Here is a 72,089-nt window from a genome sequence, read left to right as displayed (position 1 = left end):
AAAGAGGGAAGTCAAGATAAGGGGATTACAAACTATACCATATGAGGATGAGTTGAAGAAACTGGAGCTGTTATTATGTTTTTCCAGAGGAAAAAAAAAAAACTAGGGAAGCCATGACCTTAAAATCATAGACCTAGAGCTTAAAGGGAACGCAGAGGTCCCTAGCCTGACCCCCTCATTTCAAAGATGAGGAAACCGAGACCCAAATTGCTTAAAAACACATTAATAGCAATCATTAGAGGCAGAATTTGAATCCATGTCCTCTAACTGAAAAACCTCTGCTTTTTCTACTATACTATGTACCATGCTGTTCAACTATTTTTAGCAATCATAAAGGAAGAATGAATAAAATTATCCTGTGCAACTACTAAAAATAGAACTAGACCAATTGGTGGAAATTATAAAAGGCAGATTTTAACTAGGAAGAATTTCCTAATGATAGTTAGTGCTCCATCACCAGAAATAATTATGCAGAAGATGAATGGCTAATTACCAGTAATACTAAAGACCAAATTCATGTTTCTAGTGAGAGTTGGAATAGATTACTTCTAAGATCTATTCTGACTCTGTCATTTGATTATCCTAAAGGCCAATAGATAACCAGTGAATACTTTTGGGTAGGAACAGGACAACTCAAAACTGAACTTTAATCTTCTATTTGGTAAAGTTAAGAGATATTTAATATTTTACTACAGAACTTTTTACCACCTGGTCATCTGTTGCCAGAACCCCCTATTGGACTAAGTACTATGGGATTTCCATAATTTCAGAAGGAACATGATCAGTCAAGGACAATACCTTATCTAACCTAACATAGAAAAAACCTGTGGTAGAAAGTCTCAAATTCTACAATAAATAATAAACATCATAAATTTAAGGAGGCCAAATGTTTTTACTTGAACTTGATTAAAGATACCCATCTAGCAACTACAGAAAAACTAGCTATTTTTTTTAAAGGAAGAAAAATATTTGGTAGAGAAAATATTTTTTTTTTCTATTCTTAGAAGTAGGATTCAACTACTTAATGTCTAGGAAGTCAGACAAATGCCACAAATTAGATAAGTATATTTTTCACTGAACATTTCAGGGATTGATTAATAATATCTTGTAGCATCACTGAGGTTAAGAATTATGTTTCATAGCCAGCTAGTTCAACCATCATTTGGCTCTTGGGGAAAAAAAAAAAAAAAAAAAGTCTATTCCATGGGCCTCTGTGGAAATATCCAATGTCCTCTGCAATAGTCCAGATCCTATCTAGAATTAATCACTCTTGAATGAGCAGGGAATATCCTCCCTTTAGACACCCAAATGTCTTCCCATTTTAGTGAGGGCTTCATTGACAATATCAAGTTCATATCGAAGTTCATTGACCACAGTGGCAATGCTCTTGGTGTCCTTCAGAATCTGGATACTTTGTGTATATGGGTTGTACTTCACACCAAAAGGGCGCTTGATAGTTTTTGCAAATTCTCTAAAGAGATAACAACAAAGAGAACAAATCAATTTCCAGGAAAGTCAATGAAAACTACCTAAAATCAAATATGTATGATCCATAGTCTCACACCACCACTGTTAATGGACAATGTCCTATTTTGGTTTGGGTTTTTCTCCTAAGAAAGGTACACATATTCTGGCTTACTCTTGTTCACCATGTACACGATGTCCTCTGAATCTATTCTTATGCCCAAATATAGGTCCATTCTTATGCCTAAAATGCACATTTTTCTCACTTCAATATCACAGCATCTGTAGCTTATTTCAAAACCCAAATCAAGTGGCACCTTCTAATGCACTGTCCTGACACTTTCCTGGTGGCTAGAGTCCTTCCCACTTTCCAAAATTACTGGTTTTATTTTGTATTTAATTTCTATGTATATATATTTTTTCCCTGCCAGAAACATCTGTAAAGGCAAGGGCTATTTAATTTGTGTATCTCCGAGCACATGATATTTAGTAGTTCTTTAATAAATATTTGTTGGTTTAATAATGCTTGTTGAATGGATGGATGGAAGAATAGATGAATGAATGAATGAATGGCAAGCACAAGTGGAAAAGTCCAAAGCAAATAAGCCATCAACATGAATGGATGGATAAATGGATGGATGGATGGATGGATGGATGGATGGATGGATGGATGACTAATAAACACAAGTGGCAAAATTCAAATCAAATAAGCTGTCCACTTGTCCCAATCTTTCTAGAAAAGTTATCTGATTGCTATCTTTACTCCAGGACTTTATGTAATAGACTTCCCAAGGATTCTGAAAGCTATCAATCACAACATTGTGAATGAATGGAAAAGAGTCCATTTAGGATCTCAGGAAGTCATAAATATGTGAAAGTAAAATTGACTACATTGTTACAGTCAGAACAGCATCCAATAGCTTCTTCTAATCACTCTAAATTACATCTTCAAGATTGCCTTTTGTAGATGAGAATGAGGGGAAAAGACAAACTCTACCTCATCTTCTCCTTTGCTTCTTCAAAGCTTTCAGACACAAAGTAGACTTCCTGGAAAGTTGTGATGAGGCACTCCTGCTTGCAGGTGATCTTAGGATCGAAGGGCTTCACATTGGCTTGTCCAGAGAGGGCATGCTAGGAGACAAGCCCAGAATCATTGAAGCAAAGAATACAACTTCTAATGCATTTTTAAGAAAATTATATATTACCAAAAGTACTTGTTGAATTAAGTTGTACTAGATGCTAGGAATTAAAGGATTTCATGTTCAGAACATAAAAGTTCTAAAGCTGAAAGGGTTCTTGGAGGGCTCTCATTCTACAGAGAAGGAAATTGAGAGCCAGGAAGATGAACTGACTTGACCTTTTCATAGTCTCCTTCTGGCTTCCATGACTTCCTTCAAGTCTCACCTAAACTCCAGCCTTCTACAAGAAACCTTCTCCAGGCTACTTTAATCTTAGCATCTTTTCTCTGAAACTAGACTAAACATCATATACATGCATAGATGCATATATATGCATATATGCATACATACACACATATTATATATAGTTGTTTGCATGTTGTCCCCTCTAACAAACTGTGAGATTTTTGAGAGCAGAAACTGTTTTGGCCTTCTTTGTATTCCCACAGGATAACACAGTGTCTGGCATTTAGTTGGCACTTAATAAATGCTTATTGGCCTGCCTAAGATCACAGAGGTAGCGGAAATCAGATACGGTTTTTTGCTTAGGTTTCTTTTTGTCCAGATTTATATTTCATCTCAATGTACAGAATTCTCAGTGTAGAAACCCTCTTCATTAAAACAGAGGCAATCCATCTACAACTCGTAATAATAGCTCATATCTTATATAATATTAGGGGCAGCTAGGTGGTATAATGGAGGTAGAACACTGTCCCTGGAAGATCTGAGTTCAAATCTGGCCTCAGATACTTAGTAGCTGTGAGACTCTGAGGCAAGTCATTTATCCCTGTTTGCCTCATTTTCCTTGACTGTGAAATGAGCTGAAAAATAATTGGCAAACTACTCCCATATCTTTGCAAAGGCAACCCCAAAAGGAATCAGACCCAACTGAAATGAATGAAGAAAAACAAAACCATTATGCTCAAAGGTTTGCAAAGCATCTTCTATATGTTGTTTCATTTGATCCTCACAACATACTGTGGGGTAAGTTATTATTATTTCCATTTTATGGATGAAAAAACAAAAGGGAAGAAGTGCTAAGAAATTTGGCTAGGGTCATCACCAGCACATGTTATATAATAAAACTTAAACTCAGATCTTTGACTCTAAGACAAATGTTCTTTCTACTAAAAGACCTCCCTTATTTGCTTTAATATTAATATAGATGGATTGTTTTCTAGGTTGATTTTAGATTAATATAAATTCTTTCTATCAGAAAGAAAGCATTTCACCATCAAAGAGATCCACACTTAGCAACTTAGAAGATAGTTTCAAAAGGACTTTGGTCAAAATTATTAGGATCAAAGATCAGTAAATGGTATCATTGACTTAAATTGAGGGGGGGAATCTTTGAGATCATTAAGTTTAATCTTTTATGAGAGAGGAAACTGAAACATAGTTTAAAAGATTTGCCTAAAGTTATACAATTTGCAAGTATGTAAAGAAGAATCTGAACTCGAGTCCTCTTGATTCCAAATCCAGTGCTCTCTCCATTATACGATTTTCTCTTTCATCTTCTGATTAAAAGGTGTAGTTCTTAAACTGGGATCCATGAACTTGATGGGGGGGGGGTGTTATATTTTTATATTTTGATGATTAGAATGCAATATAATTGGTTTCATTTGTAATTCCATGTATCTTATGTTATGCTTTTAAAAGCATTATTGTTTTTAATTTTTAAAATGATATTAAAAATAGCTAAGAACCCCTGTTTTGGATACATACATATATGAAAACAGGATACCAAGTATGGAATAATGATAGCAATTTTTAGAAATCTTGTTGGAGTAACAGTGACTCAGTCTACCTAAGATCTTTGGATAGTTTTGGTCCTAAGGACATGTGTCATGAGCTTTCCATAGCAAATAACTATTTAATTCACCTAAATATTTCAAATCCTGTTTATAAAAGAAATGAAAAAATGCCAATATCTGTGGCTCTTACTTTGAGTTCACTGATGGAAGAGAGCAGCCCAGCCCCATAAACTCTCAGCTGTCCTTCTTGTTTGCACAAGCCAAATTCCACAGTGAAAAAGTAACACTTAAAAAAAGCATAAGAAAGATATTTGTTAAATTGGTCATTAAATCACTCTGTTTAAACAATAATAAGTCATACTCTCAAGCACCAAGTCCAGTCATTTTAAGGAGGGCAGTTGTGGGCATGCCAGCTGCTAATATCCTGGAAGAAAGGACCAAAGAGCTCGAAATGTTCAGATCTATACCGTAGCCAGCTTTTGCACTGCCTCATCTGTTGCTCCAAGGGATGCCAAGCCAATTTCCTGGGAGAACTGAGCAAAGCTAGGTTCAGCCAGAAGAGGAACGTGACCCAAGAGTTCATGACAAGTATCCCTGAAAAATAAATAGAATTAAGCATATTATACCATGATACTTGCTGACAAAGCAGAATACAAGTATGTGACTATTTGCTTTAATTTAGCATAAAATAATTTTTAAACATTATTTTTATTTCACTCCCCAAGGTAAGACAGGGCATTTAATAGCTTAGAAGCAGAAGGCAGCTTCAATGGATGTAATTCTAATGGATTATGTGATATGAATCCTGACACTGACCAAAGGGCATAAAGGCACCTATAATTGCTGTTTGTTGAGGGAAGGATCTATGATTTAATCAGTGCAGGGAACTCCCAATGTGACAAGTACCTCCACTAATAGAAATCAAAATCCATTATTGACTTAGCATCTAATTACTAGGGATTTGCTCGAAGCACAGAGAAGAACATAGGATTGTAAATTTAGAGCTAAAAGACATTTGAGAAGTCATTGAGTCTAATCCTGTCATTTTACAGATGAGGAAACTGAGGCACCAAGAGGTTCAGTGCCCTGCCCTGGATATACAGCTAGCAAGTGTCTGGGATTCAGGATTTCATGCAAGACCTGGGATGCAAGTCTCAATGACTGCATACCCTACATTCTATCTGCTATGCTGCAAAGACATTCTACAGAATGAGATTTTGTCATCCTCAAGCAACAATACTTACGGCTCTGGAGTATAGAGGGGGTCTGAGCTGTGCCTCACATACTGAGTACAGTGGAAAACACGGAACGCTAAACCTGCTAAGAAGTCTCTTGGTGACAAGTAGCCAGCAACTGGACGGATGGAAAACCCTGTGCGCTCTGAAACATAGTGAAAAATTTTTCAACAAGAGGTCTCAAATCCTCAGTATTTTTATTCTGAGTAAGATAATAGTGATAATAATAATAAATACTTATATATCATAATTATATACAAATATGTATGTTATATATATATATATATATATTATATTGTTCACTGTGTGATAAGGTCTGTACCAAGTGCTTTGTAGTTATCTTGTTTGATCCTCACAACAACCCAGTAAGATAAAGAGTTAAACCTCATTTTACAGATGAGGAAACTGAGGCAAATGGAAGTTAAGTGACTTGCTAAGGGTCATACAGCTACTAAGTGTTTAAAGTTTGGCTTTGAACTCAGGGCTTCCTGTTTACAGGCTTAGTGCTCTGTCCCACTGGAGCATTTAGCTCTCCAAATGAAAAGATTTTTTTGATCTCAATATTCTATCTTTAACAATGACACCAAGGGACATTTGGTGAGAGAGCATGGCTTCCTTCCTTATATTCAGACTCAAAGTTAATCTCTCAACTTTCTTGCTCTCCCTCAAACTATAATCTGTGTGTGAATTCTGCTCTAAATCCTTCCAGAAACTATGTAGTTTTCACCTAGTAGAGGGAGGTGCCCACATAAATGATAGTGCAAAATTAGTTTATCATTATGCAATTATTTAATGACTCATCATTATATTATTATTATGGCTATTATTTATATAATACAGTAGGTGCTATTATTATCTCCATATTACAGATGAGGAAACTGAGGCTTAAAGAGATGTAATTTGCCCAGGATCACAGTTAGTAAATGTCTGAGACAGGTTTTAACTCAGTTCTCCCTGATTCCAAATTCAGCCTAATCTACCTAATTTAGACCCCTAATCCAACACCCTAGTAGTTCTCTCTCTCTCTCTCTCTCTCTCTCTCTCTCTCTCTCTCTCTCTCTCTCTCTCTCTCTCTCTCTCTCTCTCTCTCTCCCTCTCTCTCTCTCTCTCTCTCTCTCTCTCTCTCTCTCTCTCTCTCTCTCTCTCTCTATATATATATATATATATATATATATATATATATATATATATATATATATATACATATACATACACACATGCACCTATATAATACATATAATATATATATATCAGGAAAACAAGTTATCTCAGAATTATTGCTATCTAAACTCCATTGAAAATATTCAAACAAGTTAACAATCCTATTTAATATCACTGCTTCAGAATTACTTCTCCTTTGGGGTCACATAATTTCACTTCCCACATGTTTATTTGTTTTTTAAACAAAGATATATAGCTGTATATCTGTATTCTCTTATGAAGTTTTATAATTCTAGCATTTAAAATTATATAGCTAATATGCAGTATGGCATTTCTTTACACTAAATAATGAACATGTCACCTTTTAAGAAGCGTGAGACATCTTCCAGTTGAGGGATGTTGTCTTCCTGATACCCGCAGTGTTTAGACAGTAAAGGTAAGTTTTTGAGATATTCTCTGCAAGCGTGGGTTGGATAGAGTTTATTGAGCTCTCGGAACACAGTTCCCCAAGTCTTTATCTCTTCTTCAGTAAATTCAATCTTAGGAATGGGGTCACCACTAAATGAGATGAAACAAAGATGTTCCTTTGAATTTAAAACCAAGGTATAATTTATATTTATTTTACTTGCTTCAATTTGATAAATAAAGATGATTTGTTCTCTACATGTTACTTCACTACTATCTCAAAGTTAGATTAGCTGTGGGAGGTTTATTTTTATCATAGACTTACTGCTTATAATTCATAGCCAAGTCAGCAAAATATTTGCGTCTTTTACGGTACATGTTGTCTTTGAAACCCTGAGATTGAGAGAGAACAAATATATTTGAATATTTTAAAATACTTTTTGTTTCAAGTTGACATTAGATGAAAAACTATACAGAAATCTTTCCCCTTAATTACTTACAGGATGGTCAGCATCTAACTCAGCCCCATACATCAGAACTCTGTTGGCACATTTGTCCAAGTCCGAAATCTTCTTTGGAAACCAGGGAACAGTCTCCATCTCTGCAAGTATAAAAACCCAACAAGTTGTAAGTCTTCAATGAAACACTGAAACAAGAAAAAGGAATTCCTGTTTTTAGATAGTCTTCAGATATCTAAGAGGCCCTATGCTATATTGAGAGGCAGTGCAATAGAATGAGGGCTAATCTTTAAGTCATAAGTGTCCCGGACTTGAATTCTGGCTCTGGTACTACATGAGCAAGTGTCTCTCCAAGTCTCAGTTTACTCATTCATAACAGGTATTATAATACTTGCCATGTCTCTTTCACAGGGTTGTTAGGAACAAAGTATTTAAGAAGCAGGATGGTACAATGGAAAGGGCACTGGCTCTAGAAAGAGAGGACCTGAGTTGAAATCCTATCTCTGGTACTTCCTACCTGAGTGATCTTGGCTAAGTTGCTTAGCCTCCCTCATCCTGTATTTCCTTTGCTGTAAAATGAGGCTGTCAAGTTAAATGTCATCTGAGATCATTTCAAGCTCTGTTATCCTATGAGCCATATAAAGTTGGGACATTATTGCTTCCTAGAAGCCCTCCATGTAGTAACAGTGGTCAGAGGATAGAGGAATAAAGAGAACTGGGCTAGTATGTGTGTGAGTGTGTATATATGTGTGCAAGTGACCAGTTCAGTCACCCCAGATGCCATTTTAAAAACCAAGGTTATTGAAATATAGGAAGTGATGGAGCACCTTAGCACAGGAGATGGAGATAACTTTGAGATCCAGTTCCCAGGAAAATTGTCTTCAAAGAAGTAAGAGCCAGAAATTGAAAAATAGAGAAATGTAAAGAAAAAAAGACTGAAGTTACCCAAAATTTCAGGAAAAAAGTTACTTAAAGATTTTGTGCATATGCAAATATACCAAATAGAGAATACATTAAAAACAAAAGGATATGCCCTCTAGATGATTTAAAGAAATCCAGAAATCTGTGAATACAAATTTCAAGGAAAAGGAAAAGGAATTAATACCTAGCAGGAGAGAAGACCTTATGTTTCCCAAGAGAGCACGGAGCCACAGCAAAATATACCTGAATAAGCAATTAATAGGTTCTGTGTTCTAGCAACAAGAGGAAAGCCTGCATTTGACCATCTCTTCAGGCATACAACAGAATGAGGAAGCATTTCTTCTCTGTATAGGTAAGCTACTCATGTATTTTTAATGTCTTAGAATTATGATGATAGAAATTTAAGAAATATCAAAGTCTATAATAATTTGGACACGAACAATTAGTAATTAATTTTTTTTCTGCTGAAGACTTCCTCTTCAAGAGCTATTTCTTTTATTTTCATGGAAATGAAATAAAGAGAATAATTTAAATTAAAAAATCAATGTGGGTCTCATTCCTTTTCCCCAAACTATGCCATAGCTCTAACCCTAATCTCTTCAAAAAATAACTTAAAAGTTTTTTCTCCAGAAAATCTTCCCTGATTCTCTAAAAAATTTCATGTCCTTTCATTGCATATGCCAAAAGTTTAAATTGTGCTGTGCTGTGTTTGTTTCCATTTAGTCAGACATTGCCTTAAAACTATTCTCTAATTGTATCTACGGTGTATCCTCCAATTAGCCTCTGAATTCCTGGGGAATTAAATTATAATTTTTTTGTTGTTGTTGACACTATCCTAAGTGTTAAACATGGAGATATCTTCATATTAAACATGGAGCATGTCTTCAGAAGGTTGTTCACAAGCAACAAAGGCTTAATGAATGATTGAAATTAGAACTCATTTTTTAGGGAATGTTTCTTTCAGACTTACCATCTTCTTGCATAGAAAAAGCATCAGGCGAATTCACAGACAGTACATTTGCATGGGATTTCAATAGGTCAAAAAAATCATTTAGTTGTTCTCTGTTGGTATCACAATCAACAAAGATCTCAAATTCTGAGTTTCTTCTCTTTGACTTTCTGGACTCAATGTGCACCAAGTTCACATGCTTCTCCTGTTTTAAATCAATGAGTGAAGATCATTTGAAATACTTCAATAATGAACAATCTTGTGATTAAATTTATAATAGTGGGGGCAGCTAAGTGGCGCAGTGGATAGAGCACCAGCCTTGAATTCAGGAGGACCCGAGTTCAAATCTGGATCTCAGACACTTAACAATTCCTGGCTGCGTGACCCTGGGCAAGTCACTTAACCCCATCCTCCCAAAAAAAAAAAAAAATTTATAATAGTGAATTTTATTATCATTTAAAACTTTATTTTACACTTATAAAATGACAAATGCAAGGGAAACAAAGTTGTTCCAATATCACCCTCAATGCTTTTTTTTCTTTCTGTAAATTTTAAAAGGGATTAATTTGTATCTCAGTTCTTTGCACAAATGTAGCCACCATGATAAATGGATTATTTGTATTTACTGTGAACACGGAGAATGTTAAATCAATCTATCTATTGATCAGTCACTTTATCTGTCTCTCAGTCTATCTTGTTCAGAGTGGCATGTGGAAATGAACTTAATATTTCAGTTGTGGTATGAATAGTACAGTGAGTCTATCATCTCCCTAATCCAAGATACTATATTTTTCTTTATGTAATCTAAAACTGAATCAATTATTGCCAAATAACATTGGAGAATCATATTGAGCTTGCATTCCACTAAAGCTCCTAAACCTTTTTTTCAAATAAACTCTTATATGTTCGTGCCTCCTTCATCTTATACTACTAAAATTGATTTTTAATTTAAGTGTAGGACTTTACACTTATCAATTTCATCATCTTATTTGTCCCAATATTCTAGCCTGCCAAGATCTTTTTGGAGAGGGGAAGAGAGTGATAGAAAGAGACAGACAGACACAGAGAGAGACACACAGAGACAGAGACAGAGACAGAGAAGAAAAACAGACGAAGAGATGGAGACAGAGAGAGATACAAACAGACAGACACACAAATAGAGATATTCAGAGTTCTAAACTGTGAGATAAAGACTAAATATAATCTGAATTTATAGGACAGTTTCCTATGGGCTGTGGTCTTCAGGGAAGGCTTTCATGGAACACTTAGGAATTAAAATAGGCTTTGAAAGGTGGATAAAATTTGGATGAGAGAAGGACATTCAAGACTGGGGGAATGACATGACGAAGGGATAGAGGAAGGAAATGAGCGTGGCGTGCAGATAATAGGGAGGGCACAGAAATGGAGAGGGTAGAGTATGCGTCAAGGATTAATGACAAATTAGTTTAGTTAGGTAAGGCCCATCTTGGAATGAAGAATAAAAGACTCATGAATAGGAGGGAGAAATTTCAATTTGTTGATTTGGGGGTGAAGAGAAAGGAATGATTTCTAGGGCTCTTTTAAGAGTTCTCTGAATCCCACTCAGAAAAAGATAACTTAAACCTCACAACATGATTCAACTATAATTTTAAAAACTACCATTTCACAAAGACAGAAGATCGCTTACCTGGAAGAGCTTCAGAGCTTTTACAAGTCCTCCCACCTCATTCTTCAAGGAAAAAACAATAGCAGCTCTCCCTCTTTCTGAAGAATGGTCTTTGTTCTCCTTGTTGTCTTCAATCATGATACAATTTCTCTTATTTATCTAAAAAATAAATGCAAGAATTTTGATAAATGTTTAAGAAGACATTTGGGTGAATTCAGCGGATTCATCTGAGAAGCATCAACTTGAGACGTTCATTCCTCAAGAGAGATATTGAACTTGTCCAATAGGATTCCTTTCCTACAAGTCGACATTTTCTGAATAACTTTTTAAAATAATTATTAACTTGCTACCAGATGCTTGATGGGCCTAAATCCAGTGAAAGTGTATAAACAAAAATTGGTTGTAATAGAGTATCTATTAGCACACAGCCTGTATTCTCTAAACATCAAGAGCATTGAACACACTCTCTAAGGCTTTTTCCTATGCTCCCTTCCTTTCCTCCTTGCCCATTACTACTCTTACCAACCAGTCAATGCTGTTTGAAGATAGTAGCATGGGGCAGTTGAAGAAGCACTGGATTTGGAGTCAGAAAATCTAGATTTAAATCTCAATTCTGTCATTGATCACCTGTGTGACTTTGAACAAATCACATTCTCCCGATCTCATATTCATCATCTGTAAAATAAGGTGTTTAGATTAAATGATCTTTAAGGTTCTTTCCAAAGTTAAGCTTACAAAAACTATCCAGAATAGCCCTTAATGTTGGTTAGCATATTTCCCTCACCCTTCAATCACACTTCCCTCCTAATCTTTCAACTAATCTTTTGGATACTCCCAAGAACTGTGCTCTTAATTAAAGTGGCTTTGGCCAACAGCATGACTTCCTTTTACTCATGATTTGTATAATTTAATAATTACGATGATGATGGCTGGTACATGTAGCACTTTACAATTTACAGTTACTTTCATTGAGTCCACTCTGGAAGGTACTATCTCCAATTTTCAGGTTAAGAATCTGAGTCTCAGAGAATGTATATGACTTGTCCACAGTCACGTGGACAGTAAGAGGCAAGCATCCATGGACAGGATCAACTACTACTAGAAGAAAATGGGTCATTTGATTTGTAGTATTGGGAGTGAAGCAAGACTGGTGACAGTCTTTTGTACTTGAGGCCATAGTTGCTGAAAACTCTTCTGAATCAACTGACCTCCTATGTTTGTTCCTAGCTTCTTTTGTAGAAAAAAGTGGAGAATCTGACTGTGGACTCGTGTTTATTATGTAACATTGGCTTTTGCCATAACACATATCAGGAAGGGGACTTCTTGAGAAAAGAAACAAGCTTATCATTTATTCTTTGGAATGGCACTTCTAAATCATTTAGGAAAATGTAAAATAATAATGTAAATGATTAATTATGATTAAAAAATAACTGGGTAGCAGGGGAAAACATTACACTTGATTAAAAAGAACACTTAACATCTTTCAAACACCTTACATATTAGCTTAGATTTTCAGTTAGACAATAACTATTTTTGGCTGACTGTTTTTTAACACTTTAAGGTTTGCAAGCATATTTGTTCCATTATTTGAACATGTAGAGTAAATGTCATTATTATATGCATGTTATCGATGAGCGAACTGAGAAAAAAGAGAGTTACTTGCCCAGGATCATGTAGAAGAAATAGTCTGAGTTGAGATTTGAACTCAATTTTTATTACTTCTCCACATTCCGTGGTAGATAATAGCCTCATTTTTCAGAAGAAAGTTAGAATCAGGCTAAGTAGTTTTTCCCCAATTCATTAAGCAAATTAATGTTAAAATCACCAGGTTTTCTAACTCTTATGACCAGTACTCTGCATGAAGCATCTTTTCTTCCTTCACTTATAGGATGATTTAACAGTGAGAAACCATACATCATGGTAGAAAGAATGCAATTGGGTTTTTTCCTTCTAAATTGTGTTTGGGATACTAAAGGTATGGTTTCTGCCCTTTGGGGAGCTAACTATTTTACTCAGGACATGCATATTAATTCCATGAAAGCTTAAAAACATTACAAGACAGTATATAACCAAATATTGATGAAAGTATGAATACTTTTTAATGAAGTATGGAAGTTTATGCAAAATAAATCCAAGGTAATTAAATGAAGAGAAGCTCCAACAGGGAGCAGGGTAGGGCTAGGGAAGGGAGAGAACAGATCAAGAAAGTTCTCAGTTAGGAGATGGCTGAGCTTTATAATAAGATTATGTGCTGCTACCCAGTAAGAGGATAAGGCACTGACATGAGCAATTGTCACTTAGACAACATGTCATTCAGATTTGCCTTTTATAAATCTAAATTTATCTCCTACAATTCTATAATCATAATAATGAAACTATTCTGTTCTAGACAGGTCAATACCTTGATCATATGATACTTTTTCTTCCTCTTTAGCCTGTATCTCTGCCTTGAACATATTTCTCTCCTTTATCTTGGGTTGTCCAAATACTTCAATGTTCATCTCAATTCCTACCCTTTCTATGAACCCATGCTTATCTCCCCTTTCTCTAAAGTCCTAAATAGTACTAATTTTTGGGGGGGCAGTACCTGAGATTTCACTGGTTTAAGAAACTCCAGGTAAAGAATTATAGCTACCAACACAGAGCAACATCTTCTCTGTGACTTTGGATTCAAATTCGGATTCAAGATTCAAATCTCCAGGAGGCTTTTCCTAGTCTACGACCACTAAAGCCTTCTTTGCTAAGGTTGTCTTCCTATATTCTGTATGTATTTTATACATACCAATTTATGATATATGTTGGTTTCCACATTAGAATGTAAACTTCTTGAAGGCATGAACTGTTTTCACTGTTTCTTCAGATCCTTGCTGCTTATCACAATATCTAACACAGTTTCTAGAAAATGCCTTAAAAGTGTTTATTGCTTGATTGATTGTAACCTTAAAAAGTTTCCTAATATACTATAAAGTGACTTTCCCAGAGTCACATTTTAGGATGCAGGGCAGAAGTAGCCTCAAACTTAAATCTTTGGGACACGAAGGGGATAGAGATCCACTTGCTACACTGGCTCTCCTATGATACATAGCTGAGTATATTATGTAGTCTGCTGTATTGGGCCTCAATTTTCATGCATGTGATTCTTGTCTCCTTAATAAAATAACTTCTCAAAGATAAATACTCTGTCTTTTTTTGTAATAACACAATGTAATACCACAAGAGATTAACACATATTTATTCCTCAAAGTTTACAAAGTTTTTTTTTTTTCTTCATTATGACTAAGATAGGTAAGTAATGCAAATGTCAGCTTCATTCTACAGATGAGGAAGTTAAGGTTCAGAGAGTATAACAGTTTTATATTTTAGGTATTCATTAGTGGGCTCTTACATTAGTCTCTCGTATTTTAAACATCTATGTGTATGTGGGTGTGGGTGATGGGTGGGTGGGTGGATGAAACAAGATTCAAACTCAAGTCAAGTTATAGCCAAAGCCAAATTTTCTCAGAGCTCTCTCCCCAGTCAATAGGATAGATGTCTATTGGGGCATCTTCCTAGTAATCTCTCCTCTGCTCTTCCCATGTACACAATATACCATCCCCCCTCCTATGTCCTTTTTTCTTGATGTAATACAAATACCCTTCCAAAATAAAAACACGTGACTGTCTTGGAAAAGATTTAAGAGACTCCCTGATAAAGTAATTCTCTGAAGCTCATTTACAAGTTCATAATCCAAGTTGTGTTAAGAGGTCCAAGGGTCAAAGATCCCACCTATTGCCATCATCTGACTATTCTCTACTTTGGAGTTGTTACTTATTACTTATTAAAGGGCATAGCTGCCCTTTATGTGCTCACTGAGCACATGTGAATCAGCAGCAGCCAGCAGATTGGCAGTATGGTTGTCTGCTGGTACCTCTATGCCCCTTCCCTACTCTTAGAGTAAGCCAAGTGAAACAAATAATTTCTGAGGATCTATTCATAAAGAAAAGATGTTTTTTTTTTTCAGAGAAAATGCAATATTTTAAAAATCAAAAGGATTTCTATTATGATCACAGAATTGTTGAAAACAAGGGATTCACCAATTCTTCTCGGGCAATAAGAGAACTGTACGGTTCTACACACATATATTGTATCCAGGATATACTATAACATATTTAACATGTATAAGACTGTCTGCCATCTAGAGAAGGGGGTGGAGGGAGGGAAGGGAAAAGTCAGAACAGAAGTGAGTGCAAGGGATAATGTTGTAAAAAATTACCCATGCATAAGTTCTGTCAATAAAATGTTATAATAATTTAAAAAGAAAAAGAAAACAAGGATATTCAAACACATCTCGAGAAATTTTATCTTCTTGGCTCAAAGGATTTTCTCTCATCACTCCAGAAATGGCAATTTGATGAGCCTAGTTTTAGATATCATGTGTTCTTCTGAATATGAGACAATTGAGGACTTGCCCAGGGTCACACAGCTAGGAAGTGTTAAGTGTCTGAGAACAGATTTGAACTCAGGTCCTCCTGACTTTAGGGTTGGTGCTCTATCCACTGTGCCACCTAGCTGCCCTTACCGTGCTTTTAACTGCAAGTTATTACAAGATAATTTTTTTCTTTTAAAATTTTTCTGCTTTCACAAAATTTCTACTCTAATGCCTCATAATGGCATAAAGGTAAATGGGTTCTCAAAAGCTATACTAGTGGATTTCTTTAGGTTCAATCTATGAAGGCTTTCATCATGGCCCCCAAACAGACTGATTTTACTTTCTAAGGATCAACTCAGTTAAATAGGGAGAAACTCAGCACCTATCAACTATCTCCTTGGTGATTTTTTTTAACTGTGACAACTCATGAAGCAAACAAAAAATACAAAATATCTCTCAACCTTGTATAGGGCAAAGGGTCATAAAATAATGCAGAGGGTGCGAAGTAATCACAGTTTTCAGTCCATCTATAGGATTTAATTTTACTTTTGGTACTCTAATGAAAGATCCTTGTCCAATAAGTAATATTTGATATAAAGTTGAAGAAATTGATCAAATGCCTTGTCATAACTTGAATTTTAATATGTAGTAATTTGCTACATCCACATGGAAACTTTATATCTAGAAGAACTCCTGATTTTTAAAATCAAGGTTAAGATAGGATTACCCTTCCAGGAAATCATAGAGAACCTCTTTGAGCCAAGAAGAGATTATCTCTTGAGACTTCTTTAAAGATCTTGATTGTTATCAAATTCTTAGAATTATAGGTTGAAAGTCAAAAGTGACATCCAGAGGTCAGCAGATCTGAAGTCAAATTCAGCATAAAACACCTATTAGCTGTGATTCTGGACAAGTTCCTTAATCCTTTTTGTCTCAGTTTTCCCATATATAAAATGAGTTGGATAAGGAAATGGCAAATAACTACAGTATCTCTGCCAAGAAAATCCCAAATTGGGTCACAAAGAATCAGACACGACTAAAAAAAATCATTTAACAGATGAGGAAAATAAAGTTCACTGAGGTTAAACAAACCCGTTCAAATTCACACAGATAATAAATTTCAGGAGTAGGGTTGAAGTCAAGGACTTATAACTCTAAATCCCAGACTTTTTCCAATATGCCCACAAAACCAGAAGAAATAAGTAAGTTGAACCTATATGGAAGGATGGCACACAGCTACTCTCTTAGAGAAGCAAAGAAAGGAGTTGGCAGAGTTGGCTTTATCATCAGTCCAATGACAACAAGAAACATTATTTCATTGGATATCTGGTCATCTTGTATTGCAGAATGACTATAAGCATTTGCCATATAAACAGTGTATAAGAGTATAAGTACAAAATGACCACCATGGAAATAATTGCAACTTATGCACCAATGTTGGTTACAAAGGATAAAGACACAGATAAATTTGATATAAAATTTGATAAGAAGGTCTATATCAAATCAATATCTTCTGGTCCTCAATATATTTGATGCAAGATTAGGAAAATAAGGATGGCAAAAAATCTCTGTGTAAATCATTTATACACAAATCAAGGGAATTCTCAGTAAAGATATTACTAGAGAAGAAGTAGGCTTTTGTAAATGATATTCAAGAATGGATCACATTATCCTTTCTGATAAATTGCCAGAAATGGCAATTTGATGACCCTAATTTTAGATACCATGAGTTGTAGAAAATATAAACCCAATGATTTATTTTTTGATGATTATAAAGAACTCATTTGATTCAGTACCACGAAATTCTGTCTTTATCGCTATTTTCCAATAAAATGTCTCCTATGCAAACATTAAAATCATTCAAGATTCCTTAAAAAGTATAACAATAGAAATAACTCTATTTCTAATCCTCTGATTATAAACAACAAGCAAGGTATAATAGAGAGAAATATACAAAGGAGATATCAAGGATGTTCATCTTGTAATGGATAATATCCGGTACAGAGTCCAAATTGAATATAGATACTCTGTAGATAGTGAGGTCCTCCCAAAGGTCATATTTGCTAATTGCATTTAGCCTAGAATATTCTAGTCTCCGAGAAGGTATTTATAACTATTCAAAAGCATTTTTCCTGACCATCCACATAAAAAGAGACTAACTGGATGAAAAAAGTCTATTGCTTTATAACTTATAATTAGAGCTTGTCCATATAAGCTAGACAATGCAGATAAGTAATAAGTTTGCCCAGAATTAAGCCAGAAGAACAGAGTGAACTGGATGCCATCAGAAAATAACAGTCTGACCACTGATTCTCTGCTTCTCTCCAAGTTTAGGGGTCTGAGTTCTAACAGATTTTAAAACTCAATACAGGGGGCAGCTAGGTGGCGCAGTGGATAAAGCACCAGCCCTGAAGTCAGGAGGACCTGAGTTCAAATTTGATCTCAGACACTTCCTAGCTGTGTGACCCTGGACAAGTCACTTAACCCCAGCCTCAGGGGGGAAAAAAAAAAGACTCAATGTAGGCACTATAAGTCTCAACTCACTGTCATTATTAGTAGACCATAAGCTCCTTGATAGAAAGGAGTCTTGTTTTACTCTTTTGTATACCCAGCACCTAGCACAACTGTCATGCAAATGCCTAGTGGGCACTTAATCAAATATTTGTGGAATTGAATATAAACACATTTAAATAGTGTTTTAAGTTTCCATATAGTGGAAAGACTAGAGAGAGTCAGAAATCCTCTCACAATCCCTCACTAACTGTGTGAAATCATTTTATCTTTCTGAATCTTGATTTACTGATCTGCAGAAATGAATACTTTGGACCAAAAGACCTTAGGTCTCTTCCAATTCTAACATAATTTGATTTTACTGTATAATGCTCAGCAACAGGAAGTTCTTGGTAGGACAGATGGCAGGTCACAGGCTCTATGAAGGTTATATACTCTATGGTCACTTTTGAACTGGAACAATAGATACTTACAAACAAGAATTGAGGGGTCTTTTGAAACATTTGATTTTGATGCAATCAATTCTCATGTTCAAATCCCCTTATAAAAAGCATTCCCCAATCAAGAGTTAGCTTATCAACAGAAAGGAGAGGTGAATTTTTGTTACCATAAACACTCAGAGATCTTTTTAGCCTGTCCAACTTTTATTCAGAATCCATGCATCTTTCTTACACAGCCCACAAAGGATCCTCTCCCACAGAACACATAGGTATTACCTTCCATCATCTACAAGTAGGAGAAACATGCATTGATAAACAGACCATCTGTGTGGTAAAATATCAAAAATTTCCCCACTCAGGAATTTTATCTTACAGGATTAAGTAAACTTAATTTGAGTCAATTCAGAAAGCATGCATTAAATATCTATTCTGTGTGAGGGAGATGCTAGGTAGTCAGTTTCATGAAATCAATTTTGACTCAAATTTTTATTCTCTCTATATTTATGAGTATTTACAAGACTTTTTAAAAAACATTCTACTTACAATAATTCTGTTTATTGTTTCTTCTTTAGGATAAAAATATAATATCCTTCTCTTTTTACATGTTGACTTTTAAGTTTAAATGGTTTTTTTTGTTTGTTTGTTTGTTTGTTTTTATCATTATGGTGCCAAATAAGTGCAACTAGGTGGTGCCATGGATAGAACACTGGGCCTAGAATCCAAAAGTGAGTTCAAATCTAGCATCAGGAATTTACTTGTTTATGACCTGGGCTAGTCAATTAGTGCCTGTTTCTATAAAATAGATATAATAATAGCATCTTCCTCACAGAGTTGCTATGTGAATCAAATGAGGTAAAGCATTTAATGTTTGTGAATTGTTATTATTATTATTACAAATATCTGACTAGAGTTCATATGGTGCTCAATAAATTTGGTATGTAAAGAAGCATTGAGAATGCCGAATCCTTTCTTCTATGTTTGCCATTTCCCTAATCTTTCATTATGAAACAGGAATGCAAAAGAATTATATGATCATATGACACCTTCAGCCCTTGTCCAACATTAAATTCATTGTATGAGCACAAACCACAAATCCACAGAATAATAGAACTGAGAGGGATATTCTGCAGTTCATTTGGTTCAATACCCTGGGTGACAGGTAAGAAATCTGAGATTCGGATCATCACAACAGTTTGTCCGAGGTCACAGACAACAAATGGAATAAGCAAGACTAGAATGATGTGTCCTGACTTTTACATCCTATATGCTCCTCTCATTCTGAGCCTTGAGCCTATTTGCCAAAGAACAGTTATACAGCAATCAAGGAGATCTAAGTTCTCAAGCTTTTCTTACTTCCTTACAAAACACCTGTATATGTAGAGCTATTAAAATATAGATATATCTACTCCTTTTTAATATATTTACTTGTTTAGTCTAAAGAGAGATAGGATCCACTTTTTCTTGACATCTCTTCATGGAGACATTAACTGAAGAGACAGCAAGATATAGAGAGAAAAGCATTGAATCAGTGGAGCCAAGTTACCCGCACTACTTTGGGAAAGTCATTTTAAAATGTGAGTCTCCATTTTGTCATCTGTAAAATAAGCCTAAACAACCTCTAAGGTTACCTAAATGACCTTAAGGTCTAAATCTATGATCCTGTGGACATTTAATGGGAGACTTTATTCCTGCTGCATTAGAATGGAGAGAATACAAGGAGATTCTCTCCAGGGAATTCTGAGGCCAATTATTGGATTACTTAATTCTTATCCTTAATTCAGTTAGAAGAGAACATAAGTGGAAATTTCATGGCAAGCCCCTGAAAATGTAATAATGCTAATCTTCCTTGAAGTGGTCACTAGTTCTGAGCTGGGAGTAGCTGCTTCCTCCCCAGTCAGGCTCTATAACCCAACTCACATCTCGCTTCTTAGGGATCTGGGGTGGGATGGGTGTTGTTTGAAAGGGGCTGCCTGAGACCACCTATTTTCCCAGGAGTCTCTTATGAGGAAGGGGAAAAGAAGAAAAGAAAGGTCGGATAACGAGAGGGGGGGATGAATTTTCTTGGTTAAGGAGCTCCTATGACAATCTCACCAGGGTCCCTCCGTCTCAGCAGTCCCACACTGAAGCTTTCCACCCTCAAAGAGTGACTCCATCCGTAGACCTCCTCTCCCCGTGCCCATCCCCATACACTCCGGCCCTTCCTGGATACCTGACTAAGCGGCTGCTGTCCAGTTTGCAGAGAGTCCAAGGATGTCCCTCGGCGCAGTAGCATCGTCTTGTTCTAAAGCTTCTAGCCCAGTTGCGCTTCTTTATATAGGAGACAGCAGAAAGGGTGGGTCAGTGGGACCAGGAGGGATTGCAAATAGAGCCAATGAGAAGGGCAATGGAGGAGGGAGCAGGGGAGGGAAGAAAGGAGGCTGGCGCCCAAGCCTCTCCAAGTGTTCCAGAGGCTTCACAAGTCCCTTTAGAACTTCGAGGAGCTGTCCGCGAAGGAAAGGTACTGAAAGTCGGGCGCCAAGTCTTTCCATAAAATTTCCTACAGAAACTCTTTTTCTGTTTCTCCTTCACCAAATGTCTGTCCTCCAGTTTGGGTCAGAGTCATCTCAAGTTTCGCTACTCTTTCTTGCTTATTTCAAATTTCTCAGAGACATCAAAATCCTTGCATTTTAAATACATGACTTGAAAGTCGGTACATTACTTTTCTTCAAACTCAGTTTATCTGTATAACGACCCCTAAAGTCCCTTATAGCTCTCAATCTATGAGCCTGTGGTTCTGTGACATTGATTCTGTGACATCATTTACCTAATATTTGTTGAACAACAGAGAAGCAAGACATTTTTGAAAGTAAAGCATAGAAAATAACTGTTTGGTCATGTATACACATATCGTATTTAACTTTAACATATTTAACATGTATTGGTCAATCTGCCATCTGGGGAAAGGGGTGGGGGGAAGAAGGGGAAAAGTTGGGACAAAAGGTTTTGCAATTGTCAATGCTGAAAAATTGTCTTGTAAATAAAAAGCTATAATAAAAAGGTAAAAAAGAAAGAAAGAAAGTAAAGCATAGAATTATACAGGGTTTTTTAAAATTATATAGTTTTTAAAAGGGGCATGAAATGGAATTCACAGTTTCATGTAGAATTTGTGTGTATGTTCTGATGTGCCTATATGAAAATAGCCTTTTTAAAAGTTCAAGTTCAGAATAGCCAACACAATTTTAATTTAGGTACAAATCACAAAGTCTACTCTACAGAGTTGTAAGGTGAATGGAACATATAGGGCTCCAATATACAAAGAGCTTTCCTCACCACTACACTGTAAGGTGGGAGGTAGGAAGGGTGGAGAGGAGAGGGAGATGCAAGTAGCATTATCCCAGTTTGCAGATAAATCCGAAATGATCTTTCACCAGACCACGATGCTTATACCAGGAATCCATTCTACATTGCACATTCAACACATTTACTCTTTAATCTCATTCAGCAGCTACCGGCTGAAATATCGGTAACCTTTGAAAGATTCACTGTTAGTCTGACAGCATGTGTATCTGAGAGTTTATCCTTTTGTAATGAGTTATACACCAGATGTGTCTGTCTGTCTGTCTGCTGCTCCTACTGTTGTCTGGGGGTTTGGACAGCAAATCAATTCACCAACTGGATTAAACATCTCCAGAGTGCAAACCACTGATGGATCCAAAGGAAACAAGCCCCAACTCAAAGAGTTTACATTCTATTGTGGAAATCAAACTTGTACACGGAACCTTTTTCCCTGATCCCTTTATTCTTCAATTTGGGAAGAAATGATTTGGGTAGACGTTCACCATCCAACCCCCTTGCTCTTATTCCCGCTCTTTCCATAGAGGAACCAGTCAACCACAGCTGGAAAGCGGTCCGTAGTTGCCCCACCTTAAGAAAGCTCTGGTTCGGTGGAGAAAAGCCAAGCTTTCGGATGATCTAATGGAAGATAAGGGACTAGAGCTGCTCTCCAATGCCCTCAGGCAGTCCATCCTCCAAGCGGCAGGCAGAAAATGGAACCCCACTTGGGTTTTAAGCAAACACCAAAGAGCATGTATTTAATCCCTAAGGAAAAGAAAGAGAACAGCTGAGAGATCTTTCACCTGATTAAGAAAAAAATGGCAAACACTACTGTCGGACATAGCGAAGGAAGAACAGGAGAGCAGAGTAGTAAAGCAGAAGCAAAAAGAGGCAGAAAAGAAAGAGCAATCATGGAAAGCTAAGACTGATGCCTAATCTTGCACCTTGTAGTGTATAGAAAATTTTCCTTGGAATCAAGAAGGCTGGGGTTCTAACATTATTTGGCATGTATGAATGACTCAGGAAACCTCGATTTTATCCCTGCTCTGCCACTAAATTTTTGGTCTGTCCCTTAATTTTAACTCTCAGCAGGATAGCTAGGTGGTGCAGTGGATAGAGCACCAGCCTTGAATTCAGGAGGATCCCAGTTCAAATCTGGTCTCAGACACTTAACACTTCCTAGCTGCGTGATCCTGGGCAAGTCACAATGCCAGCCTCAGGAAAAAAATAGCTCTCATTTTATCCTTAAAAGAACATTGATCATTGATGATTATTATTTTCGTTTTACAGATGAGAGAATTGAGGCAATCAGAGGCTTAGTGGCCACTAAAGTCTGGAAACTAGTAAGTGTAGGAGGCCAGATTTTTTTAACTTGTCATTTTGTGATAATAGGGCCAAAATTCTATTCACCCAGCTACCATACCAAGGTCCTGTGACCTAAGGGGGGGAAGAGAAAGGGAGAAAATGGGAAAAGGAGCAAAAGAGACAGAGATGGACAGAGGCAAAGAGACAGAGAAACAAATAAAGAGTTTTTTTTTTTGTTTGTTTGTTTGTTTGTTTGTTTGTTTTTGTCCAAGCACATATAAATACCAAAATATAAAGGATGGGACCTATACTTGCCATTTCATTGGTATAGGGAATTCTCCATCACCCATCTACCCATGCATATCCATATCTCTTTTTTTTCTACTTAAAGTTTTAAAGAGTTGCCTGGATTCCTGAAAGTTAAGTAACTTCCTCTATCACACAGCATTAAACAGTAGACTTCTAAAAATTAGACCAGTTTTTTTTTTTTAATTCTACCAATTTCAGAACTGTTCATTTTGTTTGTAAGAGTTTGCCAGAAAACAAGGGAAAAAAGTTATGTACTCAGGGACTGCAAAAGAAAGCATTTGCCAGTAACTCCCAGGGAGCATTTAAGAGCAGGAGGAAGTTAGCCTAAAGAATGATATATGCTGAATTGAAGAATGATCATAAGATTACAGCTGGAAGAGTCATCATCAGTTATGTTACAGACATAACTCTGAGGAAGGTCAATCAATTTAAAACAGTCATTTCAATTCAATTCAATAAACATTTGTAAAGTACCTACTATCTGCCAGGCAATTATTACAAAGAATAGCAATTCATTATTTAATACAGGAGTACCTAATTTTTTTGTGTATCATAGTTCCCTGTGGCCATCTGATGAAACCTAAGGACTCCTTCTCAGAATATTTGTTGTCTACATTCATAATGGAAGGAAATGCTATATTTCAATTAAAGGATATAATTTTTCCCATCCAAGCATGTGTACAGCTTGAACTTTACTTGGAGAGGGAGTGGGGAGAAGGTAATGTATAGAAATATGTGGACACAAGGTTTAAAATCCCTGGTTTAATACTATAACTATTCATGGTCCATCCTTGTTTTTACAGAGGAACAATGACATCATGTGAGTGAATTGAATTTAAGTCTTCAGTCTTTTTCTTCCAGAGTTACTGAAGTCTACCAGTAAGACAAAGTCAGGACAGTTGGCTGTATTTGAGGGTGCAGTGGATGACCTTAGTGTTTTCAATGTCCTACCAAGCTCTAAAAGTTCCACAGCACCTGTTTCAGCCCCAGTTATGGCTGGAGAACAAATTGTTTCTCATCTACTCGGTCCACCTGGATAAGTCTTCACATGCTAGGGGTATACATCCTCCTAATTCACCCATGAGTTTGTGACCTGTTATCCTCAACCTGATTTAATCCATCTGATGATTTAATCCAGCTGAGAATTAGGTGTCAAGTAGACATCCCATACACCCCAACACTATAAATAGTAACAAGGAAATGGCATGGTATAGCAGATAGCAATCTTGATACCAGGTCCTAACTCTGACACACTGTGTGACCCTGGACAAATCACTTAACTGCTAAGTGTTCTAAGTTAACTTTGACCATAAATTGCAGAGAAAAATAATAAACATTAGTATTTTTCCTCACCGATGCCCATAAATAATAATAGTAGCTCACATTTACATGGGCTTTAGGCTACAAAGCACTTTCTTCATAATCAAACCTTGGGGTAGGTGGTTTCTGGAAAAAAGAAGATGATAATCCTGCTGTATCCTTCCACATCTGGATCACATCAAATGCATTGCTCTGGGCACCATAGTTTGTGCTGACCTGAGCAGCAGTCGGAGGATTTGTGGGTACTTTAATCTGGAGAAAAGAAGATCTGAGGAAGAAATAACTGTCTTCAAGTATCTAAAGAGTTGTCAAGTGGAAGAGGGTTTACACTTGTTTGATTTGGTTACCCTCAGGAAGGACTCAGGAGAAAGTTACAAAGAGTCAGCTGTAGGCTTGGAATCAAGAAAAAATTTCATAACAATAAAAACTGTCCAGATATGGAATAGGCTATTCCGGGTCATCCTCACTATGGGGATTGAGCTCAAGACCAAATCCAATTTATCATTATCTTTTCTAGAGTCAATGAGATAGAGCACTGAGACTAGAATCAAATCCTTTAATACAACTACTTCCCCTTTGTTTATTATTTCAAATTTATTTTTATATAACTTAGTTATGCATAGTTTCTTGCATACAGTCTCTCCTATTATACTATAAGAATCTTGACAAGAACTGTCTTTTCCCTTCTTTGCATTCTCAGAGATAAGCACAGTACTCAGCGCATAGTAGGCACTTTTTAAATATTTGCCAAGATCAAATCCAGCTTCAAACAGCAACTTAGCTGTGTGTCACTGGGCACATCAATTAATTGTTGTCTGCCTCAGTATCCTCAACTGTAAAATGGGAACAATAATAACAGCCAACTCCCAGGTTTATTGTGAGGGGTAAAATGAAATAATATTTGTAAAGTGTAAAGATTTTAAAAAGAGCTTTTTTCCCCTTTTTTCCTTTCTAACACATAGGACAGAGAATTGTTCATAATGCTACAGATATAATCAAAGCAGTGGACAGTAGAACTATAATCTTCTGATTAGAGATATTGTACCTAAAATTGATACACACTTAAATTGTGTGTCAATACCTGGATTTTTAAATCAGCCTATCACATTATTACCTTGAGTTGGAAATTATTTCAAATCCTTAAATGCTTGTCACATGAACCACTGTTAGCCATATCTCTCACACTATATTTACAAAAATGCTATTTTTGGAAGTCAGTTCTAGAATTTGATTTTATCTCTAATAAGTTTTAATTTATCAGATTTCCAATATATTGAGGTTCTTTTGATACTGTCAGCTCTATATCATCTGAAAATTTTGAGAAGCCAGATATAGATGGCTTTATTTAAATAAATGATAAAAATATCAAACTTAATAGAAACAGATGCCTATGGAAATCTACTAGAAACCTTTCTCCAGAATGATTATATGTCTTGTCATCTAACCCGTTCCAAATTTATCAAACTATATTGCCATCTTGCTCCCAATATTGTCACAAGAAAACCTTGTGACTTTGTCAAGTGCCATACCGAACTGGATATACTATAATTATGTATAATATTTGTTTACAGGATAAAATATAAATCCTTGAACCTGTCCTTTAATACCCTTCACATTTGGGATTTGGCCTACTTTTCCAGCTTTATTTTACACCACAATTATTCAAATATATTACATAATCTTCCCAAAGCAAATCATTATCTGCTTCTTTTCTTCTACCTCTGTAAATTCACAAAGACCGCCCTGAAGGCAGAAACATACTTCCTCTTCATTTCTGCCTTTGAAATCTTTCTCTGCCTGAAAAATCCAATCCAAGTAACATGACTTCAGGAAGACTTTTCTAGTCAACTCAGCTAGAAGTTATCCCTCCCTCCTCACATTTCTTATAGCATTTTGTCCAGATGTCTCCTTTTTATTTAATACGTTCTGCCTTGCATTTCCTTATTTGTGTGCATTTTTTCTACCCTTCAATACTCTCTTGGGGTAGAATCTTTCCAAGGGCATGAATTGCAGTGGTTTTTATCCATGACTTCCTAGGATCTATTACAGGACCCTGGACAGAATAGGAATTTTAAAAATTGTTTTTCCCCTGAGGCAATTGGGGTTAAGTGACTTGCCCAAGGTCACACAGCCAGGAAATGTTAAGTGTCTGAGGTCAAATTTGAACTCTAGTCCTCCTGACTTCAGGGATGGTGAAAAAATGGTTTGTTGAGTTGAATTGAATTACTCCAGTCCTGTGGAAGTTCTTAATAATAATCCCTATTACAGAGGGACTCTTTTTTTTTTTTTTTTACAACCCCATAATTTGAAGTCTAGTGACTATACACTAATTAGAGAAGGTAACCATGGTTACTGATGTCTCAGGAGGAAGTTCCTGATCACTAACTTCATGGCTCTCAAGTCTGCCCAAGAACATTCTAATTGATAGCTATAGATTAATGACATTTTCAAATTCATACTTTCAAAGTGTCCTGAATCTGAGAAAAGGCAAAACTTTCTCTGGATGAAGTAAAATTATGTTCATTATCTCAAAGAAATCATCCACTCAGAAAATATTCACTAAGTGCCTACTATGTGCTGAGTACTATGTTTATCTCTGAGAATGCAAAGAAGGCAAAAGACAGTCCTTGTCAAGATTCTTATGGTATAATGAGAGAGACTGTATGCAAGAAACTGCATAAGTAAGTTATATAAAGAATAAATTTGAAATAATAAACAGAGGCAGCTAGGTGGCACAGTGGATAGAGCACCGGCCTTGAATTCAGGAGGACCCGAGTTCAAATCTGGTCCCAGACACTTAACATTTCCTAGCTGTGTGACCCTGGGCAAGTCACTTAGCCCCAGCCTCAGGAAAAATAACAATAATAATAATAATAAACAAAGGGGAAATTGTAGTATTAAGGGAGATTGGGAAAGACTTCCTATAGAAGGTTCGATTTTGGCTGGGATTTGAAGGAAACCAGAAGATGGAAATGAGGAAAGACAATATTTCAGGCATGGAGGAATAGCCAATGCAAAACCCAAGTGTGTGTGCGCGCACACACACACACACACACACACACACACACACACACACATGCCTAGATTCTCCTTAGGTCATGGAGCAGGTGGCTCCCCAAAAAATCAAGTCATTTGCCTAAGTGGGAGAAACAAAAACTTTGAACACTAGGAGGAACAAAAATACAGGCTCTCTACACAAGATTTTTAATGAGTCTTTTATAGAATTGGATAGAAAGTACTGGACTGGAAGTCAGAAGGACCAGTGTTCAAATCTTTTCTCAGACATTTATTAGCTGTGTGACTCTGAACAAACCATTTTATTTCTCTCAGCCTCAGTTTGTACATCTGTAAAATAAAAATAATAGAATCTACCTAACAGATAATACATAATATCTATAAATAATATGCATTATATACAATAATATAGATGTAGATATTATTATCATTGTTATTGAGCATTCAATATGAAGATTCAACACTTAGCTGAGGTGAAAGAATAGAAAGCAAGTAAGTTTCAGTTCTCAATATCAAAATTCCATAAACTTTCCTCCACAGAGCACACTAATCTCCATGGCATAGACCTTTCACTGCTAACACATCTCCAGCCTGAGCCCAAGAGATTTTTAGAGAAGAGAGGGGGATAAGTCTATTACATAAAGCCTTGCACAGTCTAATTCCCAATCTGTTTGGGTTCTTAATTACATTTTCCTTAATTGCAGATAGAACCTTCTACATTGTCTCTATATCTTTTACTTCAGGAAAATAACTCATAAGGAGACACCAATTTTTGGACATTTTCAAAAGAAAAAATGTATTTTTTTAAAAGTGTTACATCAGATGTTCAAGCAGACATGTTCTTTCTCTAGTTATTTAAATCTGATTTCTGAGATATGGAAACTCTCAACCCATTAGAGAGAAATTATTATGAAAAACTAAACTATCTGCTAAATAATAGTAATTAACCATTTACAAAGGACGTAAAGTTTATAAAGCACTGTTCAAACATTGTCATTTGAGTCCCATAATAACCCTGTAAAAGAGATACTACATATGATATTATGTACATTTTCTAGATGAGGAAATTGAAACTCAGGTGTGAGATGACTTGTTCTTGATCACACAATAAGGGTCAGAGGTAGGATTTGAATCTAGGACTTCCTGACTCCAGATTCAGCATTCTGTTCACTATCCCTCTAAAAAGAAAAAAAGAAAAAAAAAATAGGATCTCGGAGTCCTAGAATTGGTGGAACCCTCAGAGATTTTCTAGTCTAAATCCCATTTGATTTAAGTAATGCATACAAGGATTCCTTAATTGGATTGGTCTATTTAGTACCTGTGAGCAAGACACCAGAGACCTTAGTCTATGGACCAGTTTCCTCACTTATAATAAAATGAAGAGGTTGGATGAGATAGAAAGTAAGATCTCTTCCATTTCTCTATGATCCCATGATCCTAAGTGTTTAACTAAATTCTACTTGAGCTACAATACTAGGGAACTGCCTATCTTCTGGGAAGTAAATTCAAGTAGTTAGATATGGGATAATAATATTGGGTAGCTAATCAGGAAGTTTTTCCTTCTATTGACTGATCCAAAGTTCACCTCCCTGTAAACTGTCCCTCCCTTCTGATTCCTCTTCTTCAGAACAACCCTTCAAACAATTGAAAACCCAAGCATAGAACATGTTTGCCAGTCCTTTCCCCAATCCTCATCATGGATATAATCAAATTTTTCAACATCTATCCTAATACATGATGCCCACATACTGTAAAAAGAAGAAAAAAATAAGATTATATGTTCTCGATGGAAATAACTGCTTCCCTTTTAATTTATAAGAAAAGTGAGACTATCCAAACAGGGCTAAATTTATGAAATCCACTCTGCTACTAGAGTACACCCAGTTCCGCCAACATCCCTACTGTTTATATGTTTGCTCTGTGTTGTTTAAAGAAGCATTATCACCCCTTTCATGTCTTGTAACCAGCCATTTCTCATGCAAGTCAAACATATTTGATCAATTAAAAATGACAGGCTGCTGAAAGCAACCAAGTACCACTCTAATTAATGTTCTTGGATGTTGTCATGAAATGTCCTGGAAACAATGAAGTCATTGGATCTACATCAGGAGAGAGAGAAAATGGGACTTTACACAAAATCTCCCAGAGCCATTCTTCCTTCACATTGCACCTAATAGTCACGTCACTAAGCCTTACCAGATATGCCCATTCTGAGCTGGTGAGGAGAGTCAAGCTGTTCAATCAGATTAAATCTGTCAAATTTAAGACACAGGCTCATCATGGATTATCTCCTAAGATGTCACTCTGTGTAGAATTCAGGACAACATAACAAGCATAACTAAAAACAATAGATTCGAACCTCCTTGAATGGGACAGCTGATCAACTAAGTCCAGAAATATAGAAAAGAAACTGCCTGGAAGTCCACACTATTATAACTGCTCTACTCAAATGAGAATCACAGTCCTATTTGAATTTGTCTCTCCTTTCATGAATTAATTTAGCAATGTCAGGGTTCTATTGACTAGTTTTTTATAGCAAAAATCATTCTTTCTGTCCTTAGGAATTCTGATTAACAGTAGCAGAAACCCTGGTGCATTCATCAGATGCAATGACCTCAAATGTTTCCTTCCCATTTTTCTGGACCAGCTGTGTTACTTTCCCTGGTGTGCTAACATTAATGCAATGGGACAGGAAGTACAAAGTGATGGTAATTATAGTTCTGAGAAGGAACCCAATGTGACAATCTGTAAGTGCTAAGAGAAGAAAGTAAAATTTATATAAAGAGGATTTCTGAGGAAAAATTAGATGTTCCAATAGAAGTTCCTCAAAAATTACAACAGAAATATCTAGGAAAAAAACAGGAAATTATTTATAAATACCTGTCATATATCCATCACCCAGATGATAAGATACACAGCCACTTTTACCTAAATATATCAAAGATGACTATAAACATTAAGCTACAGGAGATATGGGAAATATCAAGATAGCTCAGTATAACAATTGACAGCAAGATATTAGACAATTTCCATTGTGTTATTTTTATTAAATGTATTATCAGACTTTTCTAGCTTTGTATTATAAAAGCATTATTTTCCTTGCTTAATTAAATTGTGTGATCAAAATCACATGTAACTAGGACTTGAATCTGGTACATCTCTTTTGTAAGAACTTTAACTAGTATTGGGTACCTCAATCTGAATCTTAGAAAATAGAAATCTTAGGAAAACAGAAACAACTGATTTTGGCATCAAATTAGTAAGAATAATAAGTTGAAATAAGAAGCTCCATGATGGTGTGCTTCTTTCATCTAATAACTGAACTTTGTGTGAGCTCTTTCTAAGTCTTGCCTTACGAAGGCAAGTCACTGCTTCTCCATGCATCAAGAAACTCCTTGAGATTTATCAAAGTGGCTTATGAATTGCAATCTAAATCAGTATGGAGAGTTTCCACACTAAGAGTTCTGACTCTTATGACATCATGCATCTTCAATATTTGTCTGCCTCCAGGCCTAGGGCAAATAAAAAGAAATAAACAGAAGACCCAAAAAAAATTTTTTAATGATGATCTATCTAAAAAGGAGTTTCAGTTAACTTAAAAAAAGAAAAGATAGCCAAAAAAAGATGGAGTGGTAAAGGATGGAGGTATCAGTTCCAAAGCAAAACTTCCATTTCTGGCAAAAAGAATGGGGGCAAGGAAAGGTTAAGATGAAGGTTTTTGTATGTCATCTTCTCTAGACTATTTACTATTCTGTTAGTCATCCTTTAGACATACTGAGTCGCTCAATGTCTTTTCTAAAATGTGTTCCCTAGAAGTAAATACAATACTCCAGATGTGGTCCATGTAAAGACTGATTGAAGGAATAGAGAATATTTACATTGTAGGAAAGAAGACAAATGAATTATGAGATCTGTTTAAAAGTATATGAAGGGACTGAATGTGGAAGTAGGATTATACCTGCTCTGTTTGGAATTGAACATTTTTCCTCTCTACCCATTCAACTACATCTTCATTCAGATCTTCCTTCCCTCTTATCTGGACTACAAAAATGCCTTGTAGTCATTCCTGCCTCAAGTCCTCTTCCTTTCCAATCAGTCTTCCTATATGGCTGCCAAAGTATTTTTCCTCCAGTACAGATGTGACCATGTTACTCCCCTACTCAATAAACTACAGTAGCCCTCTGGGAGCAAATATAAATTTCTCCTCTATTTGTCATTTAAAGTTTTTCACTTAGCTCCAGCCTGCTTCATAAATGTTATTGCATGTTTTTATGCATAAAATTGAACATAATAAATGTGTACCAAACTGAATTGAATTGATATTCAATCTAAAGGGAGCCACTTCCCCAGGATAGCACTTCAAATATTTGAATACAGTTATTTTTTAAACTTTCAATAATATTTTATTTTTTCCAAATACCCAGTTGGCAGTTGTAATTGCCACATGTGACTTTTCTCTGTTCAAAGTTTGGCCAGCTGCACAGCTAGGATGGAGAATCAATGAATATCAGTGGAAGAGGTGATGAATACAGCTTGAGAAGGAAAGAATGGACCTCATTTTGTCTGAGTTGACTGAAGGGTTCTCAGCAGTGTTTTGAAGTGTCTCTGACCTTGTTCCATCACTGTCTGAACTGTGCTTACTCATTTCATCTAAAAAGTACAGAGACTGCTCTTACGTTCTCAGGTGGTTTTTCTGCTCAGTGCTGGCAATGAAGTGAGCCCCTGGTGTCTCCCTCATAAACTCCTGTGAACATTCTCAATCTATAAGCTCCCATCAAGCTTATTTATTCATCTATTTATAGGTAGCTTCCTCCCATGAGGGAAAAGTTTTGTATTTCAAAAAATGTTTTCTATAGGAGGCATCAGTGAAAAGCAATGGCCCAGCTGCTTCTCTGGCAAAGAAATTCTTGCATTACAGAATCACCACATTTTCAAGCTATTGATCAGATGATCAAGATCGATCATAGCCTTAAAATCAGATTTAGAAAGAACACCAGAGATCAACCTGTATTCGACCAAGTTTTCTGCTCTATACCATACCCAACTGGTCATTTAATCTTTGCTTGAATCTGTGAGAGGGCAGTCATTTCCATTTCTGAAAAGCTCTAATTATTAGAATGTGTTTCCTTCTATCAAATCTAAATCTGCCCTTTTGGTTTATACCCTTTACTCCTACCTCTTGTCCTCCTAAAAAAATCTAATAACTCTCACAAATATTGCATCTTAAGATGTTTTACATATCTCATTTGATCTCAACAACCTTGGGAAGTAGATGCTATTTTATTATCTCTGTTTCAGAGGTAAGGAAATGGAGGTTGTTGAGGGTCACAATGCTAATAAGTTTTAAGGCAGTGTTTGAACTCAGGCTTTCCTTTTCCACACTGTGTCACCTAGGTATACTTCCCCAGGATAGCACTTCAAATTTTTGAAGAGTTATTTTTTTTAACTTCAATAATATTTTATTTTCCCAAATACCTGTAAAGTTAGTTTTCAACATTCTTTTTTTTTTCTTTTTCTTTCTTTCTTTCTTTTTTTTTTTTTTTTTTTTGAGGCAATTGGGGTTAAATGACTTGCCCAGGGTCATACAGCTAGGAAATGTTAAGTGTCTGAGACCAGATTTCCAACATTCATTTTTGTAAGACTGTGTTCCAAATTTTTCTCCCTCCTTCCCTTACCTCCCTCCCTCCCCAAGACAAGTAATCTGATATATGCGCATCTTTTTAAATATATTTCCATGTTTGTCATGTTGTTCAAGAAAAATCCAGATACAACTATGCTAAAAATTCCCACTTCCTTCAACTCATCCTCACATGAAATGATGTTGCGATCCTTCACCATCCTGACCATCCCCAACCAGATACTCTCCAGTTTTATCAATACTCTTTGATAAGCTGCTAGATATAGCATCTAGAAACTTGTACAGCCCTCCAGATGTGCTTTGATCTGAGCATAGAATATAATATGACTATCAAAATTCCTTCCATCATGTAGGCAGCTAGGTCTTTCAGTGAATGGGAACGGGGTCTAGGGTCAGGGCGACTTGTATTCAATTTTAACCCAATTTGCCTCCGTTTCCTCATCTGTTAAATGAATTGAGAAAGAAATGGCAAATCACTCCAGTGTCTTTGCCAAGAAAACCCCCAATGGAATCATGAAGATTCAGACATGACATAAAAACATAATATACCCTTCATACTAGATACTTTTTTTTGTTTATATTTGTTTTACCTGCTTCAAATTTAAGAGCCTCCTTCATACTTTAGGACTTGCATGCAGAAGAAAAGTCACTCGTGCCTGCTATCCCACAGAGCAATCCCCAGAAGAGGGTCCAAAGTTCAGATGTATTGCCTCATGATTGCATTTGGCTCATTTAGACCATCAGATAGAGATTGAAACTGTCTGCTCTACACCACCATTTCATTCATCTGCTAAGGCAGTGCCATACAAAGGTTTTCTCTGGTTGTTTATGTTATAGGGACTGGGGAATAAAATTATAAATGGGATCAGGGAGGTAGGGAAAAGAGAAGATCTTTTTTTTTTCTTTTTTTTTCCAATTAACTTTATTTCTTTCAAGTCTCAGCAAACTCTTAGCACAGAACAGCCAGGTTGATCTGATTATGGAAAGTATTAATCTCCTCATCAAAGGAGAGCTAGCTGAAGATTACGAAGAGGCTGGCACGTTCCTCCAAAGGGCTTCTGCAGCCTGAGCCCTCCTGGCTTATTCCCAGAGCACAACTGATGAGAGCAACTGTATCTACTTCCTAAGCTTCAGAATAATAGGATGGGGCAGGTTTTTCACATCTCCATTGAACCTTTTTGGAAAATTAAATGTTTCATGCTTTTCCAATGGGCTCCGAAATTATTTAAATGTCTTATAGAAATCTTAAGTTTGAGGACTCATCCATCATCAGATGATTATTTTGGCCACTGTATTTTATATAACTAAGTATATAACTAAGGAAAAAGGGGTCTGGCATCAGTGGAAATAGTAGCTATACTATTGAAGTCAGAGAACCTTGAGGATAAAAAAGACAACAGTAAAACTATGTACATCATCACAAATATGGCAAGCCAAAATGGTAGAACAACCCAGTGCTTCTAGCATCATCCAAGGCTAACCTAAATATACTACATTGAGATTTGGTGAAGAAAATTCTCAAACTTTAGATATCTCCGCTATTGGAGCAGATAGAAGGTGCAGTAGGCTTGAAATCAGGAAGACTCATCTTCTTGAATTCAAATGCAGCCTCAGACATTTTCTAACTGTGTGACCCTTAGCAAGTCACTTAACTCCATTTGCCTCAGTTTCCTTATCTGTAAAATGTGCTGGAGAAGAAATTGGCAAACTACTTGAGTATCTTTACCAAGAAAAACCCAAATGGGGTCACAGAGAGTTGGACATAACTGAATGAAGGATATTCTTTTTTTTTTTTTTTACTTTATTTTTCTTTAGGGATTTTTTGTGGGGAGATCTATTTTTTTCACAAAATACCCTTTATGGAAATGTTTTGCATAATATTAGGGAATCATACTCCCTATCAGTTCAATGGAAGACGTACTCTTTCCAATTGCTTCCAGAATCAAATATAAACTCTTCTGTTTAGCTTTTAAGTCTCTACCAATTTGACTTCAAACTATCTTTGCAATCCCATTGGGTAGAACTCGTATTCCCATGCTCTGAAATGTAGATAATCTGGCCTTCTCTCTTCCTCATACATGACATTCTATCTCCCATCTCCATATATTGAACTGACTCTTGCTCATGCCTGGAATGCACTCTCTCTTTACCTCTGCCTCTTAGAGTACCTCTATTTTTAAAAGATGCAACTCTTGAAACTTTTCCTGATCCCCTCACTGCTAGTGTCCTTTCTATCTTGTATTTAACTACTTTATGAATGCTTGTGTTTATTCATTACATACATACATAATGTACATGTGTGTGTAAATGTATATATACACTTTTATTCCCCATTAGAATGCACGCCCATTACAAATAAGGATTATTTCTTTCTTTGTATTTATTTTTCCAGTACATAGCACAGTGCCTGGTACATAGCAAGCAGTAAATAAATGCCCAAATGCAGACCTTAAGAAAGGATGACATGATGATGATGATACCTAATATTTTCTAGTACTTGAAGACTTGCAAAGTGCTTTACATATATTATCTCATTCGATCCTCATAACAATCCTAGCAGGTAGGTACTATATTATTCTTCACATTTTACAGATAAGTAAAGTGATTCTATGAGAAGTTCAAAAACTTGCAAGAGAAAGTTAAGGACTAGTTGCTTAGATTCTAGACTCATCTTCATAGAGATGAAAATTTAATATATGGGAGCTGGTGAGCTCTCCAAAAAAGAATGTGGGGAACAGAGGGGAAAAAAGAATCCAGAATGGAACCCCAGAATTCACCCATATCGGGACCCATAATTGTCCAACAAAGAAGGATAAAAAAGATTAGTCATTCAGAAGGAAGAAAACTAGAAAGACTTACATTGCAGTGGAAGGTACATTGTGATTTGGAATAGAAACTTCAAATCTGAACAGGAAAATCATCATTTCTTAGAAGCAACTACTCCCTAACTTTCTTTTATTTCTCCCTATTCACATGGGCCCTGCATGGTAATGATGGTACATATCAAAGGAAAGACAACTTTAAGGGTTATTACAAACAGATCCCATGATGTCAAAGGAAAAGCAGCTCGAAAAAAAGGCTCTTTAATAAACATTCTCTATTTATTACAATCTGCTTGACGTCACTGATTACTTATGGTTCCCCACATTAAAATATACAGCTGCCCTGCATCATGAATCAGGATGAAAGGATATGTGGACTTTCCTGAGTATTTTAATATCCTTATATTGACAGTAGATAGAGAGGCTAAACCAAGACTGAAGACAGGAAATGATTTTAGTGATTTCATTACTGTAATAGACAAAAGCATTTCATCTGTCAGGTATAACAGATGGTCTGGAAAAACTACACCTTCTAAACAGCCTGTAGATCAAAATGCTGCCATGCAGCAAGTGGGGCAAGCACAATATTGATCCAAGCTCAATGTGGAATCAACTGAAGAGTTAGTAGGATAGGTTCTGTAGTCATAGCAGCAAAACATGGGACACTGGCTTTCTAAAATATATCTGTGCTTAGAAAAGCTATTCAGAATCATGAATTAAATCTCAATGCCTTATAGGAGCTTCAGAGCCTTTCACCAAATAAAATTTCCTTTGAATCTTCACATCTCATTAAGTTTTGTTTACATTGTACATTGTTTACAATGTTTACATTTGCAACACTCATGAAGCACTAATACCTGATGATTCTTCTAGGTCTGTTTAGGAGATTCTGAAAATCATTTGGTCACTTTTTTTTCCCTGGTACCAATCATGGAATAGCATCCTTTGAAGAAATCCTCAAATATTCTTTATTATGTATAATGGTTTCCAGGGAGATGAAGGATGAGGAATATAAGGGGAATTTTAGGGAATGCAAAAAGATATCAATAAAAATCATTTTTTTAAAAAAGAGGTTCCCAAAGAGCAATCTCAAAACATACAATATTTATTTCATATCCTATATCAGTAAAAATAGACAGTAGAATAGTTGAAACACCCCAAGAATAAGACAACACATAGTTGTGGGTCTCTATAGTCAGCCAGGTTATAATATGGACCATCTAATGTGGGAAAATTAGTTGAGTCTTTGCCTTAGGATCCCTATTTGCAAACAGGGGTTATTAGCATGGCACAAGAGTCCTGGATTGTGATCAAAAGTCAGAGCTGAAATTCCAATTCTGTAACATAGATTGGATAGAAGTAGGAGCTAGGAGATCAATAAGATCCTCTAGCATTTACGCCCATATTCCTTTTAAAAATTGGTTCAGAAACTTTATATTCCATCTCTTTCACAAACGCTACCTTACCAAGGAATCAGTTTAGTTCAATAGGACATATGAATATAAAAGGTTAGATTGTACTTTTGGTAATAATAGCAAAACCTCTTGACTTGAGAATATGGTGTGGTTGCATCCTCTAGTTCCAAGGGGATGGATTGGTGCATTGATTTCTCATTAAGAAACAGTGAAAAAAAAAAAAAAAAAAAAAAGAAAAGAAAAAAAAGAAACAGTGGCTTTACTTTGTTGAGATGTCTCAGTAACTCCTAGTTGATCTCGTTACTCATTGTCCTAAAATGACATTTTCACAGGAGTTATTCTCAACCTAAAGGCACTAAATAACCATGAGTGAGTTCCCAGGTCAGAACTTTGTAAGATGCTTGAATAGCAAAGCTCCGAAGTAAACGTGAAAAATTGTCTTTCTCTCCTGAAAGATGTGATAGGTTCCTGTTTTGTTTTGTTTTGTTTTTGTAAGATGTTATTTGTTAATGTATTTGGTTAATAAATGTTTGCTAGGTAGCTAGGTGGTGTTAGTGGATAGAACACTGGGCCTGGAGTCAGGAAGACTCATCTTCATGAGTTCAAATGCAGCTTCAGATACTCAGCAGCTTGATCCTGGGTAAATCACTTCACCCTCAATTTCCTCTTCTATAAAATGAACTCTAGAAAGCAATGGCAATTCATTTCAATGTCTTTGCCAAGAAAACTCCAAATGGGTCCATGAAGAGCCATAAATGGAAAAAACTAAACAGTAAAAATGAATGCTCACAAATCTTTTTTGTTTTAAGCATTTTTTATGATAGAGGAGATAATTGCCCTATACCTGATATCTTCTTTGTATACTGAGTATCTTTTCTAGCCAAGAGCCTGTTAATCCCCTTTGGAGATTAGACAAGAACCATACTTTGTTTTAGAGATTTTGAAATTCGGGGGTGGGACCATCATGAGCCAGAGAAAGGGAAGAATCTGGCTGCTCCCAGGATAAAACTTTAGTTTAGAACAGGAGATCCCTGTTGATAGAATCATCTTTTTCAGAGAAGCTAAATTCTCCCTGGGGTTAGTTTGGCTCAAAGGAAGGAGATCTGATTTCTCCAGAATTCTCTCTCTCATTATCCTCTCACCTCAGAGTCAAATTCTGAGAAAAATATCTAAAACAAAGCTTGGACATGCTCTATGCTATTCTCCTCAAAGATGATTAATAGTATTCCTTTTGGAAAATGTATTCAATATATAAAGTAAATATCAGCTCGATAATAGATTCACGGGTTTTAAGACTAGAAACCCTTTGTTTCTGGATTACCTGTTCTCAAGGAAAAACACAAAGCAGAAGAGGTAGCCAAGAACTTGAGTTCAAGTCTCAAGTTCATTTAGGCAAACATGTTTTTATTGCCATGTGCAAGTAGCTATTGATACAGAGGATGGAAAAAGATCCCCTTTCTCCAGTTGGAGATCAAAATTGGTTTAAAAGAGGGGTGGAGAAGGCATTACATTTGGACTTAAAACCTCCTGAGAAAGGAGGTCCCTTAAAAAGCCCATCTCCCATGACTCTCAGTGATAAAATTATTCTTTATTATAGTCTCAGTCACAGGGACATGTATCTTTGTTCTTACTGAGAACTATGAGGTGCTGAGTAACAATAAAAAGGAAGAAGTAAAGGAAGAAGAGAGGGATGGGAAACATATGTTACTCACTACAGACTAGGTCATATATGAGGACTCAGCCAGAAGACTTACCACATCCAATTCATCCCAGTCTCTCAAGTATAATCTAGAATTTGCTAACCTAATCTTTATTCCATCTCAGAGGGAGAAAGGAAAGAAAGAAGGTACATGCATCACCCTGGCACCTTTTTCATATAAGTAGGAAGGAGAAAAAGTAATCAAAGGTTAATAACACACACACTCTCACATACATACACACACACACACACACACAGACCTGCTTCTTGCTTCTTAAATGCCTATAAAAGGGAAGAAAATCACATTGGTGCTTTGAACCTAACAGTAACACACATGAAGTCATGAGGTTTTCAATACTAGCAAAAAGCATCAAACTACGGCATTAAAACATTACACAACATCACCTGCTCTTTTTTGGCCAGCAATTTCTGATGTTCCACGTGGTAAAAACACAAAGGGCAAAAAACTTCTTACTAAGTCAACTAAATTAAAAGAGTTGTTAATTTTTACAAAGCCGATTATGCATGAATAATCTGCTGTAGCAAATATTTGTATTGCTTTCAATATCATCTACATGCTCTGCAAATACTGTAGTTTGATTCTATTTAACGAGATATTTGTAAAGCACTTAGCACAGTGCCTGGCACATAGTAGGCACTTAATGAAGGCTTGCTGCCTCTCTCTGTTTAGGCAATGATAAACAAAAATCACCATTTATTGTGAAATACAATGCTATCTATATCAATAGTGGTTCCTGAATTTGAGCTGTCACTATCAAGAACAACCAAAGTAGATTGATTCAAGTGATAAGATTCCCTCTGTATTACCTTTACAACTCTTTACAACAATAGGAAGGAAGGAAGGAAGGAAGGAAGGAAGGAAGGAAGGAAGGAAGGAAGGAAGGAAGGAAGGAAGGAAGGAAGGAAGGAAGGAAGGAAGGAAGGAAGGAAGGAAGGAAGGAAGGAAGGAAGGAAGGAAGGAAGGAAGGAAGGAAGGAAGGAAGGAAGGAAGGAAGGAAGGAAGGAAGGAAGGAAGGAAGGAAGGAAGGAAGGAAGGAAGGAAGGAAGGAAGGAAGGAAGGAAGGAAGGAAGGAAGGAAGGAAGGAAGGAAGGAAGGAAGGAAGGAAGGAAGGAAGGAAGGAAGGAAGGAAGGAAGGAAGGAAGGAAGGAAGGAAGGAAGGAAGGGAGAGAGAAGAAAGAGACTAAACTTACATTCTATCCCAGGTTGATTAATTTGGAATTGAAAGGAGTTTAGGGAGATGATTTAATCCAACCCCTTTATTTTGCTAGCTAGCAAAACTGAGGCCTAATGTAAGGAAATAGTTATATAAATAACTATTTAGTGATAGAATAAGGATTTTAAACCCTGCTCTTCTGATTGTTGATCTAATTCTCTTTCCACTTTCTCATGCCATCTTTTGAAGAGATAAAGAGTATTAATTAAAATAAGTGATACTATCAATAGCATTAGCATCCTAATATTTCATCCTACTAATTCTAATATTCATTCTTTCATGCTGGAAAAAAAAAAACAACCTAGAAAATGTCTTGGGTAAGAGCAATCTTATATCCCAGAGATTTTCTGAACTTGACAAAGAGACAGTCTCTGGATGGCTTTTGGCATGTGTGGCAATCGACAATAATTACACACATTGGGAGCTGTGCCCAATGATTATTACCTTTAGGCCTTTCCCCTGCACAAACGTGCTAAAGTTATGCATGTGGAATAGAACTCAAAATCAGGGCACCCCAAGGAAGATTTTGTCAACAATTAAACAGTCAAAGTGTGAAAGGGCAAGAATTCCATGGGGGTAGCAAGAGGGATAAGTCAAAACATGTTTTAAAAAAAATCTTCACTTAGTGCAGCAGATTCATGAAGTTTATTTTGTGATTTTTTATACCTGTCTGAAAGCTATATTAATAAAGTAAGTCAAATTTTCTGGTTTTCTCATTCAAATTGCATAATAATTAAGAATTCAAGCTCATTCTACTCATGTTGAAACCTAAAAGAACTATCAAGAGCAGGAACTGTTTGGATTCTCTCTTTGTATTCATGGTACCTAGCACATTGCCTTGTACATTTGGGGGACAGGGAGGAGAACAAGGAGAGGGGATTGGATCTATGATTTTTGTCAGTATGAATGTAATTCCGGTGTGGAAGTTCTCTCCACAGATATCAATGGGCATCATGTCTGTAACTTAGCCCAAGAATTCCGTTGGAGCATTTGAACCCGGGTTGTAGAATCATAGATTTAAAGGCATTTTTGAGGACAAAACCCTCTTATTTTGTAATTGGGGAAACTGAGGTCTTGACTTGTCAGAAGTTATATATATGTGAGGACATATGGCATACTGGATAGAATATTGTAATTGGAGGCTAAAAGGTCCAGCTTCAAATGCCATTTTTGCTGCTTACCACCTGGGTGACCTTGACTGAAACTCTGAGTCTCACTTGCCTCCCTTCTGACTTTAAATATAAGCTCTAAATTGTACTGCTACTTCCTACTGTTCGAGGCCTGTTTTCTTTAAATCTCTTTCATATAGATTGAAAGGGAAGGCAGAAATTCCTTAATGTCTGAGGTGCCGGAGCTACTCTGATTTAAATGGATTTACACCAATAGACTTTTTATTCCATTGACTAGAATTGATGGATTTCTCAAGCCTGAATGGCCCTATATTTTGATTTTCAAAAATTTCTGTTGTAGCTAAGAGCAGATTTTTCCAAAAGGAGTTTGGAGTCCCAGCTCTCCTGCTACTCCACAGATTTCTCCTTGACTTTTCATACATTGTCAATCTAGTTGTTGACAAAGTCTTCTCTCAGGTGTTCTGAATTTGAGGATTATATACATATGACTAGTATATTAGTGAAAGGGAAAAGGCCCAAAGTTAATTAACATACATCTTCCAATATGTGCTATTATTGTCAGTTAGAAGACTACTAAAGTCTGTCTCACTACCAAATTCATAAAATCTTTGGGGTGTCAAATTGCCATTTCCCACAGTACTTTCTACAAGCATGCAAGGATGAATGTGACCATAAGCACAGAGAGGAGACCCAGATTATTATTCCAAGACTTCCATGTTACAGATTTAGTCAATGCTTGTTGCATTAGATTACATAATATTCCTAGATTGTAAGAGGCAAGACAAGCAAGCAAATGGAGACTCTTAATTTTACTTCAGTGAATAACTGCCTGAACTTAATAACTATATAAATTTAATAGCCTTAGCCTGAGTTCAAATTTAAACACTTAACACTTATAATATGATCCTGAGGAGATCACTTAACTCCAATTCCCTTGCCAAAAATAAAATAGAACAATAAATAAAATAAAGATTTCTGGAAAGACACTTTTTAAAGCAAATTATTGTGTTTATTTTTGATATCTCTTACACTTTCCAATATGTACCTTTCATTTAGGTCTCCAAGAAAGCAATGCCTTACAACAAATAATTTATGTCAAAAAAAAAAAAAAAAAAAAAAAAAAAAAAAAAAAAAAGCCCAATCCCCATAATCCCCCACTTCCACAAAGCAGCTAAGGGAGGTATGAATGCCTTGTAGCTTTTCTTTTAGAATATCATATTTTTGCCAGACTTAATTTCAATTGGCTTACTGTTCTTTCCATTTTCATTCTCATTCTGTAAGTTATTTTCCTGGTTCTATATGCTTCACTTTTCACTAAACTCATCTAAGTCTTCTTAAATCACAGGCATTTTCATTCAGATGTCACATTTCTACCGAAGCCTTCTGTTGCCCCACCATGGCTGGAGATGACCTGGAGCTATATTATCTGTAGTTTAGTTCTGACAACCCTTCCCAAGAGGCAAAGGCTCTAAGTAGGAATCTAAAGGTGGTTCATTGGCCAAGGACTAGCTTTATCAATTTTAGAAAATTGGTTACTGTAGGGATGATTTTTTTAAAATCATAGTTAAACTTTGAAGACCACTTATTTTGCAGAGAAGTGATCTTCAGCAAATCAAATCTCAGTTCTTTGAACTAATTGAAGGTGAAAGAACAACTAATTCCAAGGATAGAACCTTCCTCTCCTCCTTAGGCTATGAAAAATTCATAAGTCCCATCTTTACAAAGCAGTAATTCCAAATGAACACACAGCCAGAGCTCATCAGAGGTCAAGGTGATGGTCAGACTTGCTTTAAACTTTAGGACTTGAATTTTTTTATTGAAGCTTTTTATTTTCAAAACATATGCCAACAAGAGAACTGTACAAATATGTATACATATATTGTATTTAATATATACTTTAACATGTTTAACATGTATGAGATTGCCTGCCATCTAGGGGAGGGGGTGGAGGGAAGGGAAAAGTTGGAGCACAAGTGATTGCAAGGGACAGTGTTGAAAAATACATATGTTCTGTCAATAAAAAGGTATAATAAAAAAAAGTTCACATACCCAAAAAAATTATATATATATACACACAAGAGAAAGAAAATAAAATCCAAGAAAACAACAACAAAAGAAGTGAAAGTGGTATGTTATGATCCACACTCAATTCCCTCAGTTTTCTCTCAGGGTGCAGATGGCTCTCTTCCATCACAAGATCATTGAAACTGGCCTGAATCATCTCACTGTTGAGATGAGCCACATAGGACTTGAATTTTTGGGTGATGGTGGTGAAACTTGTTAAAAATTTGACTAAAGACTTTATCACCATGACTCAGTTGCCTTCTTACCCTGGAATATCCCTTAGTTGCTAAAGTCTTCTTATCTTGGAATTTCCCTCCATCATGCGGGTCCCCTTCTCTCTGTTAAGTTTCTCCTGGTTATATTTCTGATTCCTTAAGACTTCATCATCATACCCAAGCTCTGGTACCCTTTATTCCATCCCTTTTCTGTGCTGCACCTCTCCCCCAACATATACACCTTTTTAGCTCCCTTTTATATGTTGTTTTGCCATTTGAAAGTATACGTCTTAAGGGCAGGGTCAAAATATAAGTGACACAAATTTCAAGAAGCAGCTGAAGTTAAAACCACCTGAAAATTCCACAAGGAAGCTAAAATGGAAGACCACATTCTATTTGTATATTACTCCTTCACTAACTCCAACATCCCTCTCCTTTGTAAATGTTCTAGGGACTTTTTTATCATTTAGAACTAAGAAAATTAATACTAATGCACTGCTGGTAGTTGTTAACTGATCCAACCTATCTGGAGAGCTTGGAACTCAAATTTGGAACTCAAAATTGCTATAAAACTGTATACCCTTTGATCCAACATTACTACAACCAGGTCTGTATCTCAAAACGGTTATAAAAAAGGGGAAAGACCCACATGTATAAAAATAATTATACAGTTCTTTTCATGGTAGCAAAAACTTGGAAATATAGAGAATGACCATCAATTAGGAAAAAGATGAACAAGTTGTGGTATATGAATGCAATGGAATACTATTGTGCTATAAGAAACGATCAGTAGGCAGACTGATGAATTGATGTTGAGTGAAGTAAGCAAAACCAGGAGAACATTTGTATAAAATAACAGTAAGACTGTGTAATGATTAGCTATGCTAAACTTAGCTTTTCTCAGCAATACAATGATCCAAAACAATTCCAAAAGACTTGTGATGGAAAATAAATTCAGATCTAAAGAAAGAACTATGGTGCTTGAATGAAGATCAAAGCATACTATTTTCACTTTTTTTGGTTTTGTTTCTTCCTTCTTGTGGTTTTTCCCTTTTGTTCTGATTTTTCTTTCATGTCATGACTAATATGGAAATATGTTTAACATGATTATACACGTATAACCCATATCAGATTGCTTGCTTTTTTGAGGTAGAGGGAGAGAAGGAAAGGAAGAACAATTTGGAACTCAAAACTCACAAAAATGAATGCTGAAAACTATCTTTACATGTAATTGGAAAAAAAAATACTAAATGCAAAAAAAAAAAAAAAGCATTAAGGAAAACAAAATAGAAATAATTCTTTTTTATTTTAATTGATAGCTTTATGGAAAAGTTTTCAACTATATCAAAATATAACAATCTATATAGAGCAACTTTGAACAATGAAAAACATGGTATACAAAGCAATGAGTGAAACTCCAAAGCAAAGAATTCCATTGTTTCCATATACCTTTGGAATCTAACCATTAGAAGCATCCTCTTCCTCTAAGGGCTCATAGTATTTATATTAAAAGTTGTTCACTCCTACTCAAAACTTGTTCTCATGCTAGAATATGAAATATATTTATGTTAAGATCTAATTAGCACTACCCTTCCAAGGAATGTTTTAATAGTTCACAGGTAAAAAAGATTAATGTCTAATAGGAAAACTTCCAGAACCAACCTGAAATGTACAATCTGCATTTGTATTTAACTGGGAGATACAACTTATTTTCTCTGATTATAGGGAGTTATTTTAGTCACTTGCTCTGTTTATACTAAGGTCAATGCCAAAACTCAGAACAAAAATATAAAAGAAATCTACCAGCTTTGGCTTCTATTGCTAGCATGGGTAATTTATTACACAGAGAAATCCAGAAAAAATGCAAAAGCATGTATAAAATCTCATTTTAGCATTAGAGAAACTAACTGTACATTTGCACATGGCTAACAAGCACTTTGTAAATTTTTGGATTAGAAAGCTCTGCCACGAAAGGCAAAATGTGATCTAAATTAGTATTAGTGGGCCAAAATAACATGACATGAATAGGGAAAATACTACCAGAGTCTGGTGGTGTGAGTTTGGAGTCTATAATGAGCAAAAACCAAACATGTCTGCTGGTCCTACATTTAAGTTTGTGGAAACAATAAAAGCCAAAGAGGGAAGAATTCTGACATCCCAGACCAGTGTAACTGGTCACAGTGGCAAATAACATTGGGATCGTTGCCAAAACCTGACAAGCAAAAAGAGTCATGAGCTATATTATAACTCAATCAGGGGAGATTAGAGGAATCAAGCTGTCACTCAAAATTCAGTGAATTGAAAGCAATTATTATATGTACTTGCAGTGGAATTCAATTGCAAAGGAAGATTTCCATACCATGTCCAACACTACTGAATATATTGGTCCTTTTAACAAACTGTGTCCAACATCAAACTCTAAAGGGTTTTACCTACTCTTCTTAGGTATTTTAAGATTCTGATGATTGGCATAATGACCATAAACAAATTCTCTTTAAATGTCTAAGGTCTAATACCTACTTGCATGTGAAATTCTGGCACAAACCTCAGGTTCAGGTAAGCTTTCCCCATCAACACCCTAAATACTAGCATGATGGACTTCAACAGAAGCTGACAAACCAACACAATCAATGACAGGTTTATACTCATGACTACAATACACAAAGGGACAGGGAGTAGGGGGGTCCCAGTCCATGGGGGTTTACAAATCCTTTCCCTCTGTTGTTCCTTAGACACTCCATCAGGTTGGCAAGGTTGACTGGAGGCTGGGATATATCACATTCTTTAGCTAAGGAAGAAACAGTCTTTTCCTTCAGTAAAGGCTATTCTATTCCAGTTTCAGTGCTGTTCCTTCAAACTCGGGAAGTCCTTCTCCAGATCATCCACAAGAGCCTTATCAGCTTCATAAAGGACCTTAAGGAAGTCTTTTACCTACAGGCAAAGAAAACACAACATTACATAAGTTTTCCCTCTGTGAATTTATGTATCACCCAAGGGGCAATTCCATGCTCCATTAATATCAATATTATCATCTTAATATCAATAACTCCTAGTTCCTCTTTCCAAAGACAAGATAAATGGATTTTCCCCTTCCATTTAGTCCCATGACTCATGTACATGAGTCACTATGTGAGGCTCCTTACACTCACCACAGAACATTCCAGGGGAAGAAGATTCTTAAATGCACAGGAACACTTCTGCTTGTTTAGATGGTCTTCCTTAAGGGCCTGGAGGATAATTTCCTGGGGAAAAAAAAGTAAATATGTGAAAAAAAAGCCACAAAGCAGCAGAGAAAGCTATCCCAGAGAGCTTGATCTAGCCATCCTTGCTGTGGTTTTCCCTTTTCTCTTCCCTCAAGTGTTTCTTTGATGCCAGGAATAGCATTGATGACATTGCCAAAACCTTTCATGTGTCTTATGGGTATTCAATGTACCCTGATGTCTCTGGTAAAAAACTGAATGATCTGGGGGCAGAGATAAGGGTTTCAGCTTTTCTTCTCCCTGAAAGTTATAGCTTCAGAAAATATGGGAGAATAAGGAAAGTGCATCATCTAGATGGGATAGAAGAACAGGAGGTTTTTCTGGGCTACTGTTTGCAATACCAGAAGGATGGGCTCCTTGTAATGAACAATATGAACTTCACAATGGCTGGTAAGAAAAGAATTAGCAGGAATCGTAGTATTCTAATCAAGCTTTAAAGTTAAAACTGAGGAAAAGTAAGAAAGATATCCGGCTAAAACTAAAACATAGACATTATATGGAGGACAACATGAATGGCACAGAAAATGGGAAAATACTGGAGGGGAGGCTCAGTTACTTTTAAGGAAAATTAACAAGAGATCAGAAAACTACTCTGACTTGGATGCATAGTGTTAGGTAATAAAAATGAACACAAAATGTTAGACTATGGAAATTAATATGGTCATATAGATAGTAGGAAGGGATTTAAGAATAAGATGAGGGACATATATCAAAAAAGCTTATATGCATAGGAAATTTAATAAACTGAGGAATATTGATAAGGTAGGGAATATTTAGTAAAGATAAAAGGAAAAACAGAAGCAATCTTGTAAAAAAAATATGCTACAGATGATGTTCAGAGGTTAGAAATCATGCTTTCTTAATAAAACAACACAAAGTTGACACACAAGAAAGATACTGTAAAGAAAGACTTCAGTTACTCAGCCATGAACTAGAATTCTCATTCTACAAAAAGCAAAACATTCCACAAATCAATAAACTGCCTTGCTGACAATTTCAGCTCACAGAAAGTAAAGGAAACATGGAGGGAAATTGAGCAGGTAAACTTGATTCTGACAAATAAGGAAAATGGATAAATAAAGTAGTATTAGCAATAACTCTACAAGGAGATGATTCCATCCTCTTAGGCTTCATCAAAGGAAGCTCTATGCAACGTATTTCCCTGAGAGAAACAATGAGATGTGAGAGAAAGAGGGCTGGACTTTAGAGAAGAGTTCTGGCAATTAGCTATGTGTTCATGGGAACATCTTCTTGGAGTTTCAACTTTCATCATATATAAAATAGAAGGAAAACTGGCAAAGCCTACTTCATTGGGGTGCTGAGAAGAAAGTACTTATTACCTTTATTACCCTAGGTTTTAGAAAAACAAATAATTAATCAGTTAGAGGAAAGCATGTCCAAAAGAAGGTGAAGAGGATCATAAGGGTTTGGAAATCATATTTGATGACAACTCTGAAATGAATGTTTCTGAAAAAGAGAAGACAGATCAGGAAGAGCAGATGTCCTCAAATTTTTGAAAAGCTGTCACACTCTTCAGATGCGAAGAGAGAACTGATTTAGTCCAGGTAGTTTCAAGGGGCAGACCAAAGACCAAAAGATGGAAGTTAGCAGAAGGCAGATTTGAGAACAATGTAGATGACTGTCTAACATTGCTTTAGTTGTTCCAACTGAGAATGGGTTTGTTAGGTAGAGAGCCCCCAAATTCACTAGAATTTGCATCTCTGAGGAGATAGCATAGGAAATTCTATAGTAAATAAACCTGGACCCATCAGTGGAAAACTTTTTTTTTTGGGGGGGGGGGGTGAGGGGGAAGAAGGCAGATGATCCATGATTTCGTAGATACAAGGAAATCCCAAGTGTGAAGACTAGCTCTATACATGAGAGCCACATCAGAGAGAGGCCTGGAGCAGAGAAGAAGGGATTAGTGCCTATGGTCGTGTAACTAACAGATGTCAGATGCAGGACTGAAATCCAAGCCTTCTTTCAAGGGCTCATGGTGGCCTTCCAACCTCTCAATACCATTGCTTGCTTCTCAATGGAACCTAAGTTCATATTTTCAAATAAAGATTCTGCTGCTACAGAGTCCAGTTCCCTATCCTGCTGCCCAGCCATGCCCCCTAAAATACATGCATTAAGCACCAACTCATTCCCTGGAGCCATCATCTGGACTTCTGAACATCTTCCCTCTCACTTCTCCTCCCCACCCTCTACAAAAGCTTAGGATAGCAATCCTCCCAGGAACCATGCCTGGCCCTTCCTTACCTGAAGGGTCAACATAAAAAGGATCTTTTAGTACCTTTGTCAAGTCCTGAAAAATATTAGAAAGTAATTCACATGAAACATCCTTCAAGTCTTTCAAGTCGAAGTCCTCCTCAGTTATAGCAGACTTTTCAGTTTCTTCGGTATTGGAATCTTCTAAATTTATTGATCTTTTCTGACAGTCCTCCATGTTCTGCAAGACTCGAATCAAGGTGCCAATTAGAGGCAGATCTATTGTACAACCAATAAATGAAGAAATAGAAAGTCAGAAATATACAGATTTTTAAAAAATCTAATCAACTCAAATATAACTATTGTGTTCTATAAATGCCTATTGTCAATTCTAAATCAAGAGATTAAGCATGACAAGAGAAGAATGAAGGCTTTACATTCAAAATATGAAAAAATCAAAAGGCTCTCCTTTATGAATTCTACATCCCAGCCTGATCTTGTCCTACACTGTCCAATATCTCTGCATTAATTTGAGCAGTTGTTGCTAGTAGACACCTAACATTTTTAATACTAACAGATGTGTAGGATCTCCCTGATGTTGGATATCCCTCCTAAGGTAATGAATGCAACCCATACAAGTCATTCCATCCCCTGTGCCTCTACCCACCTCTTTCTATAAATTCCCTACAAAGGCCTAAGTAACATGCAGGAGTCCTTTCCTCCAAATCTCTTGAAATTGCATGGCTCCCTACTGAGCACATGACCTGCTCATGGGCATTTCACTTTCATAGCAGGACTGGCCCACCTCCCTCCAGTCATATATCCCTCTGATGATGTCTTTTTCACTATTTCTCTAGCACTATTCTTCAATGGTCATTTATCTTCTGCCCTCTACTTTCAGGCACCCTGACAATGAAGTATTTGTACATAAATGTTTGTATACTGTCTCCCCTAATAGAATGTGAATCCTTTAAAGAAAGGGATCATCTTCTGCCTCTTTTCCCAAAGCTTAGCAGAGTTAATAAATACTAGATGACTGACTGATTGGTCATACAACTGATTTTAACATTACCTATCACTACTCTATCTCCTAAGATTGAGAACTGTCAAGTCACATTTTTACACATTCAATTGCTCCCTCGGCCTTTCTACTTCTAGTTGGTACAACTTGTCAAAGCTTCATCCTCAGATACCATCATCTTCCTTCCTTCATGCCCACTCACATGCTGCTGAATACCAACTGAATTATATATAACTGCCAGACTGTCAAATAGGTACGTTAGCAGGTTATTATTTAATCTTTATTGAGCCTTCTTTGCTGTAGGTCAATCTTTTTGTGCTTCTCCTATTTACTCCCTATCCAACTCTCCACTGCAGCTATTCAAAAATTTCTCTTTCTCTCAGCCTCCAACTCTACCTTCAAAAAAATGCCATTATTCACTGAGAACTCTTCCTTTTCCTCTACTCTATATACCAAACCATCTCTTCATCAAACCCTCTTTTCTCCTTCTCAGTCTCTGAAAAACAGCTGAACCCCTCTGGTCTGGAGAAGACCAAAGTCCTCTCCATTTGTGCTCTTGATTGCAGCCACTCCAACAGCCTGTCCCTTTAATGGCTACCCCCTCTTTCTACTGTCCTCTATTTTTCTTAATCCACTGACTCCTTCCCCAACTCTTCCAAGCATACCCAGTCTCTTCCATCCTTAAAAAATATTCTGATTCTACCTTCTCTTCAAGTTCTTTTCACTGTTAATTTCTTACAGATGGGCACTACTCCTACATCCTCCCCTTCCACTCAATTCTTTGCAATTTCGCTGCTGACTCTTAACACTTAACAGCAACTGTCCAATAATTTCTTACTAACTAGGCCCAATGAACTTTTCTCAGTCTTCATTATACTTTACCTTTGTGCAGCTCTAAAAACTATCAACATTCCCTCTATGCCCTCCCCACTTCCAAACGTCCCTATTTCTGATCATTCTTTCAGTGTTTTTGGTCCAAAGTTTCAACATTATCCTCAACATTTTACTTACCTTCAGCCCAGATAACCAATTAGTTGTTCAAACTTACTGTTTTTCCTCCCATAATATCTCCAGTATGTCATCCTCTCAGCAGCCACTGTAGTTCAGATCTCAATTGCCTCCATCTACATGAGTGCCAACAGCCTCCTGCTTAGTCTTTGCCTCAAGTTTTAGGCCCCTCTCTCATCCTAAACACAGGTCCCAAAGTAATTTTCCTTAACCATAAATTTAATCACACTCAATCTGAGTTCAATACTGCAATGGACAGTTGCTATCCAAGAAAACCATTTAATCTCTCTCAGCCTTAGTTTCCTCATCTGTAAAATGGGGATAACAATTCCTATTACCTAGGGTTATCAGTCAATAAGCACTTATAAAGTATCTACCATGCTCCCAGGCATATGCAAAAAAAGGCAAAAAAGAAATCCTTATTCTTAAGTAGCTCATAGTCCAATGGGAGACACATACAACATGCAGACAACTATGCACAGCCAAGGAAAAGAATAAAATGGAAATAATCTCGGAGGGATTCATTCAGGAAGAGCAGAAGTTTCTTGTAGAAAGAAGGACTTTAGCTAGAATTTGAAAAAAGTCAGGGGAGGCAGGAAGCAGAAGAGGGAGAGAGCATTCTGTGGATGGGGGACAGTCAGGAAAAATGAATTGAATTAAGAGATAGAAAGTCTTGAGAAAACAACAACAAAAACTATCACAGAAATATAAGGAATGAGGTATAAAAAGGCTGGAAAGGTAGGAGAGAGCCAGAATGTAAAGATCTTTGAATGGTCAAGGATTTTTATATGTGATTCTAGAGGTGTCACTGGAGTTTAGTGAATAGACTGGGTAGGGGTAGAGGAATGATATGGTATTCATTATGGAAATCACTGCTACATTGATAGGATGGCCACTATAAAGAATATTCCTTGTAATAAAATATTTGATAAAAAGATCAGTAAAAATCCTTTTAAAGCAGACTATTTGCTAATTCACCATACAGCATAAGAAATTAAAATGGTATTTGCTAAAATTGAATTCTGCCTATCCTTTGTGCAAATTTCAGTTACCAGAGATTCAATCTTGTCTCTATTGTTTCTACTAAGGTTATTCCTAGCTTGATAAGTTTTGTGGGTCATACATAGAGTGTGCACAATTATTTTTAAAATTACCATTGTTAAAAAGACGATCATCATGTTATGGAATATTATTGTCCTATAAGAAATGATGAGCAGGTTGATTTCAGAAAAGCCTGGAAAGATACATTAACTGATACTAAATGAAGTGAGTAAAACCAAAAGAACATTGTACATATCAACAAGATTATGTGATGATCAACTATGATGGACTTGGCTGTTTTCAACAATGAAGTAATTCGGGCCAGTTCCAACAGACTTGTGATAGAGCCACCTGCATCTAGAGAGTACTATGGAGGCTGAATATAGATCAAAGTATAGTATTTTCACCTTATTTTGATTGTCATAGTTCGCTTTTTTTCTCTCTCTCATGACTTTTCCCTCTTTTGATCTAATTTTTCTTGCACAGCATGACAAATATGAAAATATGTCCAGAAGAATTGGACATATTTTGGAGCACAAGGTTTTGCAAAGGTGAATGTTGGGAACTATCTTTGCATGTATTTGGAAAAATAAAAAACTATTAAAAATGAAGAAGAGAGTCATCAATTTGTACAATTGGTAAAAAATAATACTTGCCATTTTCTATCTTTATAAATTCCTGTTCAATCTGTGACACATACACAGCAGATAATACTGAGAAGATGGAGGCCAATACTGTTTTCTGTTCCTGAAGTATGATTGGTGGATCATCAGGCTGACAAAAGTCATGGCAGGCCACATCACAAAGAAAATTCCAAATATTTCTTCCAGTATCAGGAGGCTGAACTTAATTAAAGAAAGCACTGATTCAAAAAGGGAAAATAATGAAATGACTAATATGAATTATCATCATTCTCATATTTCTCTGCCAAACACTTACCAATTACCTGAATTCCACCATCCACAGTAGTAAGTAGTTGTAAGATGTGCATATAAACCTCCAGTCCTTCTGGGTTATCAAAACTGCATGCAAATAACAAAAACACAAACTCCATGACTTTCTGGCCCAAAGAAAGGTAAACCTAGAAAACAACCCCAGACCGTTTCAAACCTTCCTACAAGAAACTCCACAAAGAGACTTTGGATGTTCTACTTTACTCAAACCAACAGGATTTCATCCCATCATCCCCTGAAAGACTGTTTTCTAGAGTCTGTCATCATGGCCTGTGACCCAATGTCTAGATTCAGACCAACTGTCTCTTTTTAGATCTCTATCCAACAAGGAAAAAGAACCTTTTAGAGAGACTAACCAAGGTGACAACTCAACAAACCTTTATGAAGTACCTTTTACTTGCAAAGCATGCTAGGTGCTAGAAACACAAAGTTGAAAAATGACTCAGCCCCTGCCCTCAAAGAGTTTACATTTGAGGAAGATACAACACAAAGTATTAGAGATTAATTTTATTTTTTTATTATTACTTTTAGCTGATTAGCTCTCACTTTAGAGGTAGTATGTAAAATGAGTCTTGATGAACAACAATTTCAAAAGGAAGAGAGGAGTAGGGAATATGTTCTAGACACAGAGGTTGGCCTGTACTAATAAATAGGGGCAGGACAGCATTGGGAACAGCTAATGGTCCCTATAGTTAGAATAAGTAAAGGGAAATAGAGTTAATCAAGTCAAAAGGAGTTAAGAAATGTGTAATTTGTTCAATGGGTATTAAAGAATGACAGAGTTTTTTGGAAGGAGAGTGACCTGAAAATTAGTTCTAAACATAAGCAAAAGTATTTTGGCTGCTATGTGATGGGTGAATCAGAGGAAGATAAATAAGGTTACCATAATGGTTCAGCTGAGAAGAGATGAAGACCTAGAACTATGATGGTAGTCAAGTAAGAAGAGGAGATGGAAGTTAGCTCTACTGTACAAGCAGAATCAATACAATTAACTAATGGGGGAGGGGAAAAGAGTCAAAGAGGAAGTTAAATCCTAGTTTTGAATCCTAGAGGACTTAGAAGACAGTGGTACAATCAGCCAAGGCCTCTTCTCCAGGGAGTAAAGACTTAGAGCCTCCACAATAGAGAGGTGGGCAGTGGTAGAGGCAGCACACTGTAGCACTGCCCTACACCCTGCCCTGTGGGAGGGGGTTTCAGAGCCTAGATCACCAAAGAGGACATAAGAGCCTACAGAATTTCCCCTCTGGGCCTCTGAGTTGCTGTTTGACCATGCACTGGTCAAAGGCCTCCCAACCCCTGCAGGTAAAGGAGGTTCCCAGGGCAGCCCAGGGTTACACGACAGCTCAGTGAAATCCTACCGGATTTGTTTGGCAGCTTCCAGTATGCAGGGGACAATCTTCAGTGAGGTTTGGTCTTCAGAATCCCCAGAGGACTGATTTGGGACTTGAGCAGCACTATTTCCAATCCACTCCATCATTAGCTTGTCATCTAAGTCAAAGAGCTTATCAACCACTTCACCCACTTTCACCAGCAAGTCAACTGCAAAGAAGAAAATATCCAAGAAACCAAAGAGAAAATTTTGAAAGTAACAAAGTTAATGAAAATCCTTAAAGAAATTCACCAGACAAAAAGTCAAACTCCTACACTGGCACCAATGTGTTGAGGGACTTTTCCTCTTTTGTGATTCTTTCTTTCTTAAGAGAGGGTTTCATCAGTGTCCTGAGCACAAACAGAATAATTCATCTTAAAGGAACTTTACAAGCAACATGGAACAAGAGGGCTAAGGAGCTAATCTCAGAATCAGGAAACTCTCAAGCCTTCTATACTAATGAAATCATCCATTTAATGGCTACCTCTACCTTGAGCTAAATGATTTTTTAAAATTACTTCTTGTGATCAAGGTACATTTTTCTCTGAACTTTATTTTAACGATTAAAGTTACCCTAAAAATCTGATTCTCCAAATAGCTTGGTTATCTACCATTTGTTGAGCTTGACATGATGAAACAAATGCTTTCATAGACAGCTGGATTTTCCCGTATCCTTTCAATCCAAATATTGGCAACTTGTGGCTGGGAAAGGCATGTTAGCAGTAACCTACATGAGATACATGAGCACAATGCTGAATTAAAATAAGGTGAATGCAACTCAAGTTTTCTCATGAAAAATAACCTCTACATTGTCTTGTAGATGAAATAACTGGCTAAATACAAAGAAAATGGCGCACCTGCTTATTTCCAACAGAGTAGGTGGATCCAAATCATACAAGCAGTGCAACAACGTACGTCTATAAGATAAAAGAAATCAATTCATATATTTTCTGTATATATTTTCTTTTCACTAAAACATCATTTGAGTAAAATATTTCATTTTAATTAATCTCCCAATCCCCCCTAATACTAGTGCCTTTCTTCTGTTTATTATCTCCAATTTGTATACACCTGCTTTGTATAAACTAGTTTGTGTGTTGTTTCTCTCATTTGACTGTGAGCTCCTCAAGAGCAGAAGCCATTTTGGGCATTTCTCTGTATTCCCAACACGTAGAAGAATACATGGCATACAATAACTGCTTAACAAATGCTTGATGACCAAATGATAGACATTTTCTGATTAGCAAAAATAAACTACTCAGTGGAAGGTCTGTTTCTGAAATTATAAATCTATTTTTTTTATTCTGAGAATTGAGAGAAAAGGATAATTATCATGAAACTCTAGAAAGAATGAAAGAATTTAAAACCTTCAAACTAGCTACATAAAAGACCAAGAAGAACCCATCCTGGGATACAAATTTGCTGGGCTAGGAGTCTAAAGCCCGTGACACATGTAGGGGTGTGTTTAGTTGGCTTGTTTTGCTTGGCTTCAAATAACACTGCAAGAGAAACTGATTTTGGCTCAAAATACGAAGAAGCTGCCTAACCACTGAGCTACCCAAAAGTGATAGGTTTTACTAAATACAAATCACATGAAAACAAAGTTAATGAAAACCTAATAATTACTATGAAATAAAACTTACCCAATATTTTTATCATTACTGATAGATACACATAATTCCTGGAAACAGGCCATATTGCCCAAAATTCCCACGCAAATCTCCTGCCAAACCAAACATAAGTAATTAAGCACAAAAATAAATGTTTAAAACACTGAAAAATAATTGTACAAAATCACTGTATGAAAAAAATGATTTTTTTATAGTTCAAAAGAGGTATTTTAATTAGTATTTACCAGCACTATTCTTTTCAACCTCATTGCTGATATATTCATATTAAACCATATTGCTGCTACTCTCTAAATCAGGGGTTCTCAAACTACAGCCCTCGGACCAGATACGGCCCACTGAGGACGTTTACATGGCCTGCCGGGTTATGGCAAATGGGTTGTGGGGTGGAGACAGAGTGTGAGCTTTTGTTTTTACTATAGTCCGGCCCTCCCACAGTCTGAGGCACAGTGAACTGGCCCCTATTTAAAAAGTTTGAGAACCACTGCTCTAAGTGATCTTATATATTATATACACAGATTCCTACCAGACAGAATTGGAAGAAAATGAATCCCCTCTAATGAGACCAGATTGATTATTTATCTTGGTCTTATCATGTGTCTCGTTCAATCAGAAGCTTAGACACAGAAAAAATAGAATTTCCTTTAACAGGGAAAATATTATTAAGTCTCACACCTGCAATAAAAAATTATCTGCACAAGTACAATAGGAGGGATTTAAATATAAAACATACTTGTTGTATAAAGTATACAAGTCAAGTATAAGGCACTTCTGTGAAAAAGAAGTTTTGCAGCAGATTTCAAACTCAAGATAAGCCAGCAGTGTGACATGATAGTCAAAAAGTCAATGCAATCTTAGGTTGCATTATGCGAAACACTGCCCAGAATGAAGGAACTAGTTATCCCAGTGTATTCTGCCCTGGTCAGACTATGACTGGACTGTTGTGTTTAGTTCTGGTTATTATAGTTTTTAAAAAATATTAATAAGCTGGAGAATATTATAAAAAAGTATATGTGAAAATTCCTAGATATCATGCCATATGAAGCTCAGGTAAAGGAGAGTCTGGAGAGTAATGATTCTCAACAAATATCTGAAGTTGTATGATGCAGAATAATTAGACTTGTTCTGGTTGGCCTGAAGGGACAGAACTAAGAGGAATAGAAGTTGAAAGGGAAGAGTTAGGCTCAGAGGAAAAACTTCCTAACAATGAGAAGGAAGTAGAGAACATCAAGGGGAATGGGATGGTCAAAAGTGCCAAATATTGTAGATAGGTGACTTACCTCTTATAATTGTTTCCAGGCAAAGTACAAAAGGGATCAATTACTGCATTAAAGACTTGCTTATATTTATGCACTTACCATTAGTCGAGGACACTTAGTCCTGGCCAAAACTCCCATGAATATGTCTGGGGCATTAAATTCATAGAGAAATAAAGCTACATCCTAAAAAGGCAAAATATTTAATGAGTCAAGATCATTCTCTAGACCTTTTAAGACCTCACTTTTAACAACTTATTTTTTTTAAATGTAGCTTATATTTTAGAAGTTATAGATAAAAGACAAAGAGTGAAGTCAGGAATAGTGAAAAGATATAAAAATAATATTGCAGAGTCTTTGTAATATTGTTCTCAAGACAATGAAACTATGCTATGAAACCAAAATCTATCATACTGGTGATTTATTTTCCTGTTTGATATAGAATGTTTCTATCTTTACTGTATTTGTGCCATCCAAAAAAAATTTCATTAAAGTATCACTACAATCAGATTTTCACAAGCTTTGGAATTAAGTTTTAGAAATACTCAACAAAAAGCATATTCTCAAGTATTAATTAAAAATATCACCAGAATAAAAATGTTCTTCGTGCATTTAAAAATATCGTAGCCTTCTCATTTCTACTCCTACATTGGCAGAGAACCAAACTATCTCTTAACTTCCTCATGAATTCATGGTAATTTTCACATTTCAAAGATGTTACAGACAGAAAACTAGATGTTTCCTTCTTCTTTCTCTCTCTTCTAGCCCTTCTCGCATCAGGACTGCCTCAACTTCTCTTAAACCTCTAATACTCAGTATAAAAAACATGAGAAAAAAAATAAACCATAACCTATATGAATATCGCTGTCTGCAAATGGATTAGTTCTCAGCAAATTTGTGGCCTCTTAGGATCTTCAAGAGATGTCAAGTTACATCTAGCCAATATTCATTGACAGCAACAGAGAGCTTCCTTCACTTCCAGAAAGAAAAGTGCATGATCTGAAGTTAGCAGTAGCCATTCCCCAGCACTTCTTGCAGAAGCGGCAGGGATAATTTAACAAGCTGGTCTCACTGCTGAGAAACAACACATGGGCACATCTATTCATTAGCAGTTTGGGGGAAAACCTTCCTTCCTAACAGGACCCTCTAAGCATACCTTATCCATTGACATATCCCACACCTTGCAAATTTCATTCTCCATTTCTTCATCCAGTTCTGTCAGTTGTTCCTCCACATTATTTGCCATAGATGTGTCCTTCTCAGAGTTAATAAGCTTCAAAAAGACAAAGAAAGAAAAGCGATAAGTAAATTTTAAATTTTCTAACACTTTTTTCTCAATTGTATTTTATTTTTCCAAATATATGTAAAGATTGTTTTTAGCATTTTTTTTTTAAGATTTTATGTTCCACTATGCCCAAAGGGCTACTGTGCATACCCTTTGATCCAACAGTGTTTCTACTGGACCTATATCCCAAAGAGAGCTTAAAAGAGGGAAAAGGACCCACGTGTGCAAAAATGTTTGTGGCAGCCCTTTTTGTAGTGGCCAGACACTGGAAACAGAGTGGAGGCCCATCAGTTGGAGAATGGCTGAATAAACTATGGTACATGAATGCTATGGAATATTATTGTTCTGTAAGAAATGACCAGCAGGATGATTTTGGAGACTTACATGAACAAATGCTAAATGAAATGAGCAGAACAAGATCATTGTACAAGGCAACAAGAAGATTATACGAAGATCAATTCTTAAGGATGTGGCTCTTTCCAACACTGAGGTGACTGAGGCCAGTTCTAATGATCTTGTGATAAAGAGAACCACCAGCACCCAGAGAGAGGATGTGAGAATTGTGTGGCTCAAAACAGCATTTTTGTTGTTCTTTGCTTGAACTTTATTTTCTTTCTCATTTTTTCTTTTTTATCTTTTTTTTTCTTGTATAGCACGATAATTGTAGAAATATGCATAGAAAATCTGAATATGTTTAACATATATGAATATACGTGTGTATGTGTGTATACTTGCTATCTAGGAGAGGGGTGAGGAGAAAATTTGGAACACAAGACTTTGCAAGGGTCAATGTTGAAAAATTATCCATGCGTGTTTTAAAAATAAAAAGCTTTAATAAAAAAAAAAAAGATTTTATGCTCCACATTTTTTCTTTCTCCCAGCCCAAGACAGCAAGCAATCTGATATATAGATTATACATGTATACAATACTTTTAAATCTATTCCCATATTCGTCATGATGTGCAAGAAAAAAATCAGACCAAAAGGGAAAAAATTTTGAAAAAGAAAAAGCAAACAAACAGTGAAAAATGCTACTCTTTGATCCCACTCAGTCTCTTGATGAAGATGCCATTTTTCCATCCCAAATCTGCTGGAATTCTGCTGAAAAGAGCCCAGTCCGCGGCTGACCATCGCACAATCTTGCTGTTGCGGAGTACAATGATCTCCTGGCCCTGCTCATTTCACTCAGCATCAGTTCCTGTCAGTCTCTCCAGGCCTCTCTGAGATCACCCTGCTGGTCATTTCTTACAGAGCAATAATATTCCATAACTCAGCCATTCTCCTACGACGGGCCTTCCCTCAGTGTCCAGTTTCTGGCCGCCACAAACATTCGTGCACACGTGGTTTCCCCCTCCCCTTGAAGATCTCTAGGATACGGGCCCAGTAGCGCCACTGCTGGGTCAAAGGGTGAGCAGTTTGACGCCTTTTGGGCAAAGCTTTACCCCGAGGTGAGAGGAGATGACGTTACTATAGAGGAGGGAGGGGGAGGGGCAGATGGATGGGGGAGGAGAGACGGGTGGTCCTGGAACAGATGTGAATGTGGGGATTCACACGGGCGTCGTGGCTGAGACAGGGCGGGGGAGGTGCGGATGGGGGGCAGGAGTCCAGCTTTGGGGCGTGGAAGGGGAAGGGAACTTCCGGGGGTTATCACGGGTGGGGAACAAGCTTGGGGGGAGGGGCGGTCAGGGAGGCGGGCGGTGGCCGCACCTGGATGAGGCTGCCGAGAACGCCGAAGAGCCAATGTCTGCTGTAAATCGTGGCCCCGATGGCGTCTCCTCCCGCGGCCTCGGCCTCGGCCTCGGCTTCGGCCTCAGCCTCCGAGCCTCTCCATGGAGGCGACGGGTTTCGGTCCATGGCGAGCAGCAGCAGGAACCCAGTTGGAGGAGAAGGAGCAGGCGCGGGAACCGGAGAGAGAGACAGCCTCGCGCTGCTGGCCACCAGGTCTCCCGCGGCAGCGCCCCCTGGTGGCCATACACCAGCAACAGAGGAGGAGGCTGGCTGAAGAAAGAGAGGCCCGTGAGGCGCGGGAGCCAAGGCCTCCTGCGACAGCGCCCCCTAGTGCCCACAAGGCAAGGCTGCAACTATATGGTCCCAAGCCAAATCAGATGCTATTCTACGTCGGAGTGCACAGGACTATTTCCTTTATAAGTGTATCCCTCCAGCGCCATCTCTTCTGTATACAATTGTTTCTACTGCGCCCTTGTCATGTCTTTCTTCCCTGTCCTGCTGTATCTAACTCCACATCCAGGATTGTGATATTAAAGCCTGACTCTGAGATAATGAGTTTATTATAACAAATATGCAAAAACAACTGACACATCCATGAAACCAAAGGTCTTTCTTTGAAATATAAGTGGTGGGGGCCGCCAGGTGGCGCAGTGGATAGAGCACCAGCCCTGGAGTCAGGAGGACCCGAGTTCAAATTTGGTCTCAGACACTTAACACTTCCTAGCTGTGTGACCCTGGGTGAGTCACCTAACCCCAGCCTGGGGGGCAAAAAATGTGTGGACTTGGGAAATGAAATGTTCTGTGTGAGGAACAGCAAGGAAGTTAGTGTAGCCAAATCACAGAATAGTCAGAGGGAGTAAAGTATCTCATTGGAAAAGCAACTAGATCCCCAAAAGGTAATTATAGAATTATTGGACTACTTAAAATTTTTAAGAATTTATCAAGGAAAACGTCACTTAAAATTGTACCTGATTGCTCTTCTTTTCCAGTCTAAAAGAGGTTTTACCCCATCAGCACAAGGGTGTATTTAGTTTCTTTTTGCTAAAATTGCTTCTAGTAGTTCTCCATCCTTTTCTCTTTATCTAGAAAGAAAAAGGCAATAATCATAGTCATAATCAAGGCTCCGTTAACACAGATTTTGATATTTTAGAGAAAAAAACATCATTACCAGGCTTGAAATCTTTCCAGTTGAAATGAAGGGAATAATAATTTATTTAGTACCTACAATGTGCCAGGAACTGAGCAAAATGTTTGTAATAAAGGGCAGGAAAGCTTTTCCCAAACCACTGGCCACCAGTAGAAATGGCAGGTCAGAATGATCTTTATAAAGGAGTGATTCCTTCCCCTCATGCAACTGTAATTTTCAAAATATAAATTATGTTGCCATCTTGGTTTTTCATTAATATTATACAATTTCTCGGGGCAGCTAGGGGGCGCAATGGATAGAGCACCAGCCCTGAAGTCAGGAGGACCCGAGTTCAAATCTGGTCTCAGACACTTAACACTTCCTAGCTGTGTGACCCTGGGCAAGTCACTTAACCTCAGCCTCAGAAAAAAAAAAAAAGAAAGAAAGAAAGAAAATATTATACCATTTCTGTCAAAAAGGACCCAGGATAACATCTGCCTTGAGACAATGCTTTCCTATTTCATGTTTTGAGTGACCTAATACCAAGTTGGGATTATACACACACACACACACACACACACACACACACACACACACACACACACACACTCACACACACACACAGTCTGACATACTTTGACCTCTTCTCCCTTATAGAAGTATTCCCATCCAAATAAAGGTCCTCCTTTTTTCATTATGTATATGTTTATACAAAGCAACACTATCAAAGGTGATGTGCTCTCCAAGCACACCAAACCCTCTCAATCATCATGGATTTACTTTCTTCCAACTCCTTTAATGCAGCTTCCCCCAACAAGTTATTGACACAAAGAACTAAGGAAAAGAGGGAAGATTGTGAGGAGCTTCATTGTAAAGGTCAAATAGGAATGCTAGAAAGATAGGCTCAAAAAGCCAGATAAACACTCATAAATGCTTTTGGTTTTGCTGTTTAATTTGATTATGATACTTACTTTTGATTTAATCATATTTATTATCTTAATTTTAATTATATTTATTTATTATTATATTATATTTAATTGTAACCTTAACTATGTAATATTTGAAAACTCAAAAACTGCTTTACGAAGAATCAGAAACTCTATCCATTCTCCATCAACTTGTGGGAAAAATCTCCAACAGGGTTCCCTTAGCATGATAAAATGGAGACCACGAAATGTTTTTACTTTTTGCTCCCAACTTTCCTATTTACCTTAGTAAATCTTAATAAGTGAGTTTTTTGGTTAGCTAAATAAATTCTACTGTATGTTTTATATATATACATACATACATACATATATATATATATATATATATATATATGTATGTATGTATGTATATATATAAAACATGCATTTATATTTATGTTTATGCCATGCTATGACCTGCAGATGGGGAAAAAAAAAGATTCCCTGATTACATTTTACTAGTGCAGATCTTCTTGAGAACCTAATATATGTTAACCCAAAGAAACAAAAGGCAAGAGATCTTGTCTACAAGAACATAGTCAATTGGCTGTGATAGAAAATATGCAGCAAAAAGGAGGCAAAGAAAGGCCTCAGAGAAACACAAGCTCGCCTGGGGGGCCTTCTCCTTTCTCTTGTCCCTCAGGACAGACTCTGAGAACTGCTTGGTAATTTTCCCATTGGAACAAATAGAGATTGAGTCTGTAAGCCAGTCTTGATTGGAGTAAATTGTGAAATTTGCTCTTAAAATTTCTTCCTGGATGATTATTGAAATAAGTGTTAAGGAACAGAAAATCTATAACTTTCATAGACTATGAAACATTCAACTCTCGTATCTTGGCAGGCTTTTCTTTTGGCATGTTTTTTCTACTTTCATTGTCTTGGAACAAAGGAAAGAACCTGTGGAGTCAGGTTAAGTTCATTTTTCAAATTAGTAAATATTTATTAAACTGCTATTATATGTCAGGGAGTCTATTAATCATTGGAAACATAAAAGAGAGTTCTTATCTTCATTGAGCATATAATCTAGTGGGAGACAACATGAAAATAAAAATTTACAAAGCAAGTTATATACAGGATAAATAGAAAATGATTAAAAGAGTTAAAACAAAAAAAATTTTTTTTAATTTAAAAAAAAGAGTTAAGACAGTGGGATTAAGAGGGGTTGGGGAAGGCTTCTTGTAGGAAGTGGAATTTTAGTTGAGACTTAAGGAAGCCAGGAATGTCAATAGTTAAAATTAAAGCCTTATGATAATTGTGTAAATATGTATGCATATATTGGATTTAACATATATTTCTACCATGTTTAACATATATGTACCATTTGCCATCTAGGCAAGGACATGGGGAAGGGGGGATTGGAACACAAGGTTTTGCAAGGAATAAAATTGAAGAATTGCCCACGTGCATGTTTTGAAAAATAAAAAGCTTTAATAAAAAAATTAATTTTTTTTAGCAGAAATGGAAGGACCAGGTGAAAGTTTTTCAAAATGAGACATCAACTTTGTAGGAAGGAGGAAATGAGCCATTAGTTATTGAAAAATAAATGAAAGAATGGGGTTGACAGAGGGAAACAATCTCTTTGAGACAGCAAGATAGAATGGCATTGATCACTAGAATAAGTAGTGGGGTGGGCCTGGGTAAGGATTAAGGCCATGTCATCATGTGAGACAGAGGTGAAGGAGAGATTGGCAGATAGGAGATGAAGAAAGGAAAAGAAAGCTTTCATTTTTTCTATATAATATGAGGCAAGATTCTCAGCTGAGAGAGGAGGGGAGATAAATGGGACATTTGAGAAGAGATGAAAGGTTTTGGAAGGGTCACTGTGGAGAGGGAAATAGTGAGTAGATAAAGAAGGTATGGTGGGAATTTAGCATATTAGATGAAATAATCATGTCCTATAAATGTTGTAGATACCTTGTAGGCTCTAGGATACATTATTTCCTCCTGTGATTTGAACCCAATTTCTCTGTGAATTATAAAAATAACTACTATTTTATAGGTTTGTAAGGCATCTTATACATATTCTCTCTTTTGAGCATCATAGCAACCTCATAAAGAAGATACCGTTAATTATTTCCACTTTACGGTGAAGAAATAAGATTTGGAGAGAATAGACTAGCCCATGGTTAAACTAAGAGAAAGTTACAAGTAAACAGATTTTTTAAGTAAAACTTTGTTTATTTCCAATTTGTCATTCTTGACTAGCCATGGCTCTTGCCATTCCTCCTGGATGTAATATTTCTTCCTATCTATGTAAAACACATCCTTCAAGACCTAAATTAAGTGCCCTAAACCAGCTACTAGGCCCTGTGCAGATGGCTACTAGCCCTCATCCCCCTCACCTGTGGAAACACTGTGTACTTCACTTCTCTATTTTTTGTCAGGAAGATTCAGGCCTCAGGGTATTTGGTGGATGGCTTTTACTGATTCCAGGAGAAACAAGAGGAACTGCTAGAGATTAAAGCTGACAAGAACAAAGACACAATCACTCACTCAGATCAAGCAGGATGAATTCTCAACAAAATTAGGGAACTGGTTCACAGAGAATTTCCTGAAACAACAATAAAACAGAGACCATCTTTTCCAAAGAAGCTAGGAAGTCCTCTCTGCCCTTGGCTGAGCTCTAGTTTTCTAGAAGCCAATATCCTGATACAAGAAAGGGATACCTTTCTTCCTTCTACTCCCTTCAAGCCCCCCTGATTTTCTGTTCAGTGACTATAATATAATGAAGGCTCTGCAGCTGAAAATAAAAAACTCATCTAAATTCCATCTCCCCAAAAATGCCTTGCCTGATTGCCTAGATTATAAAAGTCATCCTGATGAATATCCTGCATTGAGATAAAGCAATATGGCTGGGTGTATGTGTCACTGATAAGTGTCAAGAACTCCTTCCCAATATAGTTAAGGTAAGAAACATATATTTCAGCCTCTTTGTGTTTAAATTATTTCACTGCTAGTGTACATGACTTGAAGAAATACTTCTGTGTGAGTCATGTCAAAGTATGTAGAAAAAGGGAAATAAATAGTTGGTGGAGATCTAAAAAAATTTTATACCAGCTCATCTATAGTCATCTACAATCTTCCTTTTTTCATGTTCCTCAGAGTTGTATGGGTCCAATTTACAATATGTTGTGTTAATGCTGGAGCTCATGCATCCTATTTATATTTCCATCCATATGGATGGAAGTTTCGGCTTAGTCCCTGGCCTGTAGCAGAATCAGCAGACAAAGTACCACTGAGATGGAATCTGAGCAGTGGTTCTAAATCCTGCAGCCTCAGTCTGAGCATTCTCATCAGCATGCTCAGTCTCCCATAGTCTGATAAGATGGTCCAGCAGTAAGTTTATAACAACTGTTCATTGTTGATAAAGGCTCACTTATTATCTCACTAAGACTGTAAGGTCTATGAAGGCATGGACCATGTCTTATCCAGTTATTTTATCATTATCTCAAAGTCTTGGGTATGTATTTGGGAATGAAATACATAGAGATATAAAAAATATCATAATTAGAAGGGATGTCACAAACCACCTATGTTAGCCTATACTTACCTAAAAAGATGATGTCTTAAAATGTAAGTAAAGTACCTTATAAAAGCTTCTAGGTACTAATGAGACAATTCTTAGGGTACAATTAATTGGTGATTACCATTGTGGAGATCATGGTAAGAGAGGATTATAGTTGATCTACCAGAAAGCCTTTTAGGCTTGATAGTCAAGGGAACCATCTGGGACTCTTTTATAAGAAGTCAAGAAAAAATATTTATTCCTTCTTCTAGATTAGAACCTTAGTTCCTGAATATCTTTCCCCAGAAAGCTTCTCTACTCAAAAATAAACATCTCCGTTTTCTACAACAAATTCTCATTAGGTATAAACTAATTATCTTCACCAATAAGTGTCATGGCTCTATAAACCATGTAATTTGCCAGTGTCCATTCTAAATGAAGCGCCCAGAACTGGATTATTTGATCAGGTCAGAGTGATTTGGGACCATGGTCTTCCTGATATGGGACATTCAAAGTCTCTAATGGATTTCTTCAATTTGATATTCTTTCCCATTATGCATATTGCAACCCATTCATGGCTACCCATCCTTTGGGAATCTAGACCCCCTTCCCAATTTCATCTCATAGGATGTGCTAGAGACTTTATTCATATTCTCTCGACTTTCTAAAGACATCAATGAAGAACTCAGGCTTTCCAAATGTCATCCCTTGTTCCTGACACATGAGTGATCTACCTTTTTTTTTTCTTGTAATGATCCATTAATATTACCTATTGCGCCTATTTCAGAGTACATCATGTGTTGGCAAAATTAAACTGTTTTCCTTTGATCCAGCAGTGTTACTACTGGATTTATATCCCAAAGAGATCTTAAAGAAGGGAAAGGGACCCACATGTGCAGAAATGTTTGTGGCAGCCCTTTTTGTAGTGGCTAGAAACTGGAAAATAAATGGATGCCCATCAATAGGAGAATGGTTGGGTAAATTATGGTATATGAATGTTATGGAATATTATTGTTCTATAAGAAATGACCAACAGGATGATTTCAGAAAGGCCTGGAGAGACTTACATTAACTGATGCTAAGTGAAATGAGCAGGACCAGAAGATCATTATAGACTTCAATAAGAATACTATATGATGATCAATTCTGATGGACGAGGCTCTCTATATAGTTAATGAAAGGATCCAAACCAGTTCCAATTGTTCAATAATGAAGAAAACCAACTACACCCAGAGAAAGAACTATGGGAAATGAGTATGGACCATAATAAAGCATTTACACTCTTTCTGTTATTGTTTGCTTGAAATTTTTGTTTTCCTTCTCAGGTTATTTTTTACCTTATTTCTAAATCCGATTTTTCTTGTGCAACAAGATAACTGTATAAACATATATACATATTTCATTTAACATATACTTTAATATATTTAACATGCATTGGTCTACCTGCCATCTAGGGGAGGGGATGGAGGGAAGGAGGGGAAAAGTTGCAACAAGGTTTCGCAAGGGTCAATGATGAAAAATTATCCATGCATATATCTTGTAAATAAAAAGCTATAATTAAAAAAATTAAACTTTTCACTTCTTCCATGAAGCTAGGCAATATTATATGACTTGATGTAACTAACACCATGTCATCTGCAAACAAGAACATTTGGCATTCTTAACCATGCACAGAGAATTACCCAGAACAATGATGAAAGATTTCAATAGAGGTGGCTCCTTTGTCCTTGATATAACTACAGTTTGTTATAAAAATGTCATAGTCCATCACCATTTTTCTTTTGTTTGATGTTCTCCCTTGATTTTTATCCTTAAATGCCACTGAAATAAATTTACTTAGTTAAATCTCTTGCCAGTGTTCCTTAAATTAGTTTTACACACCACTGAATCTCTCAACTTTATTTGATATTACTCATAATGAGTATCAATATTCACTAAAAAAAAATTTACAAAAGGATTACTATTTTAAACAAATTCAGCCTCCAGACGAAATATCTCTCAGCATTTGTTGACGTAGACCTGTTTTTGAAACTTTTAGTCTTACTTTAGGTCAACAACAAACTTCTATGAGCAATCATCATAACCAATGTTAATGTAATTTTTGCTGTGACTTTTCCCATTTTGTGATCAATTACTCATATAAATAATTCAGGACTGAGTTATTTTAATTTCTTATCATATATTTTATTATTATTTTTCTTCATCTTTGAATAATACTGACATTTATTCTAAAATATTAGTATTTTAACTGTACATAGACAGTAGATGTAAAAATAACTCCACATCAATGCTTACTTCTTGTCCATAAAAATATAATCAATTTCATATTTGTAACATTATTCAATGCTCCCAAGATGAAGCATTACCTTTTTTTTTTTCAAAGAAAGTATTCATGATTTAACGATGGGAGGTTTCTGTATAGTTAACAAGGCTTTGTACTTATTTGTGCTTCTTGATCCAGTTTTACCAATATATTTCTTATTATAGTCAACTAGTCTAACCTTTGTAATGATATTAATAATCGTATAGTAAGGTATATGATATTTTCACTTGAAGGATTTTACTGAGGTTTTAATATAATTTCTCTTCCTCTTCAACCATAACTGATCTTATTCTCAGAGTAGCTACAGGCAAATTAAAGCTAGACTGGTCTTCAGAAAATTGTCTTAATCTATTGTCAGAGCCATACTTGAAATTTTTATTGCATAGTAGGATTTACAAGAGGTTAAGGTCCACAGACTTTGAGACTCTGCACTGATCTCTGAGTAAGATGAAGTGTTGGGTTAAGACTGTGTGCAGGACATTGGTCTGAAATTAATGTAGCCTAAGAGTACATGAGCTCTCTTGGATGACATTTCACTCTGGTGGCTCATACTAAGCTTCCAGAATACTGAAACCAAACTCCAAAACTTTTGCAAAGAAATCACTTCCAATCTATGATTCCTTTATTTCGCAAGGTAAAATAAAGTTTGAGGGAAACTGCTTATTACTTACTATATATTCAATAAGGATACCCTTGATTCATATATGTGATAAGTACTAATTTTGTAATGCTGATAAAGCAGAAATATATGACACTTGTAATTGATGTTCTCTCAATTCCTTTTTTTTTTTTTTTTTTTTTTTTAGCATTAATAAGATCACAGGTTTTTTTTCCTATACCTTTGGTACTTTCTCTTCCATCAGATATTTTGTATTATTAGTCTCCCAAAGCTCTTACAACTTTTATTACCCACAGGGACAACTTCTCTCTTTCTCTCCCTCTTTCCCTTTTTCTTTCTCTTTCTCCTTTACTAACTGGATACTTAATCCAATCCAGTTGTTTTCCTTTGTCCTCTTTATAGCCATTTTTGATTCCTCAATGCTTTCATCTAGCCCTGTGATGCTAAAATCTAAATGGACTAGTTTTACCATTTTAATAAAAAATTTGCTTAGTTATTTTTGCAAATATTTTTTTTATTTTTTCCTACATGTAGTGCTTCTTTTCTCATCTTTGAATGTCCTCAAAATGGCTTTGTTTAGTTGGATATCTTCCCAGCTTTCTTTAAAATGTTTTTTTTTAATCTTCACTGCTTTGGTTTAATGACATATATGACTCACAAGGATCCATCCATCATATTTCATGAAATTTTACAAATGAGTATTTATTTTAGTCTGATGTTGCCTTTGGCAATCATCTCTGTTTTGAAAATGAGTCAAATATTTGCTGCTACAAATTCTTTCTCAGTAATTAATGGATGAAATTATTATATTTGTTCTCAGTATTATTTCTATAATCCATTTTCTATTTTCTATTACTTCTTTAAATAAAAAAATTTAAATAAAATAATTTTATCATGTCTACTGTATACCACATTTTTATCTCATTATTTTTCTTCTTATTCATTCCAGATTGATATTAATATATTTATTTCTGTATATGTGTATTTACATGATTAATATACTTAGATTTTAGCAAAAGATTTGAATAAAATTTTTCATTCTATCTTTTTAAACCAGAAAGAAAAAAGTAGATAAGTTGATAGTGCAGCTGGGTGGACTGAATGACTAGACGAAAGAGAGGGTCATTAAAAGCTAACAGTCACCTTGGAAGGTGTCTAGTAGAACACTCCATGGATCTGTCCGTGCTTCTGTCCTACTAAATATTTTTAGCAATTTCTTAAAAACACTGTTATTACATTTATAGAACTTGGAAATGACACAGAATTGAAAGGAATAACACTAGATGCCAAAATTGGCATCTAGATGTTCACAGTTTGAGACACTGGAATAAATCTAATGACATTTAATAGTACTAATATTATTAAGTCTTGCACTTAAAATCAAAAAATTATCTGCAAGTGCAATGTGATGGGTGTGAAACTAAATATCATTTCCTTTGGGAAAAAAATTGGGGTTTTGTAACAGACTTCAAGTTTAATGTGAATCAAAAGCATGACAAGACAATGAAAAAAGCCAATGCAATACAATACAATTATTAAGAGAATAGCAGTAAAACAAAGAAAACAGTCATCCTATTATAGTCTGCCCTAGTCACACCATGACTGAACTGTTGTTCAGTTCTGGTTACATTTTGAAAAGATATTAAGTTGGAGAAAATTCCAAGAAAGAAAAGCAACATGATGAAAGTTCCTTGATATCATGGTATATAAAGTTTAGGTGAAGGAATTCTAGCTATTTAGCCTGGATAATAAAAGATTTAGAGAAATCATAATGGTTCTCATCTAATATATGAAGCTGTACAATTCAGAAGAATTTAACTTGTTCTGGTTGGCCCAAAGGGACAGGACTAGGAGCAACAGAAGTTGCAGAGGAAGATTTAGGCCTAGAGGAAAACCTTCCTAACTATGAGAAAAAAAAAGGAAAGAATATCAAGGAGCAAGGAGATAGTCAAAAGTGACAAATGTTGCTCTAATTATTTTCAGACAAAGGACAAAAGGGTTCAATACTGTTGTTTTAAAGACTCACTTAAATTCATACATTTGTTGTATGGGTCAGTGACTTTTCCTAAAATCTTTCAAACATCATTTTACTTAAAAACTTACATTAAAGATAATGAATATTACACATGTAGCTGACATCTTAGGGTTATAGATAGAAGACAAAAAGTGAAGTCAGGAACAATAATAAGATATAAAAATAATCATCAGTCTTTATAATACTGCTCTAAAAGCATTGGAATGATGCTGCAAAAAAATTAAATCAGTTTTAGTTATTTTCCCTTTTTTGATACTGAATACTTATATCTGAAATGTGCCTGTCCCACTCATATAGAAATGCTATTAAATCATTACTTAGTAATATTATCAAAAGATTTTGAAAAAATAAGTTTTAAGCATTCTTAATAAAAATATATTTGGACACATTAATTGAAAATATTGCTTGAATACAAATGTTCTCCATACAATTAAAAATATAATACAGTCTGCCCATTTCTATTTATGTTTTTGTCAAACAGCAAAACTATTAACTTACTTTTAAATTGATAGCAATCTAAGAAATAAAGTAGTCAATCAGTAGAATAGGTTAAGTTCACAGGACAAAACAGTCAATAATTATAGTAATATAGTGTTTGACAAACCCAAAGATCCCAGGTTTTGGGATAAGAATTCACTATTTGACAAAAACTTCTGGGAAAATTGGAAACTAGTATGGCAGAAACTAGGCACTGACCCATACCTAACACTGTATACCAAGATAAGGTCAAAATGGGTTCATAATATAG

General features: G+C 36.2%; 2 protein-coding genes across 3 annotated transcripts; both read right to left on the bottom strand.

Moving 5' to 3' along the window:
• Positions 1-872: 872 nt before the first annotated feature.
• TPH1 (tryptophan hydroxylase 1) lies at positions 873-11,400 on the bottom strand. Its single transcript, XM_074272387.1, has 10 exons — positions 11,192-11,400; positions 9,547-9,730; positions 7,698-7,798; positions 7,523-7,590; positions 7,154-7,350; positions 5,641-5,776; positions 4,864-4,990; positions 4,587-4,682; positions 2,462-2,595; positions 873-1,471 (listed from the first exon to the last, which is right to left on the bottom strand). Exons 1-10 carry the CDS (start codon positions 11,306-11,308, stop codon positions 1,297-1,299), a joined length of 1,335 nt encoding a protein of 444 aa, XP_074128488.1. The 5' UTR covers positions 11,309-11,400; the 3' UTR covers positions 873-1,296.
• A 33,897-nt stretch (positions 11,401-45,297) lies between these two features.
• On the bottom strand, positions 45,298-61,030 carry SAAL1 (serum amyloid A like 1). 2 transcript variants are annotated; one of them, XM_074275356.1, is made up of 12 exons: positions 60,748-61,030; positions 58,912-59,028; positions 57,858-57,941; positions 56,515-56,594; positions 55,729-55,788; positions 55,483-55,598; positions 54,861-55,041; positions 53,489-53,571; positions 53,206-53,394; positions 49,565-49,758; positions 47,158-47,250; positions 45,298-46,939 (listed from the first exon to the last, which is right to left on the bottom strand). In XM_074275356.1, the coding sequence occupies exons 1-12, from the start codon at positions 60,892-60,894 to the stop codon at positions 46,847-46,849; spliced, it is 1,437 nt and encodes a 478-aa protein (XP_074131457.1). In that variant the 5' UTR covers positions 60,895-61,030; the 3' UTR covers positions 45,298-46,846. The 2 variants fall into 2 exon arrangements, with proteins under 2 accessions (XP_074131457.1, XP_074131458.1); XM_074275357.1 differs by having other exon boundaries at positions 58,936-59,028; positions 60,748-60,992.
• Between the last annotated feature and the right edge of the window lie 11,059 nt (positions 61,031-72,089).

Source organism: Sminthopsis crassicaudata, chromosome 6, assembly GCF_048593235.1.
Source record: "Sminthopsis crassicaudata isolate SCR6 chromosome 6, ASM4859323v1, whole genome shotgun sequence".
NCBI lineage: Eukaryota > Metazoa > Chordata > Mammalia > Dasyuromorphia > Dasyuridae > Sminthopsis > Sminthopsis crassicaudata.
The sequence above is the reverse complement of the archived record's forward strand: the minus strand, read 5'-3'. Positions and strand labels throughout refer to the sequence as shown.

Coding starts and splice junctions, on each gene's coding strand:
- TPH1 (XM_074272387.1), bottom strand. CDS start 11,308: ATGATTGAAGACAACAAGGAGAACAAAGACCATTCTTCAGAAAGAGGG. Junction 5,777..7,153: donor TGTCTCACGCTTCTTAAAAG/GTGACATGTTCA, acceptor ACTATGTTTCAG/AGCGCACAGGGTTTTCCATC. Junction 1,472..2,461: donor GAAGCAAAGGAGAAGATGAG/GTAGAGTTTGTC, acceptor TTATCTCTTTAG/AGAATTTGCAAAAACTATCA.
- SAAL1 (XM_074275356.1), bottom strand. CDS start 60,894: ATGGACCGAAACCCGTCGCCTCCATGGAGAGGCTCGGAGGCTGAGGCC. Junction 56,595..57,857: donor CTAAGTGTCCTCGACTAATG/GTAAGTGCATAA, acceptor TTGGTTTGGCAG/GAGATTTGCGTGGGAATTTT. Junction 55,599..55,728: donor ACTCTGTTGGAAATAAGCAG/GTGCGCCATTTT, acceptor TATCTCATGTAG/GTTACTGCTAACATGCCTTT.